Genomic DNA, 60,948 nt, shown 5'->3' on the forward strand with positions numbered 1-60,948 from the left:
TCTCATTCTTTGGACACATAATGTTGCTGAACCTAGACCTGAGCAACTGCAGCAACCCCAGATCTAGCACTGCCCCCACAGGCTTGTACAGTAGGCACTAGGCATGATGGGTGCATCACTTCACCTGCCTCTTTTCTTACCCTGATGCCCCCATCACTCGGGTAAATCTGGACCCATCAGACCACATGACCTTCTTCCATTGCTCCAGAGTCCAATCTTTATGCTCCCTAGCAAATTGAAGCCTTTTTTTTTTCCGGTTAGCTTCACTGATTAGTGGTTTTCTTAAGGCTACACAGCTGTTCAGTCCCAATCCCTTGAGTTCCCCTCACATTGTACGTCTGGAAATGCTCTTACTTTCACTATTAAACATAGCCCTGAGTTCTACTGTTGTTTTTCTTTCGCCGATCACGATCAATCAGGATTTGTTTCCGACCGCATGGTTCCCCACTATCCTTCCAGTTTTTAATAATGCGTTGGACAGTTCTTAACCCAATTTTAGTAGTTTCTTCAATCTCCTCAATGATTTGACCCTTCTCAAACAGACTAACATCTTTTCCACAGCCACAGGATGTGTCTTTCGACATGGTTGTTTAAGAAATGAGAAGCTACTCATTGCATTAGTTGGGGTTAAATAACTTGTTGCCACCTGAAAGATAATCACCCATGCAGTAATTATCCAATAGGAGGCTAGTACCTATTTGCTTAGTTAAATCCAGGTGGAGACATTTTTTGTTTTTTGGCCAGGCAGTGTGAGACAGGGGAAAGATTACAGAGAACAGGGAGATCTTTATGAGAGGAGCTGGACGGAGAAGAAACCAGGTCAGTTTATTGTTACCAAAGATTACCTGCTCAAGTGACCCATGCCAAGAGGAAGGGAGTTTTTAGAGGACATCGGGGAGGTTAGTGAGAGCACATCAGTCAAAGGAAAGCCCAAAATATCCCAAAGAGCCAAAGCTCCATCCATCCTCTGTGAGGCAAAAGGAGAGCATTCATTGTGACTGCCACAGCTTCTAGAAGAGGTTCTTCTTTGACTAACAGGAAAAAAAAAGCGAACAATTCTGGCAACGGCCTGTCTATAATTTAACTGTTAAGTAACAATCAAAACGCTAGCGCTGCATACCACCAAAATAATTCATGCCATCAGTCTTGCAGATCAAGCCGGGGCCAAACGCGAATAAAAAAAAAAAACAAGATAACAACCCCAAGCATCCTAGCAAAACAACCAGGGAGTGCCTGGAGGAAAAATGGAAGATCAGTGTTTTGAGCGGGCCAACTAGAAACCAATCGAAATGCTGTGGCTGAACCCGAAGCGGATAGTTCATGCCAGACATCCCTCCGACTTCATTAAACCGGCTGAGTCCTGCGATGAGGAGTGGGCAAGCTGTCTCTCACCCCCAAAGCAGAAGCAAGAGACAGCTTGCTAAGTAGACATTTAATTGACGTAACTGTTGCTAAAGAAGATGGCACAAGCTATCGACTGGAGGGCTTGACATATTTTTACACTCAAAATAGACTTACTCGCTGTTAAACAAAGGATGAGACAGCAGTTTGTTGGTGTCCATTGATTTGAATGTCTGAAATGTTTAAAAAAGGCAATTCAGGATATGTGTTTATGCGGTAGAGAAGCAGCATTCGCCAAATTTATTTCCTCGCGTCGCAACACAAATCATTTTTTTACGACTCTCGTTCTCGAAATAGGAGTTTCCACGCAGCACTTGAACGTCGCAGTATTCTCAGCCAGTGTCTCATTGATGTCCTGAGTTATAACAAGTTCTCTGAGGAGGAGGCATCTGTTTCATTGTTCAGGCCAGACGGCGCGCCTTGTCAGGGGAATTTCTCCTCGACAGCACAGACCTGCCCGCGCTGCAGATGGTTTATCTCACAGTAAATGATTCAGAAAACGATAATATGCCTCCAAACGGAGAAGAGGTCGTCTCCTTTTGCTAATGGAATGTCTTCCTTCGTTAGTGTCTGGACAGGGCACTTGTTAGATATCTCTTTCATGGTGGAAATGTGAAGCTCTGAGTCAGCTGCTCGGGGAAAGGGGGGTATTTTTTTTATCCGCTGGCAACACTCCTGAGCCTCTCATTTGAATAGTAAGCAGATCAATTAATGTTTCATTTAGGCAATAGCAAAACATAAGCTTTTCCAGACAGGAGTTTAAGGTGTAAATATGACAGCTAAGTTAATTCCCTTATGTAACTAACCAGAGACATTCCTGCTGCCAAAAAACGAAGAAGGCTAATTTCCAGAAAAAAATATGCTTGAAGTTGTCAGCTCAGACCCCAGAGCAGAAGCTAAAACCACTGTTTCACGGTGTCAAAACACTGAAGTGTTTATGAGCAAGTCCAGACCTATTAAAAGGCAAGGGACTGTAAGCCAAAACCTACCGTAATATTCAGCAATTATCTGTCAGCTTAGCGCACACACGTCAGAAGGAATTAGAAGTCGAAGAGTCAAACAGCTGTGAAACGGGCATTAATAGATGTGATCACTTCGCCGCAACCTGCTCGACGAAGTGTGACTCACATTATGTCAAATGAATTGTCAATCACATCAAATTAGTTTGGCACAAGCCCTCAACACACAGACAAGTACTCTTTGACCTGGGTCTGGGAATGAAAAGCCCAGGCAGACAGCAGAACCTGCTCTGCTTCTTTCTCTCTCTCTCTAATGTGATTTCAGGCCTGATGTGAAACATCAAAGACGAAATCTTATCTGGCCCCTCTGTCCTTTTTTGACATGGACATTAGTGCATCAGAGACATGTCCCTCCCGATTGTCGGCTTGTTTTTGTTCTGCGTGCAAAGATTAGAAAGAGACTGACAGGAGCAAAGGGAAAGGAGAGCGACGTGGAGAGACAGATTTGTGGAGACATGAATGGCTTGCAGGTGTTTTTCTGCCCTGTTTTGGATAGAGTGAGAGATTTGGAGCCGTGACTTTCCCCCCACGCTGTCATTATGTTTTATGGCAGACGAAGTGTTTGTGCACTCTGAAGCATGGTGCTGTAAAAGATGGGCCATGTGAAAAGGAGAGTTTTATGTGCTTCAGGAGTGCTGTCTGTTTGCACGTCTGCTCACAACCCAAGTTATCCAAAAAGTGGAGTGTGAGAAAAGAGCGAGAGCGTTTGTTTCAGGCTGCGCTCAAGGAAAACAAACAGAAGTGAGTGCCGGGCAAGTGAAGTTGAAGGAGTCACGGATGAAGACAGCAGCTTCTCGCGTGAATGTGCACCTCTAAATAAACGCACAAAAAGAAAATTTGCAAAAAGACTTTAATTGGCATCGTTTTAATCATTCTTGGTTCAATTTACAGTTGTTTATTCATTCATGTCAAAGGTAAACACATTTCTCGTGGTTGTCTTCAACATCGGTAAATGCTTTTTGCCCGCTTCCCAAACCCTGTAACATAAACTAACATTACAGAAGAGCACATTCTCTCAGACACGCTTTGCATATTCAGATCCTACAAATGACTCCTTGACGGGTACGAAATCTCTAAATGCCACATACTTGAAAAGCGCGGACGAACACATTCTACATACATACGCACACCAGTGTGCAGACATGTGTTTCCCCTCTTGCTCGCTCCCACGCGCACACAAACACTCGCACACGCTCTGCGCACACATTCCATAACCGGCGTGTATTATAAATATACATTACAATACAGACTCGCTCGTTTTGCAAGTGCAGCACTCGAGGAATGCTGCCCTTCCATCAACAACGGCTCCGTCTGCGCATTCACAGTTGGTTTATGACATGCTCTTCGGCAACATAATCTAGTTAGCGGTATCTGTTACACGAGAGTGGGGTCACCGAGTGTACGCCCCTACTGATTAGTCATAACCAATAACCCTCTCTTTGTGTCAGGCTGAATTACATCTATTTATCTACACAAGCAAAATGCTGCAGTAAAAATCCCACTGTTTAAAAAAAAGAATAAAAAAATGGCACGATAGCTTATTGAGCAAAAAGGCCTACGAATGCACACTAATAAATTAGGTAGATAAATAATATACTTTAATGTCAAAATAAATACATTTGAAAAGGAAATAAATCAAACAAAGCACAACATTGTAATCAGGTTAACGCCAGCCTACGTTGTCTCGTATTACAATATAAAAAAGTGAACTTTATTTGCACATTCACACGTGTTTGTTTTTTCTCTTCTCTTTTTTATTTTTAATATTTTTTTTTTAACAAAATGCCGGCAGCGTTACTTTGAAACTCAAAGAACAATTTCTCCTCAGGCACCTGCCGCACTTTGGCGACTGTATGGGGTAGTTTCCATGGTGACTGTGACTGCTTTAATGGCCATCAGCACTGATTGGCTGTGAACCTCTGAAGTGGAAAAGGAATACACAGGGTTGTCTGGGATTAAAAGGGGACTTGCTGCTGAGAGAGTTATTTAAGAATTGTAAATTAGTGGCATTCTGAATGGCCGCGCTGATTGCGGCGGCGAGAGCGAAAGGGTCTGACATCGGGAAACTCTACGCCGAGTGCTGAAGGTAAATGCATCGGAACAAAACACACATCTACCACATCTACCACGTCTAAGTGCCGTCAAATTACTAGTCCAGGGTCTGTATTTTTCTAGGGTTGTTACAGTGCGAAGGCAGGAAATGCAGACAAAAGACTAGTTCTGAGAGGGCACTTGCTACCTTCTAAGAAACGCGGGCTTTGCATCTGTACCGATCACAAAGCCAGGGGTATTTTTGATGTCTGGAGAAAATGGATTCTTGAAAGGCCTGTGGATATCCTCACAAAGTCTTTCCCTTTTTCTCGAGCTCCTATTACCAGCAGCTCTCTCACACCAGTGTGAAAACATTCTTCAGTGTCCAGGACACTGACTGATCATATAAATATCCCGTATAACTCAGGTGAGATCAGCACAGTCCCAGAGTCCATCTTGCTCTTTACTACATCAAAGTTGGGTTTAATGCATCAACAGACTCTGTCCAATAGTCCAAGGCCTAAAAATCCACTGAAAAGTTTTCCATCTTCTTCAAAGCTTGCAGTTACAAAAACTTACTTTCATCGGCTGAAGACAGTGCAGCTTAAATCCCTCAGGGTGGTTTGATATCCATGCTACAATAAGACTGCGTAGTCCAGCTCATTACAAGTCCGGTTCTTCACTCACACCGGGCGTGAGAGCAGCACAGAAGTCTGATTTTGAATATTGGTGGGCGCCACACCGGTATGAAATGTTGCGGCTTTCATGTGGTAACGACGTCCAACAACATTTGAAGTGTCAAAATACACGGGTGTGAATATGACAGCAAAAAGGCCTCTCTTTTTTATTATTTTTTTTTAAAGTCCGTTAAGCTAAGTTCAAGATTTCTATTTCTTCTATGTCTGCTTGATTGTGGTCCTGTTGCACCTCTGCTTCTTTTGTTTCTGTCTGCTTTCACGTCGCCAAAAACTCGGTGGATACAAAGCCCTTTGGACAAGGCGGTCCAGCGTCACTCGGTGACAGTTGCTAGGACAAAAGGACGGCGGACACGAGCAGCATCGCCACGGTGAGAAGAAGGCGGTCGCGTGATGGGCTGCTGCCGCTGACGCTTTTCTCCAGCTTGGGAACTTCAGGGTTGAATTCATCTGGAGAGCAAAACAGAGCAAAACGGGGGTGTGAGAAAAGAGAGGACATAAGTGTGAAAGAGCGAGGGAGACGCGCGCCAGACAGAAGGAAAACGAAGCACTGCTACACTATTAATTCATCAATCTAAAGGCAATGTGTGATCCATGCAAATTGTGGTTTAACATATGCAGAGGAAGAGGCATGATGCAATTATCAACAAACCGCCAATTATCATCAGCTACATATGGCCACCTCCCCTGTGGGATGGATATATAAAAACGTGTTTGTTTCTGATCTGTTTTTTTGTTTTTTTATATGTATTCCTCTTTTCACACTAATGATGTTTTTATCCTGGAGGGATTTCAATCAAACTAAATTACTCCGGCCTTGCCATTGATTAGACACAACAGAACATTAGCTGGAGGGGAGAGACGGAGAAAAGGCTGAGAGAAAACGCATTTAGTAATATTTGGTAAAAAAAAAAAAGTGGATTACATTGAGTCATTATGCTCTGTCTCGACATAATGCATCCCATTATATCTAGAGGGTTAGTACACACCGGAATGAAGAGAACCAAAACAGAGCTTACACATCCATCACAGTTGTACGACAACCTGAGCGAGCTGCATTGAGACGTTAAAAAAAAACACTCTTCCTCCCTCCTCCGTAAAGTAATCTGTCTAAGCACAGAAGAAAGCAGTAATTTCTTACTGATGACAGACAACATTAACCCACATCAGACATAAAAGAGAGATGTAGCTGATGGGGATGATGGCATTTAAAGTATGTCTCATGAACAGAGTTTAAATCTTTGATGAGAGACATGCTGGTGTTACATTGTGTCCATATGATTTTTGTTTTTGTACCTTGAAGTTACACTGAAGAGATGAAATATATATGTTTTGATAAAAGAAATTGCTACAGCACATCTGCTTAAATCCCACGACTTTTACTTTATATCTTGGTGCATAAAATTAAACTACACGATCAGCCGCAACATTAAAACCACTAACCTGGATAAGTAAAACAACACTGACCATCTTCTGACAAGTCAATGTTCTGCTGGGAAACTTTTAGACCTGGCATTCATTCATGTGGATGTTACTTAGACATGTAGCACCCACCTAGACCAGACCAGGCATCCTCACCCCATAGCAATGATGGCAGCAGCTATCCACAAGCAGGACGCAGCCTGACACTGAACAACTAAAAAACAAAAAAACAGCACAAAGTGTTGACCTGGCCTCCAAATTCACTAAATCCCAAACTGATCAAGTATTGGTGGGATGATCAACAGAGGCTGTTCCCCTCAAAGACCCCCACTAACAACATTCTGTTGCCAGACACCACAGGACACCCTCAGAAGGTCCATGTCCATTCTCTGATGAGCCACAACTGTTTTGGAGACCTACACAATATTAGGAAAGTGGTCATAATGTTATGCCTGATCGGTATAGGTTTCATTGAGGAAAGCATCAAATCAAGCTGGATGTCTTTTTCTGTTTTTACGTAGCATTTTACGTAACATTGGGAACACATAATGTGGGCCCTGCCTAGAAGAACAAACACAGAGGTTGATAATAGATAACATGTAGAGGCAACAACGTCACCCGTGTTTGATGAATGTGTGGAATTTTGTTTTTGCCGTCTCTGTCTGAGACTAAACCATCCGATCACTCAGGTTTGTCCTGGCCGTGTGTCACTACAGCCCACGTCAGAGGGCTGCTCTGAAGGAACACAAGGCATCTGTCTGCTGTGATGACACACAGCGTTGACATCCACACCGCGGTGCACCTGGATGACCTCAAACATTAAACAGTAAGCGAAGGCGGGGGGGGGCGAGAATATAAACCGCTGTTGCCTCAGGTAGGGCTCGCAGGTCACGGCGGGGTCGCCACACCATGTGGATTGTCTCTCCAGAAGGTTTCACCAGACATGTTTCTGAGGTAAAATGTACCTGCAGAAGAACTAGGGCTGTCTTTCCCTTCACATGAACAAGTGCACACAGCAACAACTCTATCGCCACAGTTGCTCTTACTTTTTCTTTGTGGGGAGCTTTGACAATCACCGAGCTGCACAATATTCACCTCTTCAAAGCCCATGCTATTTAGGGAGGGTGGCCTTGGAAGATGAATGTGGGGGACGTTGGGTGCCTCGGGCCATAACAAGTTATCAAAGGTCCACGGGATGACACCTAACATCACAGTACAATTGTGGGATACAAGCAATCAATTTCCAAGCACACAATCCGGTGCAGTCTCGTCTATATGGGGTATAACAACAGACGGGCATGCAGGGTAGCTCTCCTGTCCACAGTAAACCGCCCAAGGCATTTACAGTGAGATAAGAAACATCAGCGCCAGACTGTCGATGAGTGGAAAAAGGTTGTCTGGTCTGATAAATCCTCATGCCAGCTACGCCGCAACGACGGTAGACCCGCAGTGAGGCGTAAACAACACGAGGCAATGGACCCATCAAGCCCGCCTACGGCTCTACAGGTCAGTGGGGGAGGTGAGATAGTGTGGAGGACACTCAAATGGCTTACACTCTGTCTACATAGCAAGCGGCTGATGGTTTTCCCAATAAAACAAATGGAGAAATTATCTTTCAATCATCAACCTGGAGCAATTTTACAAAACATTTTACAGTTTGATAGTTTTTGCCTTAACACTTCTTGCTTTCAGACCTTTGAAACACTGTGTACAATCTCTGATATTTTCCTTGACTCAAATAGGTCAGGGTGGTAGGTCAGTAAGACTGGGGGCGTCATCTTCCTTGCAGCAAACTAAAATAACTGCCACAAAAAAAAAAAAAATGACATAAAGCATGGTTGACATTTAATCCTCTATGTAGTTGTTTCGTTCTACTTTGAGAAGCACTCTTCAGCTCTTTAAGCAGCATATGTATTCTGTTGAAACCACTAATGCGTTTGACACCATAGCTACAAGGCCATAGCTACTAGGGGAGGCAAAAGAAGCTACTTTTCTGCAAGGTAACTGAAGATTGAACAGGGGCTACTGTCGGCCGTAGCCAAGGTCAACTCCATAAACACCGTCATAGGCAGTTTAGACTTCTGCATTAAGTTGACGCAGAAGCTATGGCAGAAGCTACGGCAGAAGCTACGCCAACAGCGCAGACCCCTACGGAGAGAGTGCGTAGCTTGCACCGGCACAGACTGCGTGAGTAATTTACGACGTCTCAATACTCTAAAAGCGCCTAGCCATTTGTACTTCTGCACTCGTCAGTCTGGCTAACCCTAACGTTCTGTAACACCATCCAAACGCTAGTCGGCGCTGCGTCTTTTTTGCTAGCTGGGTTCATTTTTATTTCTACTTCCTGCTACACTTTCAACGATGGTGACTGAAACTTTCGCCGAAATTCCACAGAAAACAAGTCATACAAATGTTTGTATCTCCGAACCTCCTCAGTTAACCTCTCCTCGATGAGTTCCATCTTTATTGATCCAAAATAATCGATTCGAAAATTGCGGAGATGGAGAAGCAGCCGGAAATAGTAAAGCAGAAACACGTAACAACCAAGCGGACCAATCACAGGTCTTGAGCTCTGTGTCGCCGCGGCACGTAGTTACATTGCTGGGGAGGTGCACGTCAGGTACAGGCGGTTTAGACTTCTGCGTTAAGTTGACACAGAAGCTACGACGACATCGCAGACCCCTATGCAGACAATGCCAGCGCCGTAGCTAGCCATAGCGCCGTAACTGACGTGCACCTCCCCAGAAATATAACGCTTGATCCGCTTGGTAGGAGCATAGGCCAGGCCAGGAGGCTCACTGCTACGAAACCATGCAAGCTCTTAACCCAAACATGAGTTTGAGAACCAGGGTTTCAATTGTTCTGAAGTTTACTGACAGCACATGTTGGAAGAAGCATTTTGGCTAGCTCGGTCCAACACAACTGGGCTAAAACAAGACACACAGAACATATGTTTGCATTTTCAGCCTTTGGCCATCCTCCCCTGCCTCAGACACTCAGCTGAATGTGTTTAAAGGCAACAATTATGGCACAGATAGAAGAATGCATAGATAATACTGTATTCACGCAGGAAGAAGCAATAATGATGTGTTGCACATTTCCAAAACTACTGTGAGCAGTTGCAAGGAGCTTAGACAGCAAATATCCTAAAACAGAAAAATAAAGTCATTTTATACTTAATGCATATTTTTGTGTTTTGTGTTATGCAGTGGACTCGCCAGAGTAATTGCGGAGATCTGGAAACATTTTTTTAATGGGGCAAGAAAAGCAAGCGAATCAGGCGATGTGACAGATTGGAAACAAGCCAACAGCGGGCCGTTCTGCAAAAAGTGATTCGTAAGCAGCACTTACTCGCAGATTGCAAATGGTAGCAGCGTCTCATTTCACAAATAATTAAAGTGTGATGTTTACAGTGGACAGCCTGGGTAATATTTTATTGTGTTGAACTTAATTTTCTCTTCACGGTAAGTTTGGCTGACACGGAGGTTTGTTAAAAAAACAGCATTTTCCTGGTTACGTTTCTTGTTCCCTCTGAATTGAACAATGTCGCCGTGTTTCCACATCTCAGCGTTTATTAACCTGAGTTATGACGGCTGTAATACACCAGCCTTATCCTTTAAAACGCCGTGTTAAATAAGACCCAGTGTGACGTAGAAGCGAAGCTAATAATAAAGTAAGGAGGATGACAGCAAGTCCAAACGCAAGAGAGGAAAGATGGAGATTTGTTGATGCGCAGCCAGTCTGTGGGCTGGTCTGGTCCTCAGGGTGAGTCACGGAGTGGGTGTCCAGCGGTCGGCAGGGCCGTTTTTAAGAGTGTGTGCGTTCGCATAAATCTGTGTGTCCTGATTTTGTTACTCCTCCAAATGTATTCAGCAAAAATGCATCACAACGCTGGAGGCTATGATTTTTTATGATTCCCTGCCAGTGTGTTTTTTTTATATTAAATTCTACGTAAGCTCCAGCCTGAGTTACTGCTGAGCAATTCGCCCACCGCTGAGCTTTTCTTTCTTCCTCTGCCCCTTCTCTCTGCTCTCACCCCTCATTCCCTGTCCCCACTCTGTTTTTTTTTTTTTTTTTATCTCTTTTTCTGCCTGTTTCGCTCGCCTTTGCCTTATCTGTCCTTCTTTCTATCAGACTTTCTGCTCATGGATGTCTCTTCCGCTGCCTCCTTACTGTGTTTTATCTCTCTGACTTTCTGTCTCCCTTTGTCTCTCCCTATGTCTCCCTCTTCTATTTCTCTCGCTCTCTCTCTCTGTCTCCGTCTCTCTGAAGGTAGTCGTCACTGATGGCTCAAGAGCTCTTTTCATTCCGGCTCCGCTGGTCTCAGTTTCCATCTCAGGCAGGTCACACTCTCTTAGCCCTCGTCACAGTCTGCCTACAGCTCCCAGAAACAAGCATGCTAAATGATTCCCGGCAAGAGGCTTTTGTTTGAGATGGGGACGGGGAAAGAAAAGAGAAGGGGAAAAAAAAAAAAAATAGAAGGTTTATGTAACCACTCAGCTGCACAATTGACTTGCTCGCTGGCATGCTTTCTCCTTAGGTAAACACGGGCCTTTCATTCCTTACAAGACCTCTACTGACCTTGTGGATTTTGCGCAGCGAAAGAAGGAAGGTTTTACCTGTGTGTATGTGTGTCTGTGTGTGTGTGTTTGTGTGTGGGAGATATAGATTTATAGATTTAAAAACACTGAATATTGTTGTTAGATAAAACTGTACTAGTTAATAGCTGAGATCTCAGAATGCAATCACACAGAGGACAAGAAAATAAAACAGCTTTTAGAGGCTAGAGGAAGATGGGTGAACGATAAAGCATCCATTGTGCAGATCCCTCACACTCACAATACTGACATACTGTATTTATAATGACTGTGAGCAATTTTCTTGTTCAAGGAGGGCCATTTTAGGTGCAGTAGTTCTAATAATCATTGCTGAACAACATGTTCTCTTCTTTTTTGTTTCGTAAATTTGTAATCTGCACACCTCACTATGTGCAACCGATTAAAAAACTAATTCTTATGTTTGATAATGTGAGGTCAGAGACTGCTGTGTAGCGTCACGACTGCATTAATGCAGCTGATACGGGAAACAATTAATCTTACAAAGACACTGACAAATGATCAGCGTAATAAGGTCAGTATTGAGGCCAATTCCGCTTCAGCGTAACGGCTCAGCGCTTCCACTCTGCATCCTGTGATTATCGCGGTATCATAACCGATAGAGGTGATGGAGAAAACACCAAAAAGTAAAAAAAAAAAAGTGAGATGCAATAAAAACACATATACTGCTTTCTTCCACCACAGTCCTGCTGAGTCTCTTAAGTCGCTGTGTCCATGCCCAGATTGCACAACTCTCAAGGGCAGAAAATATAGTTTTTACTCATCGACCGCTGTTGGCTTGTGGATTTTTTCCTTTTTGCCAACCACAGAAGAAGAAAAAAAGTATTTCCACAATGATTGGTACACAAATCAAGCTTCGCGGCCAAAGTCAGATATTGACCGGCATCCGGCAATTTCATTTTTCAGCAACTCAGAGTCACTCACCAATGTTGTGTATTTTGATGTTTGGCCTGACTGTGTAGTCGGGAGACGTCTGACTGGAGTCGTCATCTGCCTGGGAGACTGAGAAACACACACAAACGTACGCACAGAGACAGAGAGGCGGACAGACAGACAGAAAGAAGGCAAAGGGAAGGAAACAGCAGAGAGAAATGATGATCATGACGAGGGAGAGACAGAGAAAGTGAGACACAGACAAGGAGAGAAAACACCCCATTAAAACGACAAGACGGAGAAAAATGTGTATTTTATGCGCCATAAAATTCTGTACAGTTAGCAGAAACCCGGAGGAGTTAGTGCACCCCTGCCACTGAGGAAGCATGAAGAAATCGTGGAGTGTGAATCCAAATTGCCGTCTGAAGATTAAAAGCATTTGCAGCTGGTGGATGGAAATCATCGCTGTATTTACTACTGGTCTAGACGTGGAATCACACTCGTTGCCAAGTTTTCCGTGAATGAACGTCGTGTGGGCTTTGCCGATGTGTACGCGCGCACATCTTTGTTTGCTTTTCGGTTCTTTTTAAGCTAAATGTGTGCGTCTGCCTGAGCGTGTTGCTGTGATGCTTAGTTAGGAGGATGAAATAAGACTGTCAGGGGACGCAGACAGATGTTTGGTAGCGATCCGTTTGCTGCAGCTCCTCGCAGATGTACAGCATATGCCTGGAATATTCACATCTCTTTCTTGTCTCAAAGCCTTGTAAGTGTTAAGCAAGGTGGGAGACACAAAGAGAGAAATCTGCTGCGATTTTTTTTGTTTTGATAGCAAGCTGTTAAAACGACCTTGCTAAGCAAAGGTTGGGGATTGTAAATTGCGTAAAAGCCCCTGTACGCTCATGGCAATTCATGCTCACGCGCACATCCGGCCGTAAGAAGAATTTACGGCTAACACACTACCTGACACGCGTGCCCAAACTCCTACACCTTAAACGCACAGATGCGCACACACAGGAGCAAACGGAGGCGTGGTAGACACATCAATAGATTAGCAGTGACACCGGGATGGGGTGGAGTGTTAAGGTGATGTGTACACAGCGGCTGACACTGGCCTGAGTGTGGGATGTATTAGTGCTGACAAGGTTAGAGGAGAGGGGGAGGCTTTCAGCGCTGGGCTGCCTGATCAAAGGCCTGCAGGGGAGAGAGCGGGCTACCAGGGTAAAAATAACACACACACTGTAGAGAGCAGCAGGCATCAGAGGGCAAGAAAGAGAGAAGAAGAAAAAGAGATAGGCGGCGAGGGAAAAGAAGGGGTGGTCAGAGAGGTATTGGGAGTGACAGAGAGAGAGAGAACAGGCCAGACAGAGCCACATCTTGCATCTGAATCTATTTTTTTTTTCTCTTTTATATCTTTTGTACGGCTTCACGAGAGCATGTCACTCACAGAGAGAGAGAAAGAGCATTACTGTAATAGCACTGAGAGAGAGAATAACATTAAGCCATCACTCTCAAAGCACTGCTTCGAGGGGAAAAGACGCCATCATCAAAACCTTGCCAAGACAGCACGCGGCAGAAAAGCCTCTCTCTGAAACGAGACTGTCAGATCTTAGTTTCTCTCTATCTTTCTCTCTCTCTGTCTGTGACTCTCTGCCTCTTTGTCTCTTTGTGTGTTTGTAAGATGCAAAGAGATAGGACGGGGGGGGAGGATGGTGGAAATAAAGTGACACGGAGAGTGAGGAAATTGCTCAGAATGAGTGGAGGAGACATGTAGAGCTAAGACGGAGTTGTCGGGTCTCACCAGTGGAGCAGCAGACGTACACCCTCAGTCTCAGGCAGCTGTGGCCGTGGTGGTGGGTGGGGGTGGCTAAACAGAGAGCAAACACATATAACATGTCAACCTTGTGCCCTCTGCAGGCCGCACACTACCCTCAACAGTCTAAACCGCAGCACTGCAACAACCTGTCCTCAGCTGAACTTCCAGAATCTATTTGCAACTCCCACATGCCGTCAATAGGCCGCATGTGGGTGACAGCAGCTGAAGAGAAGATCCTCATTACCATCTCAGATCAAAATATTGGATGTGCAGCACCCTTGAGGTTTTTCTATCCATCACAACAAATCAGCGCCGGTGTATACGTTCCAGACTCACATATATAGTAGTACTCCTGGCCCACGTTGAACTCGTAGCCCAGCGAGAAGGCGCTGTAACGCTGGAACTTCTCAGAGAACTTGATGGGCGCGTGGGGCGCCAGGGGCCGGTTGCACTCCCAGCGCTTGAAGCCCAGCTGGGGGTCGCAGGTGCGGTAGCCGCGGTAGCTGACCATGTAGAGGATGTACTGCTCGGCTATGACGCGCTCTAGCTTCCCCTGCTGGCTGGTGTTGTAGTGCGGGCAGTAGATGTCCAGGTAGTCGTTGACGCTGACTTGCACCGTGTAGCCCTCCCGCCGAAGCCTGAATTTACAGAAAATACAGAGAGATAGAGATCAGACAACAAAGTGATAATGGTACATGACCAGGGCTGCAAATAATACAGTATTGTCCTCATTCATTGAAGGAATAGTTTAGCACTTGGAGATTTTTTATTTATTTTTTATTTTTTGTCGCTGCACAGTTGCCAGGCAACCAGCCTGCAGGAAATCACTTCACTCTGCCAAAAACTAGTCGTGCACATATCCCCGGATAAACTGCACCTCAAACAAGCTAAACAGAACATGTTGAAAAGCTAGTTTATACTTGTAGACGGATATTAGACCAAAATGAGTTCTCACAGTTAACTTTCAAATGACAGGGAGCAAGCACATTTACAAAAAAATATTACTTTAGTGTCTCAAATATTTTCATGTATTTGTTTTCAGTGCATTAAATATAAAATAGTGAGACATCCCTTGATAAGTTGCTTGTTTTTGCACGAAGACATGTAATACACAGTGATTTAAGAGACAGAAAAACAGCAAATTGTCCCATTTGAGAAGCTTGAATTAAGAGTTTTATTTTTTACACTATTCACTAATTATATTAGAAAACTGACAGATTCAGGAGTGTAATTAACACGAAAAGCAACACAAAGAGTCTGAAGAGCTACAGTCTTTACCGTCAACCTTTTCCTTCAACAGATGAAACATTACAATTTCAACATCCTCCCTCTGCAAATACAGTAAACTAAATGCCTGGTGGCAAACGCTGAGAATGATAATATGCACTCCTGTCTTTCCACCCCCGAGCCAGCTACAGGCCGGGTCACTGAGGTGGAAGGAGAGCCTGTCAGTGGCGATGTATGCTCGGGCCGCGGGGGAGCTGGCCTGCACACAGTACATATCATGGACCGATCTCCCCTGGCAACCGTCGCTGATGGACGAGCAGGCTGTTAGCAGGTAGGGAAAGCCACTCTGAGGTCGAGTGCGTGTGTGTGTGTGTGTTTTGTTGCACGAGCCCGATTTAAAACTCCTCGCTGAACAACTGAGAGGATGATGTGATATGATTTCCAAAACAGCTGCCACGCTGTTACCTTCAGTGTTTATAATACTGAGTACACTTATTATGTAAATCACACAATCTGTAATTACACAAAGTAGGAGTCATCAGAAGGTCTCCTGCAGGTGAGCTGATGAGATGGGAATTGTCCTGGCAGCGGTGATGAGCAACCTGCACCGGCAGGCTGTAATGACTCACTCGCACCATTAGGTGGAGGTATTGTGCTGTGTTACGCGAGCAGACCTCCGGTTAGCCGGTACAAACATCCTCTTTTATCCTATGCACCCATTTTTTTTTGCTCTCGGTCGTCTCCTCTTTGTTACACATTATCTGCTGCACACGTACAAAAGAGCACACACTTTCTCACAGTCATAGCCATTCCTCACTGTGCATACACCGGGCACAAAGCTGTTGACAGGCTCGCACAAACACGCGCCCGTGTGCACACGTTAGTAGGTCAGGCCTCCGGAGAGATTATTATTCAATTACAAAATGAAGATCAGACATGTCGTAACACCTTTTTCTCTCCCTTCGTCTGGCTCGGTGTCTTCCTCGCCGTGGTGTTACGGCTGTTCCTTCCTTACGGATCCTCTCATATACTCTAATCTCCTTGTTTTCTTTTATTATTTCCACCTCTTCTCTTCAATTACACACATGCTGCAGCTGATGAATATCAAATTCTCTTAACCAAGGTTCTTTTTAGGCCATCAGTCTTATCTACGCTTTCTATCCCTGCTGCTCAGATGTGAGATGACAGACTTTTGTCTTGCAGTGTTGCGGGAAGAGACAACACAGCTATGCTTCAAAGGGACTATATTTAGAGAAGGGGGTTGGCGGTGGAGGATGGGAGGAAGGCAGAGATGGGGAAGGGGTCGGGGGGGTATGATGAAGGGGTAGAGATAGATAAAGAGGTACAATGGGTGCAGGATAGAGAGGATGGTAGATAGACCTAAGATGAAAGAGCGAGAGAGACGGGGGGTTGCGCTGAATATGAAAATGCGCGTCGAGGAGAATCCTGGATGCAAGCGGCGTGTAAAAAGTCAGGGAGAGTCACAGTCATTGAGAAACAAGTGAGAGGACGGCAGTGCGCAGGAGGATCTGGTCTGTGAGCGTGCAATAGTATTCGCGGATGAAAGTAAAGCAAATGCAGCAAACTTGTCAGCGAAGCATTCAACATTTCTTGCGCGGGGAAAAAGGAAGAATATGCAAAAGTGCACATGAGAGGCAAGCGAAACAAACAGCCTTGAGTGCGCAAGCTGGGGATAAATGAACAGCTGCAGCGATTTGTTTCATTATCAGTAACGATGAGATGAAGCAAATCGTGTGGGAAAAGCAGTGGAAAGCGAACAGTGCGATCTCACAAGTCCACCGGTGGCATTTTTTAAATTACTAGATGATAACTAATTATTTGTCATTCGGGCTGATTGCTGCAGATGGATGAAGATGCCGTCCTGTTAGTTTTAGTGTTTACTGTTTTGGTTATCACTGAGTCTGACTAGCTGTAGCTACACAGCAGGAAGACCATTTGTCTCCAAACACAGTCAGCAACAGAGCTAGAAGGAAGGAAGAGAAGAGGAGGAGGAAAAATGACTCGGTGTGAAGAAGAGAAGGTAAGGTGGAGGGGGGGCTAAAAGGGTGGAGTGAGACGAACAGGCTGGCTGGGTGAGAGGAGGCGGGGAGTCCCTCAAGGTGTACCCTGTTATATAAGCAGACCACTTAGTGGCACAAGACAAAAGGGTTGCAGGGCACAGAGGGATGGAGGGAAGAAGGGGAGAAGAGAAACACACCGAGGGGGTGAGAAGAGATTTAATAACTTAAGGTAACGGCAGGAGGAGCGGGGGGGGGGAGGAAAACGCATTGAACGGTGACAACGACGAGAAAAAGGCACGGAGAGGGAGGCAGAGGCCCAGACAGAGACGTAACACTCCCGGGGGATGAACATATATGTGGTAAAAGCGCATAAAAAAAGACTGATGGCTCTCATCCGCGTGCCATCCTCCCGCAGCCCGATCCGACTCGCCTCCTTCTCTCTGTGGTGGTTTTGCTGTCTCATCATCATTTCCCTACGAGTGGGAGTGCACAGCTAGTTAGTAGAGAGGCTGCACAAGCTGGTGAAGACTGCCAGGGGAGGCAGATAGAAGAGGAGGAGGGGGGGAGGAGGGAGGAGGAGGGTGAAGAGAGAGAGAGAGACAGAATGCACAAGCTAGGAAGGAGGAAGAATAAGACAAAGATAGCACCACTGCACCTTTCACATCTGTGCTAAAGGGAGTCTTTGGAGAATAGTGCCGGCAATAAATAACAATCGTGAGTTAGAGCTACAGCGGAAGACACTTTAAAACATGCAGCGGACAGAAACAGAGCACTTACTACAACCTCAGGAAATCTATAATTCTTGCAGTAAAAAAAAGAAAATGAAACATTTGCGAGCTGTATGGGGAAATGAGGGATTACTGATTACAGTAATGTACAATTTACAGGACAGACACTAATGAGAGCAACACTCTGTCTCGCCTGGGAGCTTGATAAAGTTCTTTTTCTCTCCGTGGGCGGACAGGATGTGCCAGTCAGGTGCAGGAGCTTGAGATGGAGGAAAGTTCTTCACCAAAAGAGGAGAAACGCAACTTCTGGTGACCCCAGAGTTGTCTTATTTGCATGTTGTGTAACAGGTGAGTGCACACTGAATATGTCCGGAGGGCGTGTGTCCAGCTGAGAGTGGGACTGAGTTACGTGCAGTCCCTGAAGCTGAGCCAAGCTGCAGCACAAATGATGCAATCGGTTACTTTAGTTCTTATTTAAATGTATAATAAGCAAATGATTTTAGGAAACTTGACGAACACTGTCTTCAAATAATAATAATAATGATAAAAAGCAGAAAAGTATTTCCCCCACTTTCCACACGAGTGACATCCATCATTTCTTTGTTTCGCTTTCCCGACCTCAATACTACAACAGATCCAGGTCCTCTGTCGTTTCCCTCCGTATAATCAGTTTTGTCATATTGCATCAAAGGGAAAGCCGGCGCTGGAGTGCTTGCTGTACTTTCAAGGAAAATAACACCGGCGCGGCTGTATTTGTTTATTTTGTTGCCTGCCGCTGACATGAATGGATATGAAAAGTCTAAACCCACGAGGTACTGCTCGCAGCCACAGAAGTTAGCGCCGCCTGCTCGGCTGCGGTGCTCGTCCTACATTACCGCCGAGGGCTGCGGCTGTTTTCAGAAAATCCATTAGAAACAGCCGGAAGAGACGAGTCGCTGCTTCTTGACGAACGTAGTCCAGCCTTGCAGCAGAAAAGACAGTAATAGCTTCCGATAGAAGAGCGGCGCACTTGCGGGTTTTCGTAAGTATTAAGGCTGATAGGTACTGTAGAGAGTACAATTACACCAGTATTATCCTTCGTGAGAGCACATTTCTACAACTGGAAGAGGCTCATTTGTGTGGAATAATACCGGTGATACATGGAAGCCAAATAACACATCTTGTTCTATTCAATTTTCTCACAAAGACATCTGAGATTTTGCCTCTTGTCTGCTTTTTGTTACACTGAGCAGAGCTTCAGAGTCAAAAACAGCACAACAGTATCAATGTGAGTTGATTTAAAGGACTGACACTTTACACTCACAGTAATTAGTCAATATCTAATTAACAGTACAACACAGGTGTCTGCATCGGTTGTCGTTCCCAGTGTGGCTGCCATGGAATATTAGTTAACAGAACTTTTTGTTAAAGTAATTATGCAAAATCGTGTACTTGCTGTGTATCTGTGCAGTGTTGCTCAGAGGTACACTGCGTTTCTTCAGAGTTGTAGAAGCTTCTCTGAGTAAAGATGAGGTCAGCATGCCACCGTCATTGATGACCTTAAAAACACTCTCTGGGGTAATCAACATCAGCCTCATCGGGAGGATAAACTACCGATGCGCGAAATGCCGTGACTTAAAATGCCATTCACCAGTCGTCTGTTTACCGCCGACAAGACTCCTCCAATCAAGTCCCCTGGCAGGGACAAGCTACACTCTGCTGTTTTTCTCTGTACCTCAGCACCAAAACTCATTACTCGCGCACGCACACATGCACCCAAAAGGCACAGACAACCATCAGACATGCGTGTGAGCACGCGCGCGCAAACACTACATCTCCTGTGAGTCGTCACTGATTGAGTTAACGCTGCAATTAACGGGCCGCTTTACAGCGTTTCGATCCAAATCGGAGGATTGAGGGAGAAACAAGTGCTGAGCCAGTGTGCGGGAAGAGGCAGACCCTGCTGGCCTCCTCTATTACTATTAGAGCACTGGGAGTCATCCGCCGCCTTCCTCCACCACCTCTGTCCACTCTGGTCTCAGAGAAATTGAGGAGCATTAACCTTTTTGTATTTACCCATTCCTCCACAAAACGTCCGCACAGTTTATTCCCCAAATCTGACACATTTTTCTTGCCTCATTTAAAAAGCTCTGCCACATTCCTTCCTTTGCCTTCATTGGCGGGAATGCTTGGCAATAACCTTTTTAACATTCACAGATATCCACAACAGTGATTTATCCCACAGAGCCGCCGGGTCCATCTGTTGACCCCAAATCACTTACAGTAATATATATAGTCTGCTAATATATATATCTGCCAAGCAGGTCTTGCTCAAGGACACCTTGACTGAAATTACCTTTCCAAACCAATCACTTTAACTGCAGTTTATCGATTTAAACCAATCACGTGTTGGCCTCTCTGTGTGTTGGCTGACCTTAGTGCAGAAACAGCAGCTTTTTCTTATAACTTCACTTAAACCAAACCTCAGTCTGAATCAGGACCTTAAAATTGTTTAATGAACCAATAAACGAACCAGTTGTCTTTTTATCCATTGTGGTGAGATTTGAAATGAAACACAGAAAACTGCTCAGAGACTCTCTCTCTCTCTCTCTCTCTCTCTGAAGGCTGAAATGCCAAAGCTTTCAAATGAATAAATCATTTTGCTAATTAATCCATTTGTGTTGATGTTTCCAGGTCATGACATTTACACCGCGTGCCAACAACAATGGCGTGAAACGACCTCGACTCAGCCACTGCTGCCGCCGTTTGACCACGCGGAAAGTTTGAGATTTCAGATTTAAAAGGATGTTTTATTGATCTCCTGTAAGCGAAAGGGTGTCACGGTGCAGAATCAGCCAAAGTGCGGCCTCTAGCAGCTTGAGGGGCCGATTCTTGCCAGCGCAGGGCCTGAGAAATGGATCTTTAAGTAAAGTTAAAAGATGGGCCTCTGCTCACCGCTCTACCCTGCCGTTCGTCTGCTTTGTGCTTCCCCTAGCCGTGCTCCGGGCGTGTGGAGGGAGCTTCGTAGGGTCCATTCCCAGATATAAAGCACCCAAACTTAACGGAGGGAAATGCATCTGTGAGAGCGACATGCTGGCAGCAACCCTGGATATATTCAGTTCTCAATATGATTCGCATGAGAGCAATTTAGAAAATAAAACATTCAATATCCCTCTGCGTAATCCATAAGGACTGTGACACACCAAGCCAACGGTTGGTCGCTTGCTGGTGATGAGTCTGAGAGAGCTCTGTCACTGGTTGATGAGAAGAGGGCTTACACCTTTGGTTTTACGTCTTGATCGAATGTGAACCTTCAAATAAGCCAGTGTTTTCACGTACCCTGACTGTACGATGTTTAAAGGGCAACTTTTTGGGCAATGTCATGTCTTCGTGCAGCTCTACCGTTAGGGACAGTTAGCAAATTGCTAGCTTTGCCTAAAAAGCCCCAAATATTAAGACAGCCACTCCCGAAAGCTGTGACTGGCAAATGTCTGGCATCTGTGCTTGATAAATGTCTTTAATCTAAAGATTATCGGACGTGACATTCACCCTTTGGTTTCACTTTTCATTCTTAGCAAACATACGAAACACAACAGGTGAGGACACCGATACACATTGATTCATTGCTGTGAGACGCTTGGCCCGAAGCAAAGGGCATTTGTTGTCTGCCATTTGTCTCTTGCGGGGAACACTCGTTCTGAGCTGCAACAGCGAGGGAAGGAAAACTGATCACGATCAACATAATAACGCCATTTCCGCGGCTCCTATCGCTGATTAAATCACTCGCCGAGCGTTACGGGTTGCCGCCAGCTCATTCAGAGGAAATATGAACAGGCATACATTTCATTGATTAATCTATGTGGCTTAAGCTGCTCTTTAGTTTCTAGACATCCACAGAGGAAGTTTAAATATCAAACAGAAATATGGATGACACAGTGGAATATTAAACTGTGGCTCTTCCCCAGCTAGACTTCTTAGAAAATGAAACATAACAGAGGCCAGTAGGCATCCTTTCCTCGCTTTTATTACAGTGGAATGTTTCCAAGCACCACTTGGGAATGTGTTTTTTTTTTTTCTAGCTGTAATTGGCCCCTGGGCTTTGGGCTTTGCATTGGTGTGGCAGCAATATGGCTCACACTTTGGTGAGCACCCCCGGATCCGGCAATTAAACCCCCCTATGTTAATGACTATGGTTTAGTTTAATGCAGCTGGGGTTTTAAATGGCTGAAATATTGGTGCTACTGCGCTTGATGATGCCATGTTGAAATTTTAATTATAAAATGGGATGAATGACACAGAAATAAAACACACGAGTAAAATGGAGAAATGAAATGAGTATCTCCTCCCTCTCTCTCTCTCTCTCTCTCCCTCTCTCTCTCTCTCCTAAAGACAGCAGATAGAAGACCTTCAGAGCTATCACAAGCTGACAGCGGCCCACAATAATGGGGCGGTCATGAAAGTGATCCATCCCGCTGGGTTCTTGGTGTGATTATATGCTGCGACATGCCGCGATAAAAAGGGTCCATCTCTCTCAAGGTGAGGCTCTAATTGTACCTCACTATTAAGACTTGATTGCCCGCATCTGCTCTCTATCTGCGAGCTTGATGCTCATTCACTGTCTCACACTCCGCCATCGTTGTTTATCAGATGATTAAAAGCACAGCTACTTCCCTTGTAACCTGCGTCCGGTAAAGCTTGCTCTCCTCAAAAGGTCCAAGCCTGTGAAATATGCGTGGGAATGCATGTGTGTGTTCACGGACAGTAAGAGCTCAGCACACTCTAAATATGATTGAATGCGACATGTTCTCACGCCACTGAACGTATCGCTGGGTGCAAATCCGTTCGGGAAACGGTGCCAAAAATTAATACGTGTTGAAAAACACACGACACTGGCTACGGCTGCGGTTCATTTTAAGGAGGATGATTGCTTAAGGAGGAACTGACCGGGTACCGCTTTTTAAATAGACACATGAAAGACGGCCTGTCGGGCTAAATCTAAAAGGATGTGGAGATTACCGTTTAAAAGCAAAACACGAGGAGCATGGATGAGTTGATCACACGCGTGGATGCTTCAGTGTGTGATGATTACCTTCCTTCTTTCTTGGCAATCTTTCAAAATCAGTGCCTTAAAAAATAAAATCCCTGAACCATCATGTTCTAAACTAAATCCACCACACTGAATAAATCAGTGCAGTTTCTTTGAAAACAGACATCCTGTTTCAAGTCAGCATTATGGTACACTAATCAGCCACAACATTAAAACCACTGACAGGAGAAGTAAACAGCATTGACCATCTTGTGACAATTCAATGTTCTGCTGGGAAACTTTTGGACCTGGCATTCATGTGGATGTTGCTTAGACATGTAGCACCCACCTAGACCAAACCAGGCACCCCCCCCACCCCATAGCAATGACACTCCTTGATGGCAGCAGCAACCATCCCCAGCAGGATGCAGCCTGACACAGGCACACACACAAAAACGGCACAAAAACTTCACTAGATCCCAAACTGATCAAGAATCTGTGGGATGATCCACAGAGGCCCCTCCCCTCAAAGGCCCCCACTAACAACATTCTGTTACCAGACACCACAGGACACCCTCAGAAGGCCCATGTCCATTCTCTGATGAGTCACAACTGCTTTTGAGGCACAAGAGAGACCTACACAATATTAGGAAGGTGGTCATAATGTTATGCCTGATCGGTGTATATTCTATAGAGTCTGCTCAATATGTGACAAGTACCTGCACACACCCGGACCTCCTGACCTGGAAATTAGACAACAGAATTGTGTAAAAATGTAAAAAAGTGATGTATATGAAAGCTTACACCTAACATCTGCAGAACAGCTGTTCAACCTTAATCAATGACACAATCTGCTCTTGGTTTTTGTTATGAATCTGCCATAAAGCATTCTTGGGGTAGCTGAAATGACACCATTCACGATCTATTTCTATTCAGCTGAAATTGATTCATCTTTGAGCATCAGCTAGTCCATCCAGCCAAAGTGGAAATGAGATTGCTCGAAATCTTTCTCAAGTTCACAGAGGCGCCAGAATACAGAATACTTTTTGACGTGAAACCAACACGTTACCTGTTAGAACAGGTCAATTTCGAGTCTATTTATAGTTGGCTGCCACTTGAAAGTAAAGGGTGCTGGATTTAGAGAGGAAGATTCAGACTGGCAGCAGAGAGACAGGGAGCGAGATAGCAGAGGAGACGTGACACACAATAGAAGCTCTCATCAGGATGAATTCTCCACAGTACACACCCACAGCGAGGGTGCCAGGCAGCTCCCGCTAGCCCACGTCGCCATTTCCAAAAACAAAGAGCTCATCTTGCCAATCTCCAACTGTCTGGCTACTGACAGAGCAGAGGACGCACTCAAGAAGAAGACTAACACGGTTCGCAGACTCACATCAGCTTAGGATTCATGAATGTAAAGAAAAATCCACCAAAAAACTGTGCATATGAGCCAACGTGCAGAAAAAGGTCGACACAGTGTAACCGCAACACATGAGAAAATATAAAAAGTATACCACAGATCTTAATAAAGTGCAATATGCAAGCTTTGAAGTTGGGCGTGCGAAGGGCTTGGCTGCTCTCACAGGAAGTCGACCGCAGTAGGGTGTACGTTTTCAAAAAAAAACAGTTTTTAAGCCCCTACTCTGGGCTGGCACACACATCCCTCTCTCAGTAAGCACAAAAGAGAGGAAAGGGAACAAAGACATGAGAGGCGGAGAGAAGGAGAGAGGTGGAAAGGAAGAAAGAAAGATGAAGGAAAAGTAGTTCTGGGTCAGATTTTGACTGGACGATATTCAGACGGCGCCAACCTAATGGATGCCAAGAAGAATAATCTGCTCTTTTATCTCCAAACCATGGCAACTGCGCAGAGTTTTGTGTAGATACGTAACCCCGCCGCCTCCCCTAAAGACCACCGAACACACAAACACACTCGTGCACTCTCAAAACTATGAAAGAAACCTCAAAGCAATATGAACCTGATCTCTGAGGCACGAAAAATACAATTAACTTGCACGTCTTTTAACACCCATGCTTCCATTCTTATGATATCATCTCAAAATACACCAGAACCAGAAACGCGCAAACATTTCCGAGCAGGCCACCATAAATAATTCACACGTTTTCTTAAAATATCCCTTCGCCCTTTTAGAATATATCCTGTTTTCTTTGTGCAAACAACCCTCCAGCTCGCACAGCAGAGTGGCCATGGAGTAATTATTTACACGTTCCACCAGAGAGCACTGATAAGAGCCTGTATAAGAGGGGAGAGAGAGGGGGAGAGGAGGGGAGGAGGAGGGGGAGCCTGCTCAGGTAGCATGTCAATCTGTGGCCCATTAGCAGGTGATGCCAAGCAGGCATGCTCAAAGCAGCTCCCGAGGTACGACGGACCTTTCTCTTCTGAATAATTGACCGGCTGCAGCCCACGTTTCCTCCCCTACTCTTTCTCCGCTCACCTGCGCGCCGCCTCTCCTTCCATTGTTCCCCCTTTCCCTCCACTTCCCATCTCGGTGACATTTATGTTTTCTTTGTCCGCCTTCCATCACTCTGCATCTCCCAAGGCTGCGTATTCTGAAGGTTGCCGGTGCACGTATAGGCTCTTACGTAACCAAGGACATAAAGGGAGGTGCATTGTGAAAGCATGCGACAGGAGGCATCCCCGGGAGAGCATCTTTTCGGGCGTGTTCACTTCTTCCGGACAACTTCTAACGCCGCAGCTGCCGCCGCTGTTTGGGAACACGCGCAGACGGTGACAAGACAGAGAGACAAGAGAGACTAGGACGACTGGGTGCAGGAGGCTGAGATGCCACACGTTTGTATTGTTTTCTGTTTAAACACTACCCACAGACTGAGGGGAGATTTGAGTGGACAGTTGAGAGCGTTGAATATTGAGCAGGCTCAGATGAGGATCACAGAGATAGACCTGGAACAGAGCGAGGGATTGCAAGGAGGGCTGTTAGAACACACAATGATACTTGGGAAAATCCACCTGCTCTCTCTCTCAATAGCCACAATACCTCCCTCTGAATATGGAAAACTCCCTTCTGGAACAACTATGTGATGAGGCACAATATGTTATCTTGAGGAATCAAATCAAATACAAACCCCACCCCACCACCCCACCCCCCATCCCCCAGCCTACTGCCTGCGTTAATGAATGCCGCCTCATGCCATCTCCTAATGGAATTGCCTTGTCTTGGAGTTCACTGCTGTGACACCAGCTCAGCAGTGGCAAAAAGATTACTGGAAAGATTAAAAGACAGAATAAACCAGAAGCTATTCATGACAGGCAGTCAGGGGGCCAAGATCACACATTAGATAATTGGTGCAAAAAAAAAGAGAAAAAGAATACCCCCATCTCTGCCTCTACTCTGTTTTCTGCCGGGGTTCAGACTGGGTAATGGTGGGCAGCAGATCTCCGCCTGGCGTGCTGTCACACCTCCCCAGTGAAAACCGTTTGAAGAGGCTGGAACAAAGCCTGTGTGCTGTATGTTATGTCTGTGTGAAATTGTTGCCTTTGCGGGCCCCGGCGATGAGTCTAGATCCAACGGCATAGTTAGCAGTTCTTCACGCAGCTGGTTAGATTTGGGAACGACGCAGTGTCGATCTTACTGACATGCACAGACAGGCACAAATTCACACAAAGACAAACACACACACACTTTCTTCCTCACTCCAAAACAAACACCCTTTCACTCCGCTACACATGCATGCTTTATCTCCCGCTCATATTGTGCCAGTGCATCTTTTTTCCCCCCTCCTGTATATATTTTTTTCCCTTTTCGCTTCGCTCTACACTATCTTTCTATCTATCTACAGCGTGCAGTTATCTCTCCCCCCATCTCTTCCCCTCTCAGCGGCCGAGCAACGGGCTTGTGCCCTTTTATAATTCATGGAGTTGTTCTTATGGCTCAGGCAGCCATGTCGGATGTGAATCTGTGCAACTCAAAGGCTCACTCAGCCTGCACTGCCTCAGCCAGGAGGGTTACCGCTCCAGCTACTGTGCTCAGGTACCATACAGGACTGAATCAACACGCTCAATCGCACCTGAATCACACCGCAAATGCAAATTGCTTTTGAGCGCAAGAATAATGGACCTGGTCAAAAATCAAAAGATCTAAATTTATAAACGGAATTGCATTGTGTCTATTGTTACGGTCCTGAGCAGGTGTATATTTATACACTGCGTATATATGTATATGTTTTATTCATTCATTCATTTTCTGTAACGGCCTGTCCTCTGGAGGGTTGCGGGAGTTCTGGAGCCTATCCCAGCTGTCACTGGGCGAGAGGCGGGGTACACCCTGGACAGGTTGCCAGTCTATCGCAGAGAAACAGACAACTTTTCACATTCACAGTTAATTCAGAATCACCAGTTAACCTTATAAACATGTCTTTGGACGGTGGGAGAGTACCTGGAGTAATGACACCATTCACGATCTATTCCTGTTCAGCTGAAATTGATTCATGTGTGCATCAACTTGTCCATCCAGCCAAAGTGGAAATGAGATTGCTTGAAATCTTTCACAAGTTGACAGAGGCGCCAGAACACCCTGACAATCGAAGTGTGACGTGGGTCGCTTTTTGGCGCAAAACCAACACGTTAGGTGTTGGAACAGGTCAGTTTTGAGTTTATTTACCTGGAGAGAACCCACGAAGGCACAGGGAGAACATGCAAACCCCACACAGAAAGGCCACACAGAACCCAGAACCTTCTTGCTGCGAGGCATCAGTGCTAACCACCACACCGCTGTGCCGTCCTGTATATGTTTTTTGAAAACAACATATTATTATTACACTCAAAGAATTTAACTTGTGCGTCTGGTCATCAGGTGAATTCAGTAGTCCAACCCCTGAGGGAAGTATCTGCTCAATGCTCCACTACGTCCACAAGCTAACTTTGCAGAGACCTGAGACAATGAACCAAACATTAAAGCTGCAAGTCATACAAACAATTAGCTAAAAGAAGCTAAAATGCTAGGCAGAAATTCAGAGTCAATAAATTCTCGGGAGTCCTCCCTACAAGGGTTTATATAAAGTAATTTCAGTGTTTCCCCTACCATTAAATTAGGTTTATTTTATTTTATTTTCTATACAACGCCAGATCACAACAGAACTCATATAAGGTTACCTTCCCTACAGAACAGGTCTATACCCTGTTCTTTTATTTAACAAACTAATTAGCCTTATGTATTGAATGGGGCTGTTTTAAATGCCACAATATTTCAAATATGAGTCCGATTTGATAAATTGGAAAGAAAATATAAACGTGCACACATGCATGCTCAGATTTCACGCAACGAAAGCACCACGATACACTCCATGAGTTCTTGTTTGGTCAGTTTATTGGCAGCTGCACCCCTCTGCTTGTCACAAAGACAATCTGTAGGTAACGTGTTCCATGTGGCACGAAAACAAAAGGATGAGAGCTGGATTAGTATGTTCCTGTTCACCATCTACCATGTACACAAACACACATGGACAAGCCCACATATTTGCCTGGGTGGTACAATAATGCCATTAAACACACAGACACTTCCACCTCCAAGCGCTCACAGCTGGGCTTTTCTTTTCTCACCCGGATGAGTGACAGCTTTATGGACACAATCTGAAGACACAAAAGAAAAAAAAGAAAAAAAAAGAAGAAGTCAAGCGCACAGAGACGCGTACACTGAACACGTACTCGCAACCACACACACACGCGTTCACGCCAACAGAAAAAGAAGACTCGTTAGCCACTTTAATCAATGTTAATCACTGCAGACTCGCCTCGCTGTCAAGACTGCGGCAATGTCTGTCTGAGAGGGAAGCGACGAGAAGGAGAGGCAGAGCAAAGCAGACCGAGGGGCACAAACTCAGACAGACTGGGTGGAGCAAGGCGGGGAGGAAGAGAGTAAAAATGTGAAATGGTATCCAAAAATATACACTGCCCATGGAGCAGTGAACCCATTCCAGTTTTGATGTACTTTATCTTGTTTTTCAAGGTCTGTTTTCTTGGGTCCGTGCGGCTGGGCCTCGGCGGGAGACGTGGTTTGGGCCGTGCTCGGCGCCGGCGGAGTTTAATTTCAGCCGGGGGGCAAGGGGGACAGAGAGGGATGGAATAGAGGGCACGGAGAGGGAGAATGCGAGGGGTAGCTGAGCAAAAAGATAGAGAAGAGGGATAGGAAAAGAAGAAGATGAAGGAATACAGAGGGTACGATAAGAATTGTGTCGAATGGGGGAAGCGGGCCCCGGCATGGAGATAGTGGAGAGGTGAAACGCTTTAAGCGGGGCGGAAGAAAGGGAAGCAGAGACGGAGGGCGGCAAAGTAGTGAAAATTGAAAGATGAGAGAAGAGATTATTAAGAAAAGATGTGTAATGCATAAAAAGGAATGGATCCGCTGAATGAGCTGTGAATGCGGGGGGAAGGGTTGGAGTCGGGGGCCGGTGGAGGCCAAGGTGAAGGGAGAGTGACGGCGATGAGAGAGCGAAGCAAACAGCAGATTGGTTGCAGAAGGTAACAGGCAGATTGTGTTTATCAATATGTAATACAAATGGTGGGTGTTATGAAACGCGCGTCGGCCTTCACGGTTTATCCGTAACTTTAGTGCAAAGCTTAGCCACTGTGCAGGCAGCCAGCGGGAGCATAGGCTGAATAGTAATGTCTGTGAGTCTGCGATTAGAATTTCAGATACGGGCAGGCAGGCCCGCTTTGCCATGATTCCTGGACCTAATGCAGCTGGCCAGCGTAGCGGCGACGCACGCAGGAGCTCTGGATGTGACCTTATGTGCGTCAAAAGACAGAACACTCAAACGGCCTAATGTACTAAAATGTGTGCGGCCGTGTTTCCATATGTGCCGAAGCGTGATGGAACGAGGTGACGTGGCCATATTTAACGAGGACAAATCAAACCGTAAACACACGCTGTTCCCAAGCAGAGGGTTAAGCGCTGACCTGATGCTTAGGTCGCGCTTCACTTCGAATTAAGCACAAACAAGACGCCGCACGTGCTTCACATGTCTTTTCGTCGGAGTTCGCCCATCTGTCTGAAATTGACGGCTGTCAGTACGGAAAGGGGGATCAGCAGAAGGAGGAGGAGGGAGAGGAGAGAGAGGTGAGCGGTGTCAGAGCAGCAATGAGAGGAAGAAGCAGATGGAGGGGCAGAGATCAGGAGAGGAAGGGGAACGGAGGGTGAGAGGGGGAGAAGGAAAAGAGGAAGGGAAACAGAGAAAGAAGAAGGGACAGAGGTGGAGAAGAATAAGAAAGAAACAAAGAAATACTACAGACAGAAGGAAAGAATAGATAGAGGGAATCGAGAATAACTCCCTCCTTCCATCCTTGTCAGTCTTTATGATCATCTATTCCTCCTCTCCTCTCTATCAGTGACTCTGTAACCTTCAGTACAAGACCCAAGTAGAGATGATGAATTGAGACGGAGAGCGCAGAAAGGACGAAGATTAGCAAACAGAGAAGGATGATGAAAAATGACAAACAGAAAGAGAGAGAGAGAGAGAGGAAGAGGAGGAGGAGGAGGAGGAGGAGGAGGAGGAGAAAAAGTAAAAAGCCGAGGGAGTAAAGGTGACATTGGGGGAGGAGTGTAGAGGAGAGCGAGCCGCTGGCTTTTAGCTGGAGGACGGCCACAGGATGACATTAGAGGAACGCACTTTGGCTGCTCCTGCTGGGAGGTTCTGCACACGAGCACACGCGCACACACAAACACACAACAAGAGGGGCGGCGAAACAGACACATGGACAGACAGCTCTGTAAACACACACACAGGTAAAACTATGCACCTGGTGCTGCATACTTATGCCTCCTAACCTGTAGGGAGCCCGCGCTGCCTCCCCCTCCACCTCTAGTCTAGTTTGTGCGCTGGCCTGATAACCTTCATGGCAACTGGGCTAAACACACACTCAGGGTGACGGGCCTGACTACCTGGAAAAACAATGATAACTTTGTCTGGGAGGGCTTGGCAGGCTGCTGCCAGTCAGTTACAATCCTGATAAATGTATTAGCGCCAAAAATAGAACATTTGAGGTGTTGTAATTTAAGCCGAGGGAACGTTATCGCACAGAAACAGAGCAGATTTAAGTGTTAACTTTTACGACAAGGCGGATATTGCTCGGGTTCGGACGGATAAATCAGCGCACTAATATATTTGACTGATACTGACCTTTAATTAAATATCATATGTCAGGCAGTCAGTGTTATAAAGTGAAATCGTGGACTTTTGTGACTCCACAGATGCAGACCATAAAACCAGTGATGACATTTATTCATTCATTTAGTAGTGTAATGTGTTTTAGTTCTGTCCTGCCAACCCTAAATTCATTTAATTAGTTTTTGACATAGACAGTATAAAGATGGACGGCGGAATAGCTCCTCTAAAGTGAAGCCAAAGCAAGTAGAGCTCCCCCTGGTGGCTGGCTGCAGTATAGGTCATAAGCTCCACCCCCTCCATGTTAGTGGATGGGACTTGCAACAAAACTAAAACACTAAAATACACGGTAAAAATATATTTTTTCCAAGTATGGTTTCCGTCATTTTAGGTAGTTAATATAATGTTGATGCATATTCAAGTGTCAATTTTGAGTTTTGAGGATGAGTTTTGTTTTAGTTTTGGTTATTTGACGCTATAGGAACAGGATGTGACATAAAAGAGACTACCAGTTGCCATGACAACCGCACCGCAAAGAGTGAGAGTTGTAAAAAAAAAAAACAATTTCAAAACAAGTATAGTGTATAATCTAATATTTCCTTGTAACACAGGAAAATGGTGTCAGTTTGGCCAGTGCATGGAAGTGGGGATGCTTTGTCCATATTTATATACAGTCTATGCTTTTTGATTATTTGTAACCATCGCTACTGCAGCAAAGTGACTTTATTTGTCACTATACTTGTAGGCTACACTTTCCAAACACGTTCAGTGGAGAAACATATAATATGAATATGAATGAATTAGATAAATATTGTACAGTGCCTCTGTGTTTCAGTGTAATTGGTTGTCATTCTCATGTGTTTTTCTTTCTCTTCACTTCATCTCTTCATTCGATAGAAGACGACGATCAGGACGGAGCCACTTTTTCAACAGCGCTGCCCATTGATTCTGGCTTTGTTCATCTTTTCAAACACTTTATTGAACATCTTGTTGTTCTGCTGCTGCCATGTCTCTGGCCCTTCCTGGGCCGCATCGCCTGCTGATTACCACATGTGAGGCAAACACGGGCAAAATAAAAAAAAGTATTTATTCAACCCGGAGAGAAAACAGGTTTATACAACCCATCAATCCGACCATTTTTTATTTATTTTTTTCAGACTGAGGTGGTCGCATGAGGCGTTTAAGCCACTGATAGATTGATCAAACTAGTGCTGAGGCAAATATCGGTTTAATGGATTGATCACCTGACAAGAGAATTAATTGAAAGCGGTTATGATAACGTAATTTTTCCAAGCAGAAAGCGAGACAAGCTTGAACCGGTGACGTTCGGGCTTCTCACACGTGTGAATCTGTTAATTTCTCTGTTTCACATCGTTGCGTATTAAGAGTCTGGGGATATGGAAATATTGAGCTGCACACCTATTTTAAGATCTCAGTTTTAGCTCTGGCTGGGAAAATAAATAATGATCACCACCAGATTTATAGGTAGTTGAAATAATTATTTTAATTAGAAACTAAACAAAGGTATGAAAGTGTGGATGTTCTCAAAATCGAGGGACTACAGAAGCGAAGAGCAGCATTAACGTGTATTTTTGAGGGAAAAACTAAGTAGAGAAAAGGGACAGTGTGGAAAAAAAAACAGATGTTAGGGGAAGAAAAGCAACCTAATGAAAGGAAGGGTGACTCATTTGGTGATGAAAAGAACATTACACTCCTCTTCCAAATTGCCCCATTTTCACACGAGCCGCCTCAAACACACACATATGCACACTTCACACACACACACACCAACAACTCAGTGCCCTTTACCTCTCCCTAGGAGCGAAGCATAAACGAGCAGAGTGACAGACACAGAGAGCCGCTGGGCCCCCTCCCCAGAGAGGGGAAACGCACTCATCCGTACTGATCTTAAAACAACAACCTCCCCCCTTTTCTTGCTTGCTTGCTTTTACCTCCCTCCCTCCCGCTCTCCGTCTCTCTCCACCCTCACCCTCTCCATCTCTTTTCACCCTGACTCCCAACCTCCCTCTGGCCTCCCTCCTATAGCCTCCCCATAACTCACGACCTTCCACTTCGTCTCCTCATTCCCCATTTATTCTCATTTCCCTATTCATGGCTGAGCGTTGTTTGCCTGTTTGATTGCTCGAGTTCAGCTCGTTGTTTGCTCTTGTTCCCTCTAATACTGCCGAGCTCGACATCGGTTCCTCAGCCGCCTCGTCAGTAATCGTTGTTCTTTCAGACGTTTGTCTCCCGCCTCGGTCTCATCCATTTGATCACATTTTCATGACACTCTTTATGTCTCATAAATACCCAAGAAGGATCCTTGACCCTGTTCTAGTTTCTCTAGCACAATCCGCTTCTCTCTTCTCGAATTGCTTGGAATAGCTGGATGGTTTGAAGGAAATGTGTAGGATTTAATAGAAATTACAAATTACCAAGGTGGCCCAACTTGTATTAGATCAACTGATAAACAGCATTTAACCAAGTCTACAATTTTTTTCTGTGCAATACATTTTACTTTGATCAGGCATAACATTATGACCACATTCCTAATATTATGTAGGTCTCCCTTGTGCCTCCAAAACAGTTGTGACTCATCAGAGAATGGACATAGGTCTTCTGAGGGTGTCCTGTGGTGTCTGGCAACAGGTTGTTGTTGGACGGGGGTCCTTTGGGTCCTATGGGTTGAGGGGAGGGACCTCTGTGGATCATCCCACAGATGCTTGATCAGTTTGGGATCTAGTGAATTTGAAGGCCAGGTCAACACCTTGTGCTGTTTTTTTTTTTTTTAGTCGTTCCTACACGGTTTTTGTGTGTGTGCCTGTGTCAGGCTGCATCCTGTCATTGCTATGGGGTGGGGGGTGCCTGGTCTGGTCTAGGTGGGTGCTACACATCTAAATAACATCCACACAAATCCCAGGTCCAAAACTTTCCCAGCAGAACATTGAATTGTCACTAGATGGTCGACTTCTCCGGGTTAGTGGTTGTAATGTTGTGGCTGATCGGTGCATATTACATACAAAATGTCTTCTGTGAAAAAGACCTATAAACAGATCGTTACAAACAAACAGGTCTCACTGGTAGATTGGACATCTCTGCCTGTCAGCTGTTAACCATTTTACTTAAGTTAACCTGATGAGGCAGATTGGAGCGGTGATGTTGTTTCTCCCTCCACAAAGCACATCTTGGAACAAGCGTGGACCAGCATGCAGACAGCATATTAACCAGACAAGGACGTCTTAGATGTTTAGTCAATTCACTGTTTGGTCAACAATTAACGTTAATTAGCTTCAGCTGAGTAAACTTTGCCATCAGCAGTTTGGGAAATCAGCGGCACAATTTTCACCAGCACGTTGAGACGTTGTTGTTTATTTGGGGCTATTATTTAAATTGTGGGTTTTAAATTTCAGCGCTGATATAAAATCTTTCAACTCCGTAAGTTTGTAAGTGTTTCGCAAATTTCACTCTTTCCCTCCTCACTTCCCTCCCACTTCCTCCCTCACGCTGCCCTCATTCCACTTAAGAATCAATTTGGGGGAGAAGTGATCTGCCGCTGGCCTTAGTTTTCATTGTTCTCCAGTCCACATTTAAGACGGTACAGAGGCAATCTCCGCCAGCCCGATCCCCATCTACACTCCAGCTGAGTGAGAGAGCTTTTCTCCGCTCCGTGACACCGCTGAGACGCCACTGACGCAGTCCAGCGTTTGACAAATGAGCCAACAAATTGACTTCTCCGCGTATTCCAAACAACAGAGGCAAAACAAAACAAATCTCCTTTAACTAAATGCTGGATGAAATGGCGCAATAGAGCGCGCAAGCTATTACAAATGATTCCAATTGTGCGCTCCATCTCATCGCTCCCTCCCTCCCTCCCTCCCGTTCACTTAATCTCCTCTTTTCTCTCCTTTCTCTATGCCCCCCCGCTTCTCCTCCCTTTTCTTTTTTTCCTGTTTCTTGTGGCTTGTGCCCCAGACGCACATTGACCCACGCGCTCTGGACCCAGTAGGGGGCCTTGTTCCTCTGCGACGCTCCACTGCACATGACTGACGTTCTCCTTACGGGAGGGGAGGAGGTATACAGAGGGAGGCATAGAGAGAGAGAAAGAGAGAGAGAGAGAGAGAAGAGTCAGAATCAGTCAGTGGAAAACTGAACAGGCTTGAGTTCAGGGAGGAGGGAGCTGAATGTGATTCATGATCAATGGTGCTTCTCCAATTACATTCCAATTAAAGGAGAGTCTCAAGCACGGCTCTAGTACACCACAGCACACAAGAGCTTTTGACAGGCTTTGCACTGGTGCTGCGATCCCCCATTACACTGACCACTTGTGCAGAGGCCAGCCCTCTCCGTCACACACACTTTCTCTTAAGACATCTGTCCATATATGTTTGTGTTTGTCTGTATATATGTGTGTGTGTGTGTGTCACCAAAATAAATGTGAGTTTATTAGAGCCAGATTAAGGTCGGTTCAAAGGGCTAATGCCCACTATAACATCGATGCTGGTTTAACACCGCCTTACACTCAACAGTCAATAAAGAGCCAAGGGAGATGGAGGGAGAGCAGTGGACCAGAACCACAGAGAAAAGAGAGCGAGAGGAAGAGAGAGGAGGAGGAGGAGGAGGAGGAGGAAGAGGAGGGGGAGGAGGTGACGGACGGGAGGGGAGGGGTGGTGTTAGAGAAGGCCCGAAGCATAGCTAACATGGATTGGAGCATAAAGCTTCAAATGATTCCAATTACACATAAGTGATCAATTAGATTGTTACACTAGTTAAATTAGAGCTGGCAGAGTGCGATCAGAATCGGAATCTATTTGTGATGCGCCGGAAAGTGTGATGTGGATTGTTGGAAGCAGACGGAGTTAAGAGAAAACCACTTCAGATTCAGGACAAGGAAGGAAGGAGCTTGAGGAGTACGAAACAACTACAGCACATAAACCAATGAGTCACGCTGGGTATGATGGGGAAAAGAAGAGCATCAACAACATGGATTATATCTTCGTCATTCTTATCTAGTATTTGAACAGACATTTTCTGGTCTAAATCCACTTCCTAGAGATTTCTCAGAAGACGCAAACACACTGGAGAAACTGCGTAGTTGAAAGCTCCAGAAAACTCTTATTCATTTAAATTACTTAAATGAATAATCACAAAAGTCATATTTTGGTATCAATATGCTAAAACAGAGGTCTTGGCACCTGTGGCTCTACATCTGGAATTTTTTTTTTTGCACACACATTGTAATTCAGTTCTAAGATGCGGCTGAATTCAGGAAATAAAAGTTCTTTCCATCTATGTGTAGCACATAATGATGAAATGAAAAGCCTATAATCATTCACAACAAAGATGGACGGCTTAGTTGTCACCCTTCGCTTTCTCACTCTCGCATCCCGGCAGAATGGCACTTTGGTCTGAGCTTGTATTTACCAGCAGAGTTAATTATCCCGTGTTACATGCTATAATGCATTATTAATGCGCGCAAACAACATGAGTCAGTGTTCCCTGGCCTGCAGGGGCTCTTGGCTCAATTTAAACTGCTCAGTCATTACCGCAAAGCAACGCAGACCGGGCCCGAGTTGGGAGGAAAATTGCAGCCAGTTTCAGCCGGTTGTGCTGCAGTTTAAGGCGCGTATTGATTTGTGAGGAAGTTAGGAGACCTATGACAACCCCAGTGTAAAACCAGTTCGATCAGTCTCCTTCCTCGCTGCCCCACGGCACCGCTACGTGCTGCACAGAGGGCCCTGAACCACCCGGCGGCCCAGCAGAGAGCGGAGCTGGACATGTTCCAGTCTGTGGAACGTCACACTCCACAAAACAGGTGCAGATCTCTACTACACCTATCTCAACCTGTACTGTAAATACTATACTGTTTTTTATTTTTATTTTTTACGGCATGTCATTCATGCTATCAGCAGCGGTAATAGCTCTTAGTGATATTCTCTAGTACTACAGCAGCAGCCATATCGCTTTAATTAATCCTGAGGCTGCAAAGTCCTTTTTGCTCTGTAATGCATCAAGAAATAAAATGTTTTTGGCTGAAAATAATAAGTAATATATCTTCACCTTGGAAATGAAAAATACTGCAGCATAATCTTAGCAATAACATCCGTAAAAGATCCACGGATTACTGGGTCCTACAGCTTAATCTCAGCAGATAAGTGTAAAGCTTCAACCTGGGATTATCAAACACATCTCGTACGGCAAAGGCATGGGAAACCGAAAGTGATAGGGCCGCTTTGTTCTTATTGTAATGCATCTCCACATGAATAAGCACCGCATATAGCAGCCTGATTCGTGAATTAAAAAAAAACTCCCTACTTAATATGGTAATTGTGTGCTTTTAAATGAATAATCCATCATTTTCTGTCCAGTACAGCTGGTTAAAACAGTCCCTGTACGTACAGCCTGAAAGAATAACCAAAACGGCCTTAATTTTTGCCTTCACCCACTTTGCTTTGCTTGTTTGCCACGTCTGCAGGTGCCTCTTCATTTCCCCCCCAACCTTTCTCCCGCTCCTGCTTCCTCCATGCTCTCCGCAAATTAAATTAAACTCAATTGCCTTGAACATAAATCGCTTGGTTGGCATGACAAAAGAACATTTGTGTTGCCAAAGTGTGAACACAAACAAACAAATTGAGCAAGGAAACAATAAGTGGGAACAATGTGCGTTGATTATAAAGCAGAATTAAACCAGTAATCCTGTGGATGTGGGTAGAAAAAAAAAATAAAAATAGAGAGAAAGGAGTTTTGACAGGTGGTTGTTTTTTTTCTGCCCTACCTGCTGTTTCGAGGGTTATGACAGGTGGCGACAGGCTTTCTGCACACCTCGGTGTCACTCTCAAGAGGGGTTCAAAATTATTGCTAAACTCGTGTTCCCATTTAGCGGCGGTTCGTGCACAGCCAGTGTTCTCCAGCGAGGGGCAAATCATCCTCTCTGACAAACAAATACACCCACGTTCTAACGGGTGCATGTAAACACAGTGACACTGCCCCCTGCAATTCACCGCGGAGAACAATGGATGAGGTGTACATAAAAATGGCAGCCGCTCCAATTGACATCTCTCGGTCCCGTAGAGCCATGTCACAATGCAATTTGCACCCCACGCACTTGCTCCATTCTTTGCAAGTAATTACCTGTTGTGGTGAGGTTGCCTGCCTGTGTGTGTGTGTTTAAGTACCTCCCCTGCAAAACAAATAAAAAAAAATAAAATAAAAAGAACTCCCAAAGGCAGAGAGGGATGTGTGATTGGCTTTAAGCATAGCGCTGAAAGCAGCCAAAAAAATATCAAAAAACATGAGAAGGAAAAAAAAAAAAAAAGGGACACGGCGCGCATAATGGGGGCAGATGGACATTTTGAGTCATATGCAGTACTGCAATCTGTTCCACTTGCTACCAGTCTGCACAGCAGTCACTCACTGCAGACAAAGCTGCTAAGTACATTATTGCATTGTAGTGACTTCCTTACTAACGAGGAGCAGATTATTTCTTAGACGTGGGGATGCTGAAGCTCCAAAAACTACAGTGAGCTGCAAAGAGTGGGGTGTTTCATTCAAGTGGCTGATTGATTTTTTTCTTTTTTCTTTTTGGTTTGCGCCATGTGGTGTTTCCCTGGTTGTCTCCGACTTGACTGTGTGTAGATTAAGTGTATCTGTGATGGTTCTCCACTTTATTCCTTATGCTTGCAACACTTATTTCTTAGCAGTGGGAGGATACAGCAAATTGAAGATGCACTTGACCTAGTGGTAAATGGACAAAAAGAGCAATTGCTATCTTAAACTTCTTAAAAATCAACCGATTTCACGGCATATCTTTTAGTCAATCCCTTTGATCAGTGAAGAGACACTCCATTCATTGTGCAGCATGACAACAACAGCACACGTGTTGCCGTTAGCCACGTTAGCTGTTCCCTACTACAGACTGTATATAAATATGCACAATGCCACCCCCACTTCCTTGCATCGGCCAAATTGACGGTAGTTTCCCGGGGATACTGGCGGCATCATCTTGCGAGTTTGGAGCCAAAGTCTGCGCAGTGCGTTCTGAGAGCGATCGATGACCTGCCCACACTTCCGCCAGACTCACTCGCGTTTTTGTTCAGTTAATACTGCGCTCTGCTCTACCTCCACCAGTTATTAAGATATGTTGGATTATACACTGTACTTACTTATGTATTTATTTATTTATTTATTTATGGATTGCTTCACAGAATGGTTGGTATTTGATGTGCACTTTAATATTTAATTTTGGCCAAACTCCCATCCACTAACATGGAGGGGGTGGAGCTTAAGACCTATACTGCAGCCAGCCACCAGGGGGAGCTCTACTTACCTATACTGCAGCCAGCCACCAGGGGGAGCTCTACTTGCCTTGGCTTCACTTTTGAGGAGCTGTTCTGTCGTCCATCATTATACTGTCTATGTTCCCTACAGTTCCCATTCTTTTTGCTAAGCTAAGCTAGCTGATGGTTGTAAATTCCCAGTTACCATTCATGCAGGTTGTCTTCTGTCTTATATGATAGGGGCATATATACTGGAGGCTAGACTAATTATCTGGGCCAGTCAGGGAGTTCTTAATTTCTGCTGCTTTGATTCAAAGCATTGTTTTTTCATACAAATCTTCCTTTCAGGTCAGGCCAATAAAGCCTGGCTGGGATGTAAACTCCCCTGATCACCACACATGAAAATCAGATGCACTACACAACCAACCCACCCACCCTTATGTCTCTCTCTTGTCCACCCTTTCTGCACTGGCACTGGGTGTTGGCACTGGATCTAGATTCAGATCCATCCAACATGAGCTAAATTCCCAGTGATACTGGGATGTTTCATTGTGTTCCCTCAGTGCCGACAGACATGCCTCTGTCGCTTCCACCATGAAAAATTACCCAAATACCCAGACTGTTTATCATAATTGACAGCTGCAGAGAATACAGATGTTGTGTTTGCGCATCTTCATTTACTGTAATATAGTTCTGCAGCGCCTGCGGTGGTGAGTAATGGATCAATTAAGTCGTCGTAAAGTGAGTCGACCCACATGCACTGGTTAAATATATTTGGTTTCGGTTGAATAGGCTTTCGGGAAATGCAGATGATGCAACATGTCCGTCTGACAGGTTGCGTCCCGTACACAGCTTGTATTCATGTGTGGTACAGATTGGCCTATAAGCTGTCATCTTGCGGCAGAGCAACGTGTGAGGCCGACAACATGTTCTGTTGCTTTTCCCCTAGCCACCTTCAACTTCCTGAGGCACAGAACATTTTTGAAGGCAGGACTGAAAGAGGGCAGAGAAATGCAATTACTGGTAAATAGAGACTCCCTGCTACTGCAAATTTATCCAGGGTCCAGAAATTATTCCTCACAAGGCTGCTAGAGGTGTGTGTATGTGTGTGCTTGCCTGTGTGTGTTTGTGCGTGTCTCTCGCATGGTGTGAATCATTGTGGCGGTGCCATTAAAGCTTATCAGACTCCAGTGGAGCTGCCAAGCTGTGGTCAGCTCTCCACACCCCCCCCGCCCCCACCTCCAGGGTGTCTCTGAGTGGCTGTGACTGCCGGTTGTTGCCCACTCACGCACTCCCGCTGACCCTCGCTGGCTCTCGGGCAGAAAGGCAGAAAGGATTTGGCAGCTAGATCCTAGGAGCCTTTAAAGACAAGTCAGTCAAATTCAATTCTCCCAATTCACAGCTAACAACCGGTGGATATGGTGTCCACGCTGGTGGTTGTGTGATAATGGTGCCGGTATATTGTGTGCCACGTTCATCCGCCACCTTCTTTAACCTTGCGTCCGCTTTTACCAGCTATTGTTCCTATAAACTCCCTCACACTGCAGGTTTCCTCCAGGCCAAGCATCTGCTCCGAGTCACTACTTTTCTTCCTGACACTCACGACAGAATGACTTGTAATAACTTGTGGCAATTGTGACAACATTCGTCATCTCGGGAAATGTACACCGCGGACTACAATGTGCTTCTGTGACAGTTCATTCAAAGACAGAACAATAGTGTCGGGAATGAAACAGCAAAGAGGTGCGCGAGCTGGCAACAGATCCGGTGGTTATCAATGGATTAGCTGTTCTGCTTGAGTTTTTTTTTCCTTCTGAGGAATATTAATCAGCTTTCACTTTCCTTGTCTTGTGATTGATTAAAGCAGCCTCTTATTTTCCACATGCAACTGTTTAAATGGACGGCCCACCACCAAATCGAGGGTCTGTAGTGCTATTTACCCAGTTGCTGAGCTTTATATAATGGAACTAAATGACACTGGGTTTGATTTTTCTTGCAACAGCAACGTCTCTTTCCAGAAATGGAAATGACCCAGCTCCTCAAGAAAATCCTCAAGAAAACCGTAGCTTCTCGTAGGATTGTGTCTATCAGCGCGCAATAAAATAAATAATAAAAAATAAAGCGTTCATCCACCCATGATGAGAGGCAGCCTTGGGTTAGTTGCAGCAGCAGCACCCGCCGCTCCCGTCTCAGCTCTACCCCGGTGCAATTCTTTGTCTCTGTGCTGAAGCCTGTCATCATGGGTAGATGAGTACATAAAAATAGTTGCTCACAACCTGATCTGTGGATTTCCTCAGTAACTAGGTCATATATTCTGGAAACGGGCATTGATTTTGGGGTGCTCTTCCCGAATGCAGCTACTAATTCGTATGCACATTACTTTTCTGCACATTCACCTTGTCCACTAAGTACAAAAAAAAAAACCCAAAAAACTTTAATTTGTCTCGGTGCCACTGGTGCAGTAACTCATCAAGAACTCCCATCACAAAGCACTACTTTCTGTCACAGATGGTACAAGAGCAGCAGGCCCTCTGAAATACTGTAATGAGAAAGGATGATGCAGCACGTAAGATGACTAAGCAATCATATTACTTGCAAAAAAATTCACGGCAATTCCCTGAATACGAATCCTTTCCATATTCATTCCTGACCAACATCTGCTGCTAAACTGAAAAGCTAACTAGGATGTGGAGTAAGAAAATGTATTATCACATGTTTAAAGACACAACCGAGCGGAGTATATTTGTAAAACCGGATTTTCAATATAAAAATAATACATACGTCTTCAGGCTGTGTACAAACGCAGCAACCCAATGCAATTTATATTTAATCTTACCTGTAGCATCTCTTTACACATACAGGCGACAGGACTGTAATCACCAATGGTGGGGGGGCTTTGCACCCTCTTTGCAATCAGAGTGATGTGAGCTGAGCAGGAAGTGTGCATGCCCGCCCGTGCTAATGAAAACAGAAACGCGCCTGGTAATTCCTGAGTGTAGAAAAATGGTTTTGTTCAGGTGCAAAACAATCCTGGTTCCATCTGCTCTTGATAAATTTCACATCGATTTTTCCAGCGCAAATAATAAACAACTGCATGGAACGTGCAAAAGCCAATTTCTTCGAATAGACGCTCTGAATATTGTCCCATTATTGAGATAAAATATGGCCGAAATAACTACATTACGTGTCAGCGGCACTCGCGCACTCACAGTCAATATACAGGGAGATTGCTACACGCAGTATGCAACGTTTTATTCAGTAAACGACTTGCTTTATTTATTGTTTTAAAAGACACGTTCTCTTAAGACGACAAGGAGAGGGAATATTCTGATTTGAAGCAGATTTTTTACAAATCAAGACGGAAAAAAGTGTTATTATATTGTCTTTTTTTCACTTGCACTGTTTCCAGCATTATACCACAAGTTTAGTTTAATTGTTTTCTAACTAACTAAAACTCCTCTTTAAGATGACAGCCCTGATTTTACTCTCTCTGTAATCGCTAACATTTCTTACAAGTCACTCTGATTACTTTTCTCTGTAAGATCCTGTGCCAACCCCAAACAATGTAATCTGTTTAAAAAGTATTTGAAAAGACAAAACTACAGTAGAATCCCTCTTTTATTGCGAGACCTAGCATCCGAGAACCAAACCACCGCCCCTCTCTGACTGGAGAGTCAAAAAATGATGCGTCCCCCATGGCTCATCGCACAGACGCGTCAGATATCTGCCAAAAGTCTGCATGTGTACAAGATGTGCCCCATGCATTATTAATTTGTGAACACAATTGTGCGTTCAAGTGAGGTGTGCAAAAAAGTGAATCATTTGGCGCTCGTCCGGCAGCTGCAGCACAAAAGGTTACATTTACATTTTTGTACTTATCTTCAGATATTTTCCGTCGTAGCCAAAGCAGAAGCACGGCTCCACAGCGCAAGTTGTGATCATGATAAATAATTAATAACACAGTAAAATGAAGAAAAAGGAAAATACAGGCCCAGTGACATCAGGCCTGTTAATTTATACAGTGAGAAAAGCCCCGTAAATACCCCCAGTAAAATGCTCTTGTGACTTTTTTTGTTGTGATATTTACATAAGCTCAGGTTGTAACAATAAAAGGTTGTAATAAATCAAAACACATGACATTTGTGGCATTTTATTCTCTTAAATTCGGCCCTGATAAAAACAGGAAGTGTGGCAGAGGCGCATAATTAGATCAGAACAACCTTCCATCTGTCTGTCTCTGATCCTTCTGCTGTGTCTTTATAATATATTATACAGATCCACCAGGGTTCAGTCACTGCGATCAATACATTTAACGGCTAAACTGGCAAAATGTTAGTGCACATTCTGCAATATTATGCCAAAGACAAGGCCCCCCTCACGAGTCAGTTTTGACGAGCAGATGCGTAGCTGCTAATTTTTCATATTACCTTGACTGTCAGCATCAGGCCATACATGCCACACGTCACTGATGGGGTCATGCATTTTTCATAAGGTTGTACATGTATTTTAATGAGCAGGGCTGATGAGGTGTGCCACATCGGCATGGTGGACGGCCTTCACCACTCCCCCTCATTCACTATGCTCCTCACAACCTGTCAGTCAGCCACTCCAAGGCCTCCTCCCATCTGTCTCAAGTAGTATTCCCGAATATCAATCACACCAGAAACTTTGCATATTTTCGTGAGATAATTAAGAGGAGATTGCAACGTGGTGCAGACGATCAATCTGCAAATCAGTGGACCAGATTAAATCCAAATTCCGACTCAGTTTCGCAGATGGCAAACTAAACAGCCTAAACTGACAGAGATGCGTTTGGATGGCAAATCGGATACCCCCCTGCCGGGTGGAGGAGCCCATGTCAGTGCCTGTGTGTAATTTGGAATTAATGGGACGGTAAAACTTTTAATTCAAAATCCCAGCCTTGGGGACAAACACATTTGCATACAAATGAACACAATTTCCTGTTTGTTCGGTATGCAAATACAAAAGAAGGAACTTACAGAGGGGCTGCCAGAGTTGAACAAGCTCCCGCCCAAGTGGAGGATGCGCAGGCACCCGACCGAGCACTTCAAACACAGCTCTGTTTGAGATATCAGACTACAGCAGGGGTGAGCTGAGACCATCCTAAAGGACTGCTCAGTCTTGTGAAGCTCAGGGTAACCTTTCTCTCCTCATCTCATTTACACGTGAAAATAACAAGCGAGGTGAGCCTTCCCCCAAACACAAGAGGCAATTAAAGACTACTGATCTGAGGTGGAAGGAGAGTGAAAAGATGGCCGTCCCAGGGGCAGGGTGGGACTGAAGCGCTCGCAGTAAACGCTGGAATCATTTTACAGAGTAATTAACAAATTACACGTCTTTGGCAAACACTATGAAAAGTCATTTTTGCATTAATTCCAGGTTTTTCCATACAATAGACTGTGATACGCTTTTCTGAACAATAAAAAAAATTAAAAGGCATCTCATTCAGTGTTTTTTTTTTCCCAACAAAGGTTGAGGAATGCTTTGAATATCAATGACACTCAGGATATGAGTTCTGATAGGATTCAATTCATCACTGTAAACACTGAACAGACAGAAAAAGTGGGAACTTGTTTGCATCAACGTAAGTGACTGGCATGCTAGATGAGGAACAAACCCCGAGCTTGTTAAACTTGCCAGCCGCGGCGATCGGCTTGCCAGGTTGGATTTGGTTCAGACGCAAAGCGGTGCACTTAATGCCGCGGTGTTTGCATCGTGTAGGACGTGGCGGCGAACTGAGCCGGGCATCGCATATATACAGTTACACATCTGAATGACAGCCAGATTTGCTTTTTTTTTTTTTTTTTTTATTAGGGAAAGCTAGTCACGGAGCAGCAGTCACACACACACACACACATTACGCTAAATAGAAAGATTTGTAATTAAGACTGAGGTCGTGACTGAAACGACCCCAGACGCTGAGCTATGTTAAAAAACAACCCTTTTCCCAATGACTTCTCATTAGTAGGCTCTACAGCAGCTCCGCATGTACAATCCTCCCTTGGAACTCTGAAGGTGACACAGCAGTTACAGTGGACTTTGATGGGGCACTGGGGAGCGGTACTTCATATCACAGGACTGCTTCCTCTGCAGAGTAAAAGGTTTTCAACAATCAGCAGCTGCAGCCATTCGGGGGGGGGGGGGAGGTAAAAATCTTCCTGCTCCGCCAGGTAGAGATGTTTTTCTCGAGGATTTCCGCGCGGCCGCTGGCAGACACGCCAGTAAATGAAAGATTAACCCCTTACAGATCATTCCCTCCGGCCACAGATAGAATCCAATGTCTAAATCAGTAATTAATTGAGTGTTTGTATCAACACTCCTCGCACATCTTCAGGGGCGACTCAGAATCTCACAAACACTAAATAAGGGTTGCTGCAGAGAATCAAGAAACAGCTTTGAGACGCAGTCACCTTATTAAAAAATGAAAACCAAACCTATCTGCAGATATGTGGATGTGCTCAATTGACAGGTCAGATAGCATCAAGGTGCCTCCTCACCCACTAAGCCAATCTTCCCGCCTGGGGGTGGCGCCAATTCTGCCGGGCCTCCGGTTACCAGTGGCCTGATCACATTGCGTATTCACTCGCCGACTGCGGGGCTGATTAAATCTGTATTTAATTGGATCAGATCTAGTCGTGATGAAGCGCTCCCCCCGGCGTTTAACCCACAGTCCTCTGTCAAGTGAGAGGGGAAAAAAATACTGTGGGGGAATTAGGAGCGGGAAATGAATACCAATGATAGGCTGTGCTAATAGCCAGCGCAGGAGGAGTGGACCACACCTGCAGGGCTTTGCAGTGAAGAATCAGAGTTAGCAGCTTTTCTGACTGTGTGTGTGTGTGAAGCTCCATTACTCCTTGATTAGCTAGACATTGTGTTACGCACGACCCACAAAGACTTTTATGTTTTTTTTAGTTGATTAGCTGTTTTATAAAAACACATCGCTGATAACTCAACGGCATTCAGAAACTGTCCTCCAATCAAAACTTTAATCAATTTCTCATGATTACTCTGCGTGTATTTGAAAGAAAGAACTGGCAAATTTGCATAATTTCTCAATAGTCAATACAATTTTACAATTATTTCCTTATTGAGCATCTCCAATCAAGCCGAACAGTGCTGTGTATAAAATCACGAGTGTGTTGGTGTGCATGGAAGGAGTTTTACAGTGTATCTTGATATAAATCACAAGGCTTAAAGATGTATTAAGAAATGTCATTTGGGTTTGTGTGTTCAAGTGTTAGATGAGGTGTCTTACAGCACAGAAACACCTGTGATCTCAGATAAACTGCTCCGTGGGTTGTATCTGGATGCTGAAGTGGGGGAGCATGTCAGAGAATGAGCGTACACTGTCTTATGGTTTAATTCCGCCCTTTAGTTTGCGTACAGCGTACAGACGGCTGCATCATTTTGTCCAACTCTTTGCTTTCGAGACTTGTTTACATGAGCAGAGATGATTTTTTTACAGCGGCAGGCTAAGTTCACGAGAGAGAAGGGTTACACACACAGTAAAACTAGGCCCGTATTGGAGGCCATTAAACTGTATCACTTGACTGTTAAAACTTTATTGCCTTGCTAAAGGGCACCTTGGTGAGGGTGGAGTGTCTCTCTCTCTCTCTCTCTCTTTCTCTCTGTTTCAAGGACTCGCAGCTTGATATTTAATCCCTTCTGCTGAACTATTCTGGAAAATTACATTCGAAGACGCCACCACCACCACCACCAAAAGATTTCATTTATGGTAAAAAAACAAGGTACAACTCAAGATATGCCAGAGATATGATGACCTTAATTATGTGTTTGTATGCAAATAACAGCTGCTTTGTGTATCCTATGTTAGTTTGGAGCGTTTGTTTTGCATATTTTCAGAAAATTATCACTACGTGTCCACAAGGTACAATTTGCACATTATAGGGGCAGTATGAAAAATATGAAAAGCGAGAGATTTTGAATAAAAGCTAACGCTAACGTCTGCAATAACCCTGACTGGTACAATAGAATAGGATTAAATAGCTGATTCCTGTTTTTAGACGTTGTCATGGAAACCTGCAAAAGTAAATGGAAATAAGTTTAAAGTTATTATGTCTGTGCAAGGCAGTACACAGAGCAGGGGTGGTGCCAATGGAGTATTTAGTCTACCGTTCATCAGACGCCTGAGCTGGTTAAACTATTTTGTCAAGCACTGAAGTACTGAGATCAATAATACAGTACATGAACAATATGGACGTTCTACTTGGTTCTCTGTTGTTCCCACTACCAGACTCTGACTGGTACATGCTAGTACTCACTGGCACTGAATGTCCTGATTACATATATATCCTGAGATGGGATAAGGTGACGCATTCAGTATTTCTTAGTGACTGGCTTGGGTGTTGTTCATTGTGAGTTTCCCTTGTTTGTGGGGCAAGGCAACAAAAGAAAGGACAATTCTTGGTGAATTAATAAACTGTCACATATAGTAGCAAAGAAGGGAAGACCCAAATGCAGTACACTAAGGCGAGGCAGGAGCAGGCGACAAAATGACTTTAATAAAAACTACAAAAACTTCAAGGAAAAAAACAAAAAAAGGTAAAAGCACAGAGGAAATATGAGAGACGGCTTCAGAGGGCTAAGAGAACAGAGCTAGCTAAAGAGGGCTAAGAGAACAGATGTAGCTAAAGAGGGCTAAGACAACAGCGCTAGCTAAAGAGGGCTAAGACAACAGCGCTAGCTAAAGAGGGGTAAGAGGACAGAGTTAGCTAAAGAGAGGTAAGAGAACAGAGTTAGCTAAAGAGGGCCAAGAGAAAAGGGCTAGCTAAAGAGAGGTAAGAGAACAGAGGTAGCTAAAGAGAAGTCAGAGAACAGCGCTACCTAAACTGGGGTAACAGAGCAGACTGTTCGCACAGTGAACAAAGGGAAAGGCAGGGCTATATATACCTGGGCAGAGGGGCTAACGAGACACAGGTGAGGGGCGGAGCACACAAGGAGACACCAATCCAACAATCAAAGGGGGGAAACACAGGAAGTAAAACACGGCGAGAAACACCAAGGAAAGCCGAACAGGGTCACAGAAAACATTCAAAATTCAAAACCATGATATAAACAGGGTTTCTATTATTTATGATGCAAAATTTACTTTATTTATATTTTAAGTTTAGGGAACAAGTCACTATTAAGCAAAAAAGAATAATTTTCAGAAGCTTAAATTACCCTCTCCCTCACTCTGACACCGTTAAGTCTCACTTTGAAAATGTAACCAAAACCTTAATAACTACAGTAACCTGTGCTGTGTGTTTAACTTGGCTCATAAATTATACATATGATGAAAGATTGCTGATGAACTATATAATGAAGAGGAGGTGGGGGGACAAGAGAAAGCAGGGTTTTTTTTTTGCTGACGAAGAGCAGTTTATTTTTTTATTTATTTATTTAGTATAGTAGAAAAACTTCGCACACATAGCACGGCGGAGGAATCCTAATGTCCCTGGCATTTTTGAAACTGCTGTTATCTTCTTGGCACTGCACATTAGCTGGAGATATTGCTTCCCTGGCACTAATTTACCCCTATACAGCAGGCGCTGGAGGTTAGAATCAAAACTTAATGGAACCTCTAATTTCCCCAAAAGTTCATTCCCGTTAGGAAAATTAAAGGCTGCTAATTAGGGATTACAACCTGGTTTATGAATTACAAATGCAGAGGCGGGAGCTGTGGGAAATTTCTGCGACAATTTATGAAAGTACAGCTTTTCTTTAAGCAGACATAATAACAACACAGCTTTAAGTTCCACTTTACATTACTCCAGATCAAATGGCAAGAGGATTTAGATTATTTAAAATGTCTCCCTTTTTTCAGTCACAACCACCACAGTGTTTTTTTTAAAGGGAGTCAGGGCTCTCGGGAAATAAACCTCTTGATATTAGAACAATTTCCACTGGGAGAATCCATCTTCTGCGGCCACAGAAGGTGTCACGCTCGCTTTTCCCATCATACACAACAACCTCAGGCTGTGTGTGTTATTCCCTTCACTATATCATTTAACTCTTAACAATGTCCTCTGTTGTTGCTCTCCCTGCCGCCCTTGCTTTCGCCTATACTCTGAGTCTTTTTTCGTTCCCTGCGCGAGGAACACCGTATTCATTTTCCCTCTTGCCTCCTCTTCGCAGGTCTGCTCCTGGGCCCTGTCACTGGCTGTCACCTGTGACAAAGGCTTCCACGAAAGACAGCGTGTCTCTTCCGTGCGTCATGCGTGTGAATGAACATCGGTATCACGCGTGTATACACACACATACACAAACAAGCACACACCTGCAGCTCACTCTTTCTGCTGTAGTTCCCAACGCTGACAGGTGCTGGGAGGGAATTCAGAGCCCTGGCACAGCGGTAGCTCTCCGCTGAAAAAATGGTGAGTTTGTTTGAGTATGTGCATATAATACTGAAGAAAGTGACACAGAGGGAATTAGCAGGGCCGGTGTTGCAGGCCACACCTCTACCTCCAGGCAGGCTGCTCTTGCTAATGAGAGAGGGACAAACAAGTCATCACTAATAAGCATGTTGTATCAAGCCACACAAAATCTCTTCAATGTTGTTAGACAAGCAGAGGTATATGTGCTGTGACCGTGTTAGGATTTCCTGGTTATCGTTTCTCATCACTTGTTGTTTTGGCAATTAGGTTTCCTCCTGGTAAAATATCCAGATACAGGTCATCTCACTGATGCAAATGCCTATTTTTCTGCTTTTTTTCCAGTGCCTCCAAGCTGCTTGTTCCGATGCATGAGCACCAGAATAAAGGTTGAGGTCTTTAAAGATACTCCACTTCCTGACACACCATTAATATTCTCTCTACAGACTCTTTGCCTCTTCTACATACGAATATCCCCTTCCCCCTCCTCTTTGCCTATCCCCACTTCCACTCTCTGCCTCTCCATATCTCTGAACTGCTTTATATCTCCCTCCCACATCTCCTTTTTTTTTTTTGCATTTCCCTCCCCCAGCCTCACTTTCTTCCCCTTCCTTTTTTTTTGTCATAACTTTTTTCTACCTCTTCCTCCTGGGAAGTGGCACAGAATCCCTTTAAGTGCTGCAAAAGCAGATCTATTTATCATAACAATCTATCTCATACTGAACGTATGCTGACTTTATTCTATACTGAAAGACACACATTCACACACAAATGCTGCAGAGAAAATGAGCTTCTCTCGTGTGAGACTACACACCGTGCTAGAAAGACAAATGCATGTGCAGTGAGTATTTCTGAATCAACATACTACCTAGCATACCCCTCTTGCAATTGCTATAAATGAAAGGGAGGTAAATGGGCGGCAGTGCCCACTCTCCTCCCACGCACAGCAATGCGGTTGAGCGAAAGCAGCCTTCTGGGACTTCCCATTGACTCCACACAAGGTGAGAACGGAGCAGGAACAGAAGGCTGGGCGAAAACACTTCAAGCTGCACGGCAGGAAGACGGAGAGGGGCTGCTGCTCTCTGAGGCGAAAGGCGACCAACAGCAAAGAAGCACAGGCGAGACTGACCAAAAGAGACAGAGAGGGCCAAGACGAGGCGACAGAATCATTACTCTGCTTTCAAAGGCAATCAATCAAACAAGCATGTCGGTATGCACACACGCATGCACGCACAACAACCCAGACAGACAATGAGACATGAAAACACCTTAAATGCCACCTAAGAGCAGCCAGACAAACACTGAGTGAGAGTGCACAGCAGGACATTGATATTCTACCCACCCACACACAGCATGGTGAGGAGTTGGGCTTGTCTCTGTGTGTTTCCCAGTTTGGGAAATGCTAGTCTAGACAGAGTCCCATGCAGCATTACACAGGTTGTTATGCCATCAGAAAACATAATTTTCTTACATATACTCTACACACAAAGTACACGTTGTGTAAGAGATGTGGCTTTAATGCTATTAGTCATGAGTGCACCACTCACAGATGCCTTTCTGCACATAGCCCAAAGCTACTGAAAATCAGCTGAACCAACCAAGTAAATAACTTAACAAACAAGGCATTGCAGCAGATAGGTACACAGCCAGAGGAGACTTTACACAGTTTAATCAGGGGAGGATATTGAACAGGTAGAGTACTGACTCTGCTGTACATTCCCTCAATAATCTAGTCATTAATAGTGATAACAAGCAGGGCACCACCCCTTCTCAGCCCTCCACAAATCCCTCTCCCAATTGTTACAAATGCAAATAATGGATGCGCTGTGGCGCAGCTTCTTTGACCACACAGTTCAGACGAGAGAAGGCAACGGGGGGAAGACCGGTTGTTCGTTATCAGTCACGTATTGTCCATAGAAATCAATGGGTGAGAACACCAGGAAGGGAAATAATGCACGTGTGTGAGTAGAGAGACATGATTATGCATCTGCCGTAGCTCATGTATTAACCATAACTGAATTTACACATCAAGGCAGCAAATGAATTCCGAATAGATTTTTGATGCAGACCAATGCGAGACCTGATTAAATGATGAGGTTAAGGATACGGAAGCATAGATGGAAAGAAAGGAGTGTGGTACTACTGAGTTATATTCTGATCTACTGACTTTGCATAACGTACTGAATTACATAAGAGTTTAAAGCAAAACCACTGAAAAATATCACAGGCTTCTTTTGCACCATTTGCCCTAATAATAGATACAGATACACTGATCAGGCACAACATCATGACTTATTCCTAGTATTGTGTAGGTCTCCCATGTGCCTCCAAAACAGGTCTGACTCAACAGAGAATGGGTATGGGCCTTGTGAGGATGTCCTGTGGTGACACACCAAGCCAAGGGTGGGACGTGTGCTGGTGTCGGTCCGGGGGGTTATCAGTGAGCCTAGATTTTGAGGCTTCACCGGTGGCACTAGTGGGACCCCTGTAGGAGGCATTTCAGCAGATTCAACACCTTAAATAACGGAGGGCTCTTCTCATTTTACACCTTCATCTAATCTGAACATTTGAATACACACATATTTTCACAACAACATGATCCTCTAGGATAAATAAACTGTAGACCAAGTGATGATGCGTGATTCAGGAGAGGCCAGATCTGTGTGACGGTTTTTTGGCTCTTCCTTGCCTTTGAGCTAGCTGTTCAGGTTTCTACAAATCTAGACTGTTGCCACCTGATGGTATGAAAAGTTATTTTATTTCATGCTGCACGTATGTGCCAGTTAGCCTTCGACTATAGTCTGTGTGGTGTGTCTTCTGCAGGGCTTTATATATAATATATATATGAGATACATATACAGGTCTTAAAAAAATAAAAGTGCTATGTAGTCATTTACTCTCACTTTTCTAGACAGACATATTTTGCATGGCAATATTTTATACACACACACCAACAGTCCAGTATCAGTCTTTTATTATATAAACTGCAAATATTAATTGAACCCTTTAGTACAACAAGGATAAAATCAATGCCTCCACTAAGTGCTTCTATTTTGGCGAGGTCAGCAGAGGTGATGGTCAGCGTGAAGGAGGAAGAAGGTAAAACAAAGATGGAGTCATGGGAGACAGAAATCAGACTTAAGGAGTGTCCTATGAAGCAGAAGGCTCACATTACATTGCTATTTGCGGTTACAATAAGGTACTTAATTGCAATGCTATCGTATATATTGTATAGTATTGCAACAATATTGTATCGTGATGCATCTGGAGATTCTCACCCTACCTCACCAGGCAGGATACTTTAACTCTAATGTTAAATCTGAACACGTCCTGACATAATAACTTACATTTTTTCCAGTTGGCAGCTTCCTGTCCAATTCTTTACATCACATTTTCAAGCTTTAAAGACTTTGCTATGGTATTTGTAATAGAACAGTTTCGCTCGAAGATGCACTGATTTAAATGTTAACTTTAATAACTTAAGAAGGATAAATTAAGCCACTGGATGTGGTGGCGGCTGCTGCTGCTGCTGCTGCTGAGGGGTCAAATTACTTTTTGTCATTCTGGATGCACAGAGCATAAGAAAGAGATATCAATTTTCCTCAAATATTCTTCTTTCGGAGATGACGTCTGCCAAACGGTCTCAGACCTTTAGATAATTACGACTTCAATAGGAAAAATCTCAATTATGACAGAATATGTAATTATTGCGCTGCCCGTATCCGAAATTGCCCTCACATGAAAGGAAAGCTGGAGCCGTATCATTCGCTAAGCCGTGAGGACAGTTTCCGCTTCTTGTAACACCGCTGTTGTTAAGCACCCAAGAGCATTAGAGGAAAGACCTGTCACGGCTCAAGACCTGAAGGGAATGAACAGAGAACAAGATATGACAGAGCACAAACCTGTGTCCTCTCTCGATGCCTTTTTTATGAAGGGACGCTGATAACTTTGAGGGCACCAGTAGGTGCAAAATACCAACTCAATTGCCATAGCTCAGAGGAGGCCTTCTGCTCCAATAAAAAAACAAATCATTTTGACCAGCTGCTGTGGCTGCCACATTGTTTTCCGGGCCATGTAGCGTAACAAGACCCATTTCCCAAATAATCAAACACCAGCCAGTGACCATCCACCTATCAGAAGCTTTGATCTTTTTCCTACATGGCAGCCATTTTCATCATAGCGGCGATGTAATTTCCCAGTGGGTGACAGGCACCACGACGCCGACTCCCAGTGTAATGTACTGTGGAGCTAGCATTTAGAAGCTGGAAGGCCTCCTTTGTAGAAAGCATTTGCATTCAAATCATTGAGTCTGAAATTGGTTCTACCTGTCTGGGATCAGCACTATCTCCTGTGGGTTCCCACTGCCAGTTAAGTGCAGTTTTTATACCCTTGGAGTGGAGGAATGCTAATGGATTTTGATGGCATACGAAGGGCCTAACCATGGTTTTCTTTGGGCTCCTCTGGAGAAAGTCCCACCCCCTCGATCACGCGGGGTACCTCTTAGATGAGTCCAATGGCACCTTCCCATCAGAGCCCGTGAACAGGTTATAATGGCCCACTAAACTTGGCAATTCCTCATAATAATGAAGCTCAGAAGGCTTGGAGTGCCTCGGACCTCTGGAGGAACCGGAGGGTCTGAAGAGGTGGAAACGCCAAGATGGGAGAGCTTATTGTGACAGAGTGATAATCAGAGTTTTCACAATCTCCATTTGGCTCGTATCTATTAAACTCCAGGTTGATTAAGTGCCCCCTCCTGGGGCTTTTTCCAGTGCCCCCACCCACCTTTTAATTTAACAGCACTATTAAGTCAAATTAATGTTTACCAATCTCAGCAGCCTAGAACTAATATGAAAACATTTGTGCTATTTTTCTTAGTCTTTGCAGTTATTTTCACACAAGTTTGTTAAGATTTTTTATCGTCACATCTCAAATAGCATTTCTGATGGCCTATACTTCTTTATTATTACTATTTTTTATTAAGCTTGCTTTAAAATGAGGTGCATAAACTGAAGTTTTCACCTAGTATTCTGGTCTCATGGAAGACTATCTCATTCAAACACGTTTTTAATACTATAGGGGAATCGCATTTTGTTAAGGCAGAGATTTCATTCAAAGCACACACATGCCCGGCCTCATGCTTTGGTGTTTTTCTTCTTACATTTTCCTTCTCTGAAGCTGCTGCTTCTGCTGCACATATACCAAGACCTTGTTGAGTGCAGACATAGTTAAGGGCTCCGAGGAGCACGAACCCCGGAGCAGTGACTGACAAGCCCGTAATAATCAATTCTCAAGCATGCTGTTCCAAGGCAATACTTGATGTGAGCTTCCCTTGAGCTGAGCTGCGAATCCTTAATGGCAATTTACTGACACCGCGAAATCAAATTAAAAATGCATTTGGAAATTGATCACCTGATGCACCCAGATTGATTGCTACTCAGAAAGAAACCTGGTTGTGTTTTTGTTCGGTCGAGGTCCATTCACCTTCCCATATGATATAAATGTATTGATCCGCACACCCACTCTTGGATCCATACACACCATTAAATATCCTCTCAGTGGTTCTCCATCCATTTCTGTGACTCATGGCTGATTTCAGGGAGCTAAAAATGGCTAGCACACAGCTTAGCAGGCCGGGAGGCTTTAACAAACCACTACAGACGTATGTTTTAATGAAGCTTGGTGCTGCCATTTAAAAGTGCTACTCATCAATCTAAACTCTTGAAAGTCACGACCAGAAAAAAAAATATATAAAAGACATAAATATTCGCCAGCAACTTGAACTGTTGGAAAGAGGAATACTTCATTTGAGACGGAATACATGATTAATTCAAAACTGCAAAACTGAAAGGTCAATTTGCACTTTTCACACACACTGGCTCTCATTTAACACAACTGCAGCCCGGGAAAAAAAAACGGCACACTATCTAACGCTTGTGCGGACAATGGAAGAACAAATTGAATGCCGGTGAATAAGATGCATTCGTATGCAAAATCGCCAGGACAGCCAAGTGACGGAGCTGCAGGTGTAATCAGGTAGCAAATCTGCTTGTCTCCCGTACGCTCTCCGAGTGCGCCATGTTGTGGCGGGAGCTATTGTTTCTGAGCACTGGTCCACATGAATGACCCGGCCTGTGTCCACATTAGCACGGATCAGCTCCTGTGGGTGTCATCTCCTCAGAAAACTGCAGCTACAGCACGTTCAGCCAAATAACCCAACTTCCATATCCAGTAAAGCTTCCGCTCTCTGTCACCCTTCTTGACTTTAAGCCAACTCAATCAATCTTTCCCTGCTTTTTTTTTATTCTTGTAAAGCACTGCTATACCTTACACCTTTCCAGCAGGTTCTCCATTACACACACCTCTTTCCACCATATTCTTTGCACTTTGCATCTTTCTCTCGCTCTCCATCTACATTCTGAATTCTCGTCATCCATCACTCGACATATTTCTCTGTTTACCACATTTCTCAGTAATGATCACATCTACTGCAACTACAAAGTTGCCCCTGCAGGGCGCCAGGTTCTCCTCTGCCCTACGGGGAACAGCCTCCAACTCTAGCCGGGTTTGCACGCCCACACACACACCGACCTGCCGGTTAATGAGCCTGTTGAGTAAGACGGCACCTCAGCCTAGCATTGATCACCAGGCCCCCGTTCCTCGAATTCTCTGGGAAGTTATTTGTCAAGGTGATAATTTATTTTGTAGCACCAGATATAGTGTGCCGGGAATTCTGTTGTTTTTTGTTTTTTTTTCATATGGTCTAGGGGCTTGACAGACACCATTTCAGGTCCAAATCAGGGTCACAGTGTGCAGCATATAACACAGGGAGCCGTAAATCACTGAGGATCAGCCGCAAACAGCGAAAGAACACTTTCAACTTGCTGAGCAGGCAGGGGAATGGCGATTTAGCAGAGGGTGTGTGGCACACTTTCAAACTCAATTCCCTGCGATTCCCTCCGACCGACTTTCTGCTGTGGTGTTCTGCTAAGTTATAAGCGTTAGTAGAGACACCGTGTGACTGTGAAGGAAGGAGTGGGAGATAGAATGAAAGCTGCAATGCTGTTTTCACCATGCTGACATGGGGTCCCCAATTACGGAGATTCGCCCTGCGTAACCAGTGAGGCCAAACACCTGATGGGAGGAGGTGGCAGGAGCACGGGACGCTGCTTGTGGGTATGCGAGACTACCGCAGTGCACCGCTGATCCTGCGCGCTCTCAAGATGTTCCACATCTCCCCCCTCTAATTGGCAGATGGCCTCAGATGCGAGATGATTTAATGGCCTGCGTGTGTGTTTTTTCCTGCCTCAGTCAGCCATTAGCAGGGACATCTGTAACGAGTTGGCCAGGCACACCGCTGAGAGCGGAAGCTGAGACCAACAATTTCTAATGGTTGGTAGTACGGTCGTGACGGACTTGGGCGGTAATCAAAGCACTCCACGGTGTTTCTTTGGGTCACGATAATCGAGATATCTTGTTTCAAATTGTCTGAGGTAAAAGAAGAGGCCCAGATAAATCGGCTGGTGTTGTTTACCTCAGAAAAGCCGCAACCAATCAAACAGCACTGTGTTCCTGGGTATCAACTTTGTGGCAATCCACTTTTGACTTTCAGTACACCAGAGCCAGACGTTTATAGCTGAGCGTTATCATAAAAGGCAATTTTCATGGCTTTGGCACAAACAGCTTGGCTTCCAAGTGATCCCATTTCTTGCAGCTGTGCCGTAACCATCTGTGCTAAATGCTGCGCTCAAGGGTGGCTCAAACATTAAGGCATCAACCAGCGTTTGGCCCTTAAGGCCTCTGGTTTCTGGCTTTTCGTCGCTGCCTTCATTTCATACTGCTTCCCCCTGAGCCTGTCTCTATAACGAGGGCTGGACAAGGGAATGAGCTGTTGAACAAGCAAGGCCTTCAGCCAGTTCACGATGCACGTAGACAGAGCGGTGGAGAAGTGGCTCCAAGCCTAAGGCCTTCAGAGCTTGATGACCATCAGTATTCCTGCCATAGCCTCTGAGGATTTGTCTGCTACCTGCAAACTGGGTCAGTTTTTGCATTATTTTAGAGATTTTTATCTCAGAGAGGAGAAAGGAGAAGTTTTGCACACGCAGGCATGTAGACCCACACCTGCACTTTGTCTCCCTCTGCTTCCCTCCCTCTCTGCCTTCTCTCACACCCGGCCTATTCTGAATTCATTAATACCAGCACATATTTGTCACTTTAACACATAAATGTCAATTTAAAGCCACCAAATGTGCTAACGCCATAATGAATAACTTCACTGAGCAACCATACCCATGCTGTGAAAATCATTTTAGACAAAGCGCACGCTGAAACACTAATTAAAATTGATAGATAGGACTAATACTGATTACGACGCTCAAAAACCTGTGCACTTTTACGGCACTTAAATGCAACTAAAGTCTCAGTTAATACGCCCCTTCTCTATTCATGTCGCACTGATGGGATTAACTGCAGCCATAAATCTAAAAGAGTTCTGAATGTGACTCTGACATTCACACATTAACATTTATGAGGAGGTGTCAGCGCTGCAGCCCCACGTTCCCAGTTTCCGCCAGGTTTTAAAGCCATTTATTTCCACTGTTTGCCTTTTGGAAACCTTCAAATATTTGAATCCAGCCCACATTCGCACGCTTTCAAATAACTTTCGTACAATTTCTAATTCTAATCATCCGCTGCGTGTGTGCCCTCGGCTGAGAGCCTGGGAGGTGAGCGAGGGACCAGGAGCAGATGGGGGGGCGGTAATGAGATGCAGAAAAAAAAAAAAAAAGAGAATTGAGGGGGACAGGCTGGGTGGTGAGACACAGTGGAAAAATAGGAGAAGGGAGAAAATAACCAAGTATGAGATAGAGAGAGGCGATAGGAGAGACTTGCATCTCGGGTGAATACAAATGGACAGAGGATGAACACAGATAGAGGAGGGGAAGGAGGCGTGGAGGAGGGGGGCAAAGGGGGAGGCTGTGTGAGGAGAAGAGATAAAAGAATGTGAGAAAGATGGATTCACTGTTGGTTAATGAGAAGACAAAGGCAGCAGAATCCACATCGATCTCTGCCCCACAGCAAGCTGGCTTTATACAGGTAGAGAGAGAGACAGGGGAGCCTGAGGGAGCTTACCGGAGGTAAGCAACCTCACTGCTGCCGGAGGAATCAGGGTCCAAGAAGAGGCAAAGATGTGTGCATTTGTGTGTGTGTGGCACATGAATGTATGTTAGTGTGTGCATGGCGAGCATACTCATTTACAGTGAGAGTACACGCTGATTTATGGAAGTTTGTTAATCATGTATTGATGCAGCATGAGGACAAGGAAGATAGACAGACAACACACAACTGACGTGGAGGTAAATGAAGGGATTGCGGCTTAAATGAGAGGCAGTGGATGGACTAAATGTGAAAGACAAATCAAATATTTATACAGCAAGCACTCTGCATGCATGGTGAACAGAAGGAGCAGAAACAGTTTCCCTGTGGAGCTCTGCTGTATTACGGTACTCAGACTGATTAAACGACTGGATAACACAGACTAAACTGAGGCTCAACATTATCTGGGAGCTGACAGGAAACAGTTGTCCTGTCTCAGGGTTAGAAAGCATACCTGGCTTATTATTAACGCCGCATTGTTGTGTGTGCTTTTAATGCCGAGAACCTAAGAGACACGTCGCTGCAGAAGATGACCACTGCCTTGTAAACAAGTTATTAGCACAGGTGCGCACCGAGGGACGCGCACGGGGCTGCGCTACGGATGCAGAAAGCCACTTACTGTATGTTCGAGCTGTTCCAGTACACCGCATGCCGGTTGCTGGCTCTCGAAAGGTGCAGGTTTGAGAGCACCAGCGTGATGAGGCTGAGAGAAAACGTTGCGAGAGCCATAATCCCTCCGGTGCTCGTCCAGCCCTGGTTCCCCCTTCTTCCTTCTGCGTCCCCGCTCCTTCTGTCCCGGGCGTCGTTCACAACATCCCGGCGGTCATAAAACGCGTTTTCAAGTTCCCAGTTGCCTCAACAGCGGCTCGGATGAGATGGACTTCTGAGTGGTTACGTGTTCTTCAACTCAAATTCCATTGCGTCAAGACCCATTTGGGAATCTTTTACTTGTGCCAAATCTGTTAGGACTTCTCTCTCGCACCGGCTGCGCACTCTCAAATCACTCCTTCGTTAGAGAGGAACACTGCAGGTGTTTGAAAGGCATTCGTTTCTAACAGCTGAGGGTTGGGGTTTATTGTTCTTTACACAGCCTTTAAAGTCGCATCCAGTCAGCCGCGGGATCTCTGGCGCAAGGTTTGAGCACCTGCCGCTTCTCCAATCATCATCATCAGCATCAGCACCAGCACCAGCAGCAGCAGCAGCCACACGCTGCTCATTCAGCGCTTCACACCCGCCCTCTGATGGCCGAGATGCGCTCACATGTCCATCTATTCCGCGGCCCCGCCCCCTCAAAACGTGCACTCCGTGTGCGTGTTTCCTTAAACTGTGCAGAGAAAAATGAAATTAGAATAAGTCGTGACCAGTTTTTGTCTGCAATCGTTGCAGGATGGTTAAATGTTATTTAAAAGTGTGAGGCTGAGGATTGCAGTGAAGGCTTTGTTTAAAGTAAAGGGGAGATTTCAGCAGCCAGTTTAGTTAATGGACATCCATCTCAGAGACCATAAAAGCCTGTGCCGTGCTGGCGCCACACCTTAATTACTAATTAGGTCAGAGCCAATCAGTCACTGCTGCACCCAGCGGCCCTCCTGCCTTATTGTGCGTGCCACTGGCAAATAATCACTAACCTTGGGTGCTTAACATTTGAACAATTCATTTGTTAATTTCCACATTTTGCCGTCTCTTAATGGCTGCCATGTGTTAACTTAATTACAGTGTACATGTTATTTTGCTCTAATGTTGTCCAAGTAAATTGCCTGTTTCAGTAGCCATTATGAGATCTGTAGGAAACAATTATTTGCGTCCAGCCAGCCGGCCAGCTAACAAATATGACTTGGAAACGCGTGTGCCACAGCAGTTGTTGCTGTAAGCGAGCTCCTTGAAATACTTAAGTGATTCTATATTTTTCTGTTATTTTGAGACCACACTCAACCCCTACAGGCCGGCAACATAACCCACTCGGAGGCAAAACGCTCTCCATGAGTCACTCAGCAATAAAAGATATTAAAAAATACAACACGGGTCACAGTTTTAAAGTTCCACTGCTGTGGGTTTTTTTTTTGTTTTATCTGTAAGCATACACCAACCAGCCACAACATTATGACCACTGACAGGAGAAGTGAATAACATTGACCATCTTGTGACAA

General features: G+C 44.8%; 1 protein-coding gene across 1 annotated transcript; it reads right to left on the reverse strand.

Moving 5' to 3' along the window:
- Nucleotides 1-5,477: 5,477 nt before the first annotated feature.
- Nucleotides 5,478-59,649, reverse strand: efna3a (ephrin-A3a; the record flags this gene model as incomplete). Its single annotated transcript, XM_084563641.1, has 5 exons — nt 59,424-59,649; nt 14,207-14,508; nt 13,856-13,921; nt 12,109-12,186; nt 5,478-5,596 (listed from the first exon to the last, which is right to left on the reverse strand). The coding sequence occupies exons 1-5, from the start codon at nt 59,531-59,533 to the stop codon at nt 5,478-5,480; spliced, it is 675 nt and encodes a 224-aa protein (XP_084419767.1). The 5' UTR covers nt 59,534-59,649.
- Between the last annotated feature and the right edge of the window lie 1,299 nt (nt 59,650-60,948).

Source organism: Chelon labrosus (genome assembly GCF_963514085.1).
Source record: "Chelon labrosus genome assembly, chromosome: 16".
In the NCBI taxonomy this organism is placed as follows: domain Eukaryota; kingdom Metazoa; phylum Chordata; class Actinopteri; order Mugiliformes; family Mugilidae; genus Chelon; species Chelon labrosus.